This window comes from Salmo trutta, chromosome 14 (genome assembly GCF_901001165.1).
Source record: "Salmo trutta chromosome 14, fSalTru1.1, whole genome shotgun sequence".
In the NCBI taxonomy this organism is placed as follows: domain Eukaryota; kingdom Metazoa; phylum Chordata; class Actinopteri; order Salmoniformes; family Salmonidae; genus Salmo; species Salmo trutta.
The window spans coordinates 81687803-81758599 of NC_042970.1; the positions used below are offsets into that span (position 1 = coordinate 81687803).

A 70797-nucleotide genomic window follows, 5' to 3' on the forward strand; every position below is an offset into this window, starting at 1 on the left:
GAACCACCCACATGGGGTCCCAGGGCTAACTCAGTCCCTGATTAGAGGGGAACCACCCACATGGTGTCCCAGGGCTAACTCAGTCCCTGATTAGAGGGGAACCACCCACATGGGGTCCCAGGGCTAACTCAGTCCCCGATTAGAGGGGAACCACCCACATGGTGTCCCAGGGCTAACTCAGTCCCCGATTAGAGGGGAACCACCCACATGGGGTCCCAGGGCTAACTCAGTCCCTGATTAGAGGGGAACCACCCACATGGGGTCCCAGGGCTAACTCAATCCCTGATTAGAGGGGAACCACCCACATGGGGTCCCAGGGCTAACTCAGTCCCTGATTAGAGGGGAACCACCCACATGGTGTCCCAGGGCTAACTCAGTCCCTGATTAGAGGGGAACCACCCACATGGGGTCCCAGGGCTAACTCAGTCCCTGATTAGAGGGGAACCACCCACATGGGGTCCCAGGGCTAACTCAGTCCCTGATTAGAGGGGAACCACCCACATGGGGTCCCAGGGCTAACTCAGTCCCTGATTAGAGGGGAACCACCCACATGGGGTCCCAGGGCTAACTCAGTCCCTGATTAGAGGGGAACCACGGGAAGAATGCAGTGGAACTGACTTCCGGTCCAGAGTGGAGTCTGAGGGTTCTAGGGCCTACAGTACAGGCTGCTGCCAACATACTGACTCAACTCCAGCCACTTTAATAATGAAAAACTGATGTGATAAATGTATCACTAGTCACTTTAAACAATGCCACTTTATATGTTTACATACCCTACATTACTCATCTCATATGTATATACTGTACTCTATACCATCTACTGCATCTTGCCTATGCCGTTCGGCCATCGCTCATTCATATATTCTTTATGTACATATTCTTATTCATTCCTTTACACTTGTGTGTGTATAAGGTGGGTGTGAAATTGTAAAGTTAGATTACTTGATAGATATTTCTGCACGGTCGGAACTAGAAGCACAAGCATTTCACTACACTCGCATTAACATCTGCTAACCATGTGTATGTGACAAATAACATATGATTTGAAAGTATCAACATACATCACCTTCTCCCTATAAAATGGACGGAGCTCATTAAATACTTAATATTGCCATGAGACAGTCCACATACATTAGAAATCTGAGAATGCACACAACTATATATTAGGAAGAATCCATACAATATATATAAATTAGAAAGCTGACTAGTTCTCCAGCAATGTTTAATTTGCCTCTTTGGAGGGCATTTCTGTTTTATCTTTTGGGAAAAGGAAGAAAACAAAGCGATGAAAACAAAACCATGAACATTTTAGACCATTTGACCAAACAGAAGATGTAAGGGGGGGACTGAGTCTTTAGCTCAGGGATGGGTAACTCCCAAACAGAAGATGTAAGGGGGGACTGAGTCTTTAGCTCAGGGATGGGTAACTCCCAAACAGAAGATGTAAGGGGGGACTGAGTCTTTAGCTCAGGGATGGGTAACTCCCAAACAGAAGATGTAAGGGGGGGACTGAGTCTTTAGCTCAGGGATGGGTAACTCCCAAACAGAAGATGTAAGGGGGGACTGAGTCTTTAGCTCAGGGATGGGTAACTCCCAAACAGAAGATGTAAGGGGGGGACTGAGTCTTTATTTAGCTCAGGGATGGGTAACTCCCAAACAGAAGATGTAAGGGGGGACTGAGTCTTTATTTAGCTCAGGGATGGGTAACTCCCAAACAGAAGATGTAAGGGGGGGACTGAGTCTTTATTTAGCTCAGGGATGGGTAACTCCCAAACAGAAGATGTAAGGGGGGACTGAGTCTTTATCTCAGGGATGGGTAACTCCCAAACAGAAGATGTAAGGGGGGGACTGAGTCTTTAGCTCAGGGATGGGTAACTCCCAAACAGAAGATGTAAGGGGGGACTGAGTCTTTAGCTCAGGGATGTGTAACTCCCAAACAGAAGATGTAAGGGGGGACTGAGTCTTTATCTCAGGGATGGGTAACTCCCAAACAGAAGATGTAAGGGGGGACTGAGTCTTTATTTAGCTCAGGGATGGGTAACTCCCAAACAGAAGATGTAAGGGGGGACTGAGTCTTTAGCTCAGGGATGGGTAACTCCCAAACAGAAGATGTAAGGGGGGGACTGAGTCTTTAGCTCAGGGATGGGTAACTCCCAAACAGAAGATATAAGGGGGGACTGAGTCTTTATTTATCTCAGGGATGGGTAACTCCCTAACAGAAGATGTAAGGGGGGACTGAGTCTTTATTTAGCTCAGGGATGGGTAACTCCCAAACAGAAGATGTAAGGGGGGGACTGAGTCTTTATCTCAGGGATGTGTAACTCCCAAACAGAAGATGTAAGGGGGGGACTGAGTCTTTATTTAGCTCAGGGATGGGTAACTCCCAAACAGAAGATGTAAGGGGGGACTGAGTCTTTATCTCAGGGATGGGTAACTCCCAAACAGAAGATGTAAGGGGGGACTGAGTCTTTATCTCAGGGATGGGTAACTCCCAAACAGAAGGTGTAAGGGGGGGACTGAGTCTTTAGCTCAGGGATGGTTAACTCCCAAACAGAAGATGTAAGGGGGGGACTGAGTCTTTAGCTCAGGGATGGGTAACTCCCAAACAGAAGATGTAAGGGGGGACTGAGTCTTTAGCTCAGGGATGGGTAACTCCCAAACAGAAGATGTAAGGGGGGACTGAGTCTTTATCTCAGGGATGGGTAACTCCCAAACAGAAGATGTAAGGGGGGACTGAGTCTTTAGCTCAGGGATGGTTAACTCCCAAACAGAAGATGTAAGGGGGGGACTGAGTCTTTAGCTCAGGGATGGGTAACTCCCAAACAGAAGATGTAAGGGGGGACTGAGTCTTTAGCTCAGGGATGGGTAACTCCCAAACAGAAGATGTAAGGGGGGACTGAGTCTTTAGCTCAGGGATGGGTAACTCCCAAACAGAAGATGTAAGGGGGTGACTGAGTCTTTAGCTCAGGGATGGGTAACTCCCAAACAGAAGATGTAAGGGGGGGACTGAGTCTTTAGCTCAGGGATGGGTAACTCCCAAACAGAAGATGTAAGGGGGGGACTGAGTCTTTAGCTCAGGGATGTGTAACTCCCAAACAGAAGATGTAAGGGGGGGACTGAGTCTTTAGCTCAGGGATGGGTAACTCCCAAACAGAAGATGTAAGGGGGGACTGAGTCTTTATCTCAGGGATGGGTAACTCCCAAACAGAAGATGTAAGGGGGGACTGAGTCTTTAGCTCAGGGATGGGTAACTCCCAAACAGAAGATGTAAGGGGGGGACTGAGTCTTTAGCTCAGGGATGGGTAACTCCCAAACAGAAGATGTAAGGGGGGACTGAGTCTTTATCTCAGGGATGGGTAACTCCCAAACAGAAGATGTAAGGGGGGACTGAGTCTTTAGCTCAGGGATGGGTAACTCCCAAACAGAAGATGTAAGGGGGGGACTGAGTCTTTAGCTCAGGGATGGGTAACTCCCAAACAGAAGATGTAAGGGGGGACTGAGTCTTTAGCTCAGGGATGTGTAACTCCCAAACAGAAGATGTAAGGGGGGACTGAGTCTTTATCTCAGGGATGGGTAACTCCCAAACAGAAGATGTAAGGGGGGGACTGAGTCTTTAGCTCAGGGATGGGTAACTCCCAAACAGAAGATGTAAGGGGGGACTGAGTCTTTATCTCAGGGATGGGTAACTCCCAAACAGAAGATGTAAGGGGGGACTGAGTCTTTAGCTCAGGGATGGGTAACTCCCAAACAGAAGATGTAAGGGGGGGACTGAGTCTTTAGCTCAGGGATGGGTAACTCCCAAACAGAAGATGTAAGGGGGGACTGAGTCTTTAGCTCAGGGATGTGTAACTCCCAAACAGAAGATGTAAGGGGGGACTGAGTCTTTATCTCAGGGATGGGTAACTCCCAAACAGAAGATGTAAGGGGGGACTGAGTCTTTAGCTCAGGGATGGGTAACTCCCAAACAGAAGATGTAAGGGGGGACTGAGTCTTTAGCTCAGGGATGGGTAACTCCCAAACAGAAGATGTAAGGGGGGGACTGAGTCTTTAGCTCAGGGATGGGTAACTCCCAAACAGAAGATGTAAGGGGGGACTGAGTCTTTAGCTCAGGGATGGGTAACTCCCAAACAGAAGATGTAAGGGGGGGACTGAGTCTTTAGCTCAGGGATGGGTAACTCCCAAACAGAAGATGTAAGGGGGGGACTGAGTCTTTAGCTCAGGGATGTGTAACTCCCAAACAGAAGATGTAAGGGGGGACTGAGTCTTTATCTCAGGGATGGGTAACTCCCAAACAGAAGATGTAAGGGGGGACTGAGTCTTTAGCTCAGGGATGGGTAACTCCCAAACAGAAGATGTAAGGGGGGGACTGAGTCTTTAGCTCAGGGATGGGTAACTCCCAAACAGAAGATATAAGTGGGGACTGAGTCTTTATTTATCTCAGGGATGGGTAACTCCCTAACAGAAGATGTAAGGGGGGACTGAGTCTTTATTTAGCTCAGGGATGGGTAACTCCCAAACAGAAGATGTAAGGGGGGGACTGAGTCTTTATCTCAGGGATGTGTAACTCCCAAACAGAAGATGTAAGGGGGGGACTGAGTCTTTATTTAGCTCAGGGATGGGTAACTCCCAAACAGAAGATGTAAGGGGGGACTGAGTCTTTATCTCAGGGATGGGTAACTCCCAAACAGAAGATGTAAGGGGGGACTGAGTCTTTATCTCAGGGATGGGTAACTCCCAAACAGAAGGTGTAAGGGGGGGACTGAGTCTTTAGCTCAGGGATGGTTAACTCCCAAACAGAAGATGTAAGGGGGGACTGAGTCTTTAGCTCAGGGATGGGTAACTCCCAAACAGAAGATGTAAGGGGGGACTGAGTCTTTAGCTCAGGGATGGGTAACTCCCAAACAGAAGATGTAAGGGGGGGACTGAGTCTTTATCTCAGGGATGGGTAACTCCCAAACAGAAGATGTAAGGGGGGACTGAGTCTTTAGCTCAGGGATGGTTAACTCCCAAACAGAAGATGTAAGGGGGGGACTGAGTCTTTAGCTCAGGGATGGGTAACTCCCAAACAGAAGATGTAAGGGGGGACTGAGTCTTTAGCTCAGGGATGGGTAACTCCCAAACAGAAGATGTAAGGGGGGACTGAGTCTTTAGCTCAGGGATGGGTAACTCCCAAACAGAAGATGTAAGGGGGTGACTGAGTCTTTAGCTCAGGGATGGGTAACTCCCAAACAGAAGATGTAAGGGGGGGACTGAGTCTTTATCTCAGGGATGGGTAACTCCCAAACAGAAGATGTAAGGGGGGGACTGAGTCTTTAGCTCAGGGATGTGTAACTCCCAAACAGAAGATGTAAGGGGGGGACTGAGTCTTTAGCTCAGGGATGGGTAACTCCCAAACAGAAGATGTAAGGGGGGACTGAGTCTTTATCTCAGGGATGGGTAACTCCCAAACAGAAGATGTAAGGGGGGACTGAGTCTTTAGCTCAGGGATGGGTAACTCCCAAACAGAAGATGTAAGGGGGGGACTGAGTCTTTAGCTCAGGGATGGGTAACTCCCAAACAGAAGATGTAAGGGGGGACTGAGTCTTTATCTCAGGGATGGGTAACTCCCAAACAGAAGATGTAAGGGGGGACTGAGTCTTTAGCTCAGGGATGGGTAACTCCCAAACAGAAGATGTAAGGGGGGGACTGAGTCTTTAGCTCAGGGATGGGTAACTCCCAAACAGAAGATGTAAGGGGGGACTGAGTCTTTATCTCAGGGATGGGTAACTCCCAAACAGAAGATGTAAGGGGGGGACTGAGTCTTTATCTCAGGGATGTGTAACTCCCAAACAGAAGATGTAAGGGGGGGACTGAGTCTTTATCTCAGGGATGTGTAACTCCCAAACAGAAGATGTAAGGGGGGGACTGAGTCTTTATCTCAGGGATGGGTAACTCCCAAACAGAAGATGTAAGGGGGGACTGAGTCTTTAGCTCAGGGATGGGTAACTCCCAAACAGAAGATGTAAGGGGGGGACTGAGTCTTTAGCTCAGGGATGGGTAACTCCCAAACAGAAGATGTAAGGGGGGACTGAGTCTTTATCTCAGGGATGGGTAACTCCCAAACAGAAGATGTAAGGGGGGGACTGAGTCTTTATCTCAGGGATGGGTAACTCCCAAACAGAAGATGTAAGGGGGGACTGAGTCTTTAGCTCAGGGATGGGTAACTCCCAAACAGAAGATGTAAGGGGGGGACTGAGTCTTTATCTCAGGGATGGGTAACTCCCAAACAGAAGATGTAAGGGGGGGACTGAGTCTTTATCTCAGGGATGGGTAACTCCCAAACAGAAGATGTAAGGGGGGACTGAGTCTTTAGCTCAGGGATGTGTAACTCCCAAACAGAAGATGTAAGGGGGGACTGAGTCTTTATCTCAGGGATGTGTAACTCCCAAACAGAAGATGTAAGGGGGGACTGAGTCTTTATCTCAGGGATGGGTAACTCCCAAACAGAAGATGTAAGGGGGGGACTGAGTCTTTATCTCAGGGATGGGTAACTCCCAAACAGAAGATGTAAGGGGGGGACTGAGTCTTTAGCTCAGGGATGGGTAACTCCCAAACAGAAGATGTAAGGGGGGACTGAGTCTTTAGCTCAGGGATGGGTAACTCCCAAACAGAAGATGTAAGGGGGGACTGAGTCTTTAGCTCAGGGATGGGTAACTCCCAAACAGAAGATGTAAGGGGGGGACTGAGTCTTTAGCTCAGGGATGGGTAACTCCCAAACAGAAGATGTAAGGGGGGGACTGAGTCTTTAGCTCAGGGATGGGTAACTCCCAAACAGAAGATGTAAGGGGGGGACTGAGTCTTTAGCTCAGGGATGTGTAACTCCCAAACAGAAGATGTAAGGGGGGACTGAGTCTTTAGCTCAGGGATGGGTAACTCCCTAACAGAAGATGTAAGGGGGGGACTGAGTCTTTATCTCAGGGATGGGTAACTCCCAAACAGAAGATGTAAGGGGGGGACTGAGTCTTTATCTCAGGGATGGGTAACTCCCAAACAGAAGATGTAAGGGGGGGACTGAGTCTTTAGCTCAGGGATGGGTAACTCCCAAACAGAAGATGTAAGGGGGGGACTGAGTCTTTAGCTCAGGGATGGGTAACTCCCAAACAGAAGATGTAAGGGGGGGACTGAGTCTTTAGCTCAGGGATGTGTAACTCCCAAACAGAAGATGTAAGGGGGGACTGAGTCTTTAGCTCAGGGATGGGTAACTCCCTAACAGAAGATGTAAGGGGGGGACTGAGTCTTTATCTCAGGGATGGGTAACTCCCAAACAGAAGATGTAAGGGGGGGACTGAGTCTTTATCTCAGGGATGGGTAACTCCCAAACAGAAGATGTAAGGGGGGGACTGAGTCTTTAGCTCAGGGATGGGTAACTCCCAAACAGAAGATGTAAGGGGGGACTGAGTCTTTAGCTCAGGGATGGGTAACTCCCTAACAGAAGATGTAAGGGGGGACTGAGTCTTTAGCTCAGGGATGGGTAACTCCCTAACAGAAGATGTAAGGGGGGACTGAGTCTTTATCTCAGGGATGGGTAACTCCCAAACAGAAGATGTAAGGGGGGACTGAGTCTTTATCTCAGGGATGGGTAACTCCCAAACAGAAGATGTAAGGGGGGGACTGAGTCTTTATCTCAGGGATGGGTAACTCCCAAACAGAAGATGTAAGGGGGGGACTGAGTCTTTATCTCAGGGATGGGTAACTCCCAAACAGAAGATGTAAGGGGGGGACTGAGTCTTTATCTCAGGGATGGGTAACTCCCAAACAGAAGATGTAAGGGGGGACTGAGTCTTTATCTCAGGGATGTGTAACTCCCAAACAGAAGATGTAAGGGGGGACTGAGTCTTTATCTCAGGGATGGGTAACTCCCAAACAGAAGATGTAAGGGGGGGACTGAGTCTTTATCTCAGGGATGGGTAACTCCCAAACAGAAGATGTAAGGGGGGGGACTGAGTCTTTAGCTCAGGGATGGGTAACTCCCAAACAGAAGATGTAAGGGGGGACTGAGTCTTTAGCTCAGGGATGGGTAACTCCCAAACAGAAGATGTAAGGGGGGACTGAGTCTTTAGCTCAGGGATGGGTAACTCCCAAACAGAAGATGTAAGGGGGGGACTGAGTCTTTAGCTCAGGGATGGGTAACTCCCAAACAGAAGATGTAAGGGGGGGACTGAGTCTTTAGCTCAGGGATGGGTAACTCCCAAACAGAAGATGTAAGGGGGGGACTGAGTCTTTAGCTCAGGGATGTGTAACTCCCAAACAGAAGATGTAAGGGGGGACTGAGTCTTTAGCTCAGGGATGGGTAACTCCCTAACAGAAGATGTAAGGGGGGGACTGAGTCTTTATCTCAGGGATGGGTAACTCCCAAACAGAAGATGTAAGGGGGGGACTGAGTCTTTATCTCAGGGATGGGTAACTCCCAAACAGAAGATGTAAGGGGGGGACTGAGTCTTTAGCTCAGGGATGGGTAACTCCCAAACAGAAGATGTAAGGGGGGGACTGAGTCTTTAGCTCAGGGATGGGTAACTCCCAAACAGAAGATGTAAGGGGGGGACTGAGTCTTTAGCTCAGGGATGTGTAACTCCCAAACAGAAGATGTAAGGGGGGACTGAGTCTTTAGCTCAGGGATGGGTAACTCCCTAACAGAAGATGTAAGGGGGGGACTGAGTCTTTATCTCAGGGATGGGTAACTCCCAAACAGAAGATGTAAGGGGGGGACTGAGTCTTTATCTCAGGGATGGGTAACTCCCAAACAGAAGATGTAAGGGGGGGACTGAGTCTTTAGCTCAGGGATGGGTAACTCCCAAACAGAAGATGTAAGGGGGGACTGAGTCTTTAACTCAGGGATGGGTAACTCCCTAACAGAAGATGTAAGGGGGGACTGAGTCTTTAGCTCAGGGATGGGTAACTCCCTAACAGAAGATGTAAGGGGGGACTGAGTCTTTATCTCAGGGATGGGTAACTCCCAAACAGAAGATGTAAGGGGGGACTGAGTCTTTATCTCAGGGATGGGTAACTCCCAAACAGAAGATGTAAGGGGGGGACTGAGTCTTTATCTCAGGGATGGGTAACTCCCAAACAGAAGATGTAAGGGGGGGACTGAGTCTTTATCTCAGGGATGGGTAACTCCCAAACAGAAGATGTAAGGGGGGGACTGAGTCTTTATCTCAGGGATGGGTAACTCCCAAACAGAAGATGTAAGGGGGGACTGAGTCTTTATCTCAGGGATGGGTAACTCCCAAACAGAAGATGTAAGGGGGGGACTGAGTCTTTAGCTCAGGGATGGGTAACTCCCAAACAGAAGATGTAAGGGGGGACTGAGTCTTTAGCTCAGGGATGTGTAACTCCCAAACAGAAGGTGTAAGGGGGGGACTGAGTCTTTAGCTCAGGGATGGGTAACTCCCAAACAGAAGATGTAAGGGGGGTACTGAGTCTTTAGCTCAGGGATGGGTAACTCCCTAACAGAAGATGTAAGGGGGGACTGAGTCTTTATCTCAGGGATGGGTAACTCCCAAACAGAAGATGTAAGGGGGGGACTGAGTCTTTAGCTCAGGGATGGGTAACTCCCAAACAGAAGATGTAAGGGGGGACTGAGTCTTTATCTCAGGGATGGGTAACTCCCAAACAGAAGATGTAAGGGGGGACTGAGTCTTTATCTCAGGGATGGGTAACTCCCAAACAGAAGATGTAAGGGGGGGACTGAGTCTTTATCTCAGGGATGGGTAACTCCCAAACAGAAGATGTAAGGGGGGGACTGAGTCTTTATCTCAGGGATGGGTAACTCCCAAACAGAAGATGTAAGGGGGGACTGAGTCTTTATCTCAGGGATGGGTAACTCCCAAACAGAAGATGTAAGGGGGGACTGAGTCTTTATCTCAGGGATGGGTAACTCCAGTCTTCTGGGGCCTGATTAGTGTCACACTTTCCTCCAGCCCGTTACGACACCTGACTCCATCAATCAACCAATCCTGATCTTCAGGTTGGAATGCAATTATATAAATAAATCATGACACAATTTCAGAGATTGTCCTGAGTTACAGTTCATAGAAGGAAATCAGTTCATTTAAATGAATGAATTAGGCCCTAATTTATGGATTTCACATGACTAGACACTGGGTGGGTATAGGCTCACACTTGCGAGGCAGGCCAAGCAAATCAGAATATGTTTCGCCCCACAAAAGGGCTTTATTACAAACAGAAATACTCCTCAGCACCACCCCTCCTCCTCAGACGATCCCGCAGGTGAAGAAGGCAGATGTGGATGTCCTGGGCTGGCGTGGTTACACGTGGTCTGCGGTTGTGAGGCCGGTTGGACGTACTGCCAAATTCTATAAAATGACGTTGGATGTGGCTTATGGTAGAGAAATTAACATTCAATTATCTGCTTTGGTGGACATTCCTGCAGTCAGCATGTCAATTGCACGCTCCATCAACTTGAGACATCTGTGGCATTGTGTTGTGAAAAAAAACGGCATATTTTTGAGCGGCCTTTTATTGTCCCCAGCACAAGGTGCACCTGTGTAATGATCATGCTGTTTAATCAGCTTCTTGATATTCCTTAACTGTCAGGTAGATTAGCAAATGAGAAATGCTCACTAAAACGGATGTAAACAAATTTGTGCCCCAAAATTTGAAATAATTTTTGTGCGTATGGAAAATTGCTGGGATCTTTTATTTCAGCTCATGAAACATGGGACCAACACTTTACATGTGTCTGCAAAGAGACTGTCAGTGTCCCAAATGGCGCCCTATTATAGCATACAACTGTAGACCAGAGCCCCAAGGGACCTTAATCAAATGAGTACACTGGGCTATATGGAGCCATTTGGGATATCCTAGGAGGCTGCATGACGTCTCTCACAGGTCCCGATAAACACTTGTTAAACAGCTAAAACATTATACCCTAAACAACAGGGGCCATATTCAGTAAGGTCACATGACACATAATAAGTGTAGCATTTCTATCTGCAGCGATGCACCCTACAGACCCCTGGCTAGTCTCCAGCACCCTACAGACCCCTGGCTAGTCTCCAGCACCCTACAGACCCCTGGCTAGGTCTCCAGCACCCTACAGACCCCTGGCTAGGTCTCCAGCACCCTACAGACCCCTGGCTAGGTCTCCAGCACCCTACAGACCCCTGGCTAGGTCTCCAGCACCCTACAGACCCCTGGCTAGGTCTCCAGCACCCTACAGACCCCTGGCTAGGTCTCCAGCACCCTACAGACCCCTGGCTAGTCTCCAGCACCCTACAGACCCCTGGCTAGTCTCCAGCACCCTACAGACCCCTGGCTAGTCTCCAGCACCCTACAGACCCCTGGCTAGTCCCCAGCACCCTACAGACCCCTGGCTAGTCTCCAGCACCCTACAGACCCCTGGCTAGTCTCCAGCACCCTACAGACCCCTGGCTAGTCTCCAGCACCCTACAGACCCCTGGCTAGTCTCCAGCACCCTACAGACCCCTGGCTAGTCTCCAGCACCCTACAGACCCCTGGCTAGTCTACAGCACCCTACAGACCCCTGGCTAGTCTACAGCTGCTACAAACCCCGCCCTACAGAACAGAACCCCTGGCTAGTCTACAGCTGCTACAGACCACACCCTACAGAACAGAACCCCTGGATAGTCTACAGCTGCTACAGACCCCACCCTACAGAACAGAACCCCTGGCTAGTCTACAGCTGCTACAGACCCCACCATACAGAACAGAACCCCTGGCTAGTCTACAGCTGCTACAGACCCCACCCTACAGAACAGAACCCCTGGCTAGTCTACAGCTGCTACAGACCCCACCCTACAGAACAGAACCCCTGGCTAGTCTACAGCTGCTACAGACCCCACCCTACAGAACAGAACCCCTGGCTAGTCTACAGCTGCTACAGACCCCACCCTACAGAACAGAACCCCTGGCTAGTCTACAGCTGCTACAGACCCCACCCTACAGAACAGCACCCCTGGCTAGTCTACAGCTGCTACAGACCCCACCCTACAGAACAGAACCCCTGGCTAGTCTACAGCTGCTACAGACCCCACCCTACAGAACAGAACCCCTGGCTAGTCTACAGCGGCTACAGACCCCGCCCTACAGAACAGAACCCCTGGCTAGTCTACAGCTGCTACAGACCCCACCCTACAGAACAGAACCCCTGGCTAGTCTACAGCGGCTACAGACCCCGCCCTACAGAACAGAACCCCTGGCTAGTCTACAGCTGCTACAGACCCCACCCTACAGAACAGAACCCCTGGCTAGTCTACAGCTGCTACAGACCCCACCCTACAGAACAGAACCCCTGGCTAGTCTACAGCTGCTACAGACCCCGCCCTACAGAGACCATCTCCTGTCCCAATTGGCTAAAACCTGGACAAACCCCACCCTACAGAGACAATCTTCTGTCCCGATTGGCTAAAACCTGGATCACCTTCTCTCCCTCGCAGCTGCCGGTTTGGTTAGACACTCAGACTGTTTGCTTTGATTGGTCGGTTGAATAAGGTAACCTTGGGTGAAAGGTTAGGATTCAAGAATTTATTGATCGGGACGTTGGGTTTAAAGCGACGGGGGCTGGGGAAGAGGGGAGCGATTGGTTAAACTTCACAGAAGCTCAAAGTCCTTTCTGTCCTGCAGGAGGCTGTGTGTGTGTGTGTGTGTGTGTGTGTGTGTATAATACAACGGTGTGTGTACGTTTCTAAACCCCTATAGCCACAGTAAGTACATAAGATCCTTCTGGATGTTTCTACGTGGGCTGTGGATACATAAAACATAATGCTTACAAGCACACACCTTTCAGTCTGCCTCAGAATGTGTTGAGACAAAAGGATATGTTTAGGCAACATTACTTAAACCTATCAACAGTTGCAATCCAGACGGAATAAGTAGGAAATCAGAAACCCTCCAACCAGAATTCCTGGAAAAACTGGACATTTGACAACCCTAAACCTATCCAATCCTTTCAGTGTCTAGTTGATTCTGGACTGGGCCTGAGAGATCAGGAATCAGAGAACGGAGGGATGAAGGGAGGAGAGGGACATCCATATTATCAGTCCAGTTTGGTTTCCTTCCAGCTGTTGGAAGTCCAGAGAAGGAGAGGAAGGAGGGGGGAGAAGAGGGGGAGCTACGGACGGTTGGCAGGTCTTAGCTCCCATAGTGCATAGTGTTGCTAGGCATCGCCATGGGAGACGACATGGAGATGGAAGGCCCGCCCATGGTGAACTGGCTGTTGTTGATTGGGTATTGAGGACTGTTGCCGGGCCCCGATTGGCCAGTTGCCACTCCTGAGGAAGAGAGAAACAGGAAGTGAATTGGGGTCTTCAAAAGAACAGCTAGGGGCAGTTTCCCAGACCCAGATTAAACCTAGTCCTGGACTAAGAAGCACTTTATATCTAAAATAAAACAAACAATAAAACAATTAAAATGTCAGACTATACACTAACGGAACTGTGGACAAGACTACGACATTAGCAACAGTAAACAGCTGTAGCTCTGTAACCATGGCGACACACTCACTCACCCTGGCCCACGCCTGTACTCATGATAGACCCAACTCTAGAAGATGTATGGTTCACTACCCCTGTGTTCACTGCCCACACACACGTGCAAGCGCGCACACACACACACACACACACACGAAAGGAGATAATTCACAAATTGGCAAATTTTATTTGGAGCAACAAAACACAGCAAAACTAGTATACAAAAGGTCAGTTACAGATATAGCTGGAGTCCAACATATAGATACACAACTGCCATTACACACAGCACAGTCAGGGTTGCAACATTCCAGTAACTTTCCCAACCTTTCCAGAAACCCTGGTGGGACGATTAACGGATTTCCTGGAATAATCTAAGTGGGATTTCTGGAAAGCTTGGGGGACATTTCCAGTATTTTGTAACCCTATACAGCAGAGGTATTGAAATGTAACACTGTAGTCTAGACTACTGCTGGTTTTCTACCTGATTAGTCATGACATTAATCAGTCCCTGATTAGCAGGGATGAACTCTTAAAAAGCAGTGGCACTGGCTTAGAGATTCAGATGTGAATGGAAGGGCTATAGAGATCGGTAAGGAGGGTGGGGATTGGTCAGTCACACACACACAGCATACCAAGAGGGATGAGATTGTTGTGAGACACAGTGGAGCCACCGCCACCAATCCCTGTACTGACGTCGTACACAGCAGGCATCCCTCCTGTTAGACAGAGAGACAAATTAACTACAGGAAAGAAACAATTCTGTATCCCCCGTCTGTGTGTGTGTGTGTGTGTGTGTGTGTATGTGCGCGTACGTACCCTGGTTCATGTTGTAGACTCCTCCATTGCTCCACATGTTCTCTGAGGGGGAGGAGTAGTGAGAGCCTGGGGGCGGGGCTGACGTGCTGCCTGTGTACCTACGGAACACACAATCAACCAATCAGATGGAGGCGAGCTCAGGGACAGTCAATCATATACAGAGGACTTAAATGTGTCTAGCAGGGAAAGAGGAGGTTTTAGACCCCGACGAAGAAGAGGAGGAGGATAGATGGCAGATAAATAACAGCTTTAGGAACAACAGAAGGATAGAAAGTGGAAGAGGAGTGAGAGAGAAGAGAAGGTTGTGTCGACTTGAAGGAGAGAGAGAGAGAGAAGAGAAGGTTGTGTCGACTTGAAGGAGAGAGAGAGAGAGAAGAGAAGGTTGTGTCGACTTGAAGGAGAGAGAGAGAGAGAAGGTTGTGTCGACTTGAAGGAGAGAGAGAGAGAGAAGGTTGTGTCGACTTGAAGGAGAGAGAGAGAGAGAAGGTTGTGTCGACTTGAAGGAGAGAGAGAGAGAGAAGGTTGTGTCGACTTGAAGGAGAGAGAGAGAGAAGGTTGTGTCGACTTGAAGGAGAGAGAGAGAGAAGGTTGTGTCGACTTGAAGGAGAGAGAGAGAGAGAGAAGGTTGTGTCGACTTGAAGGAGAGAGAGAGAGAGAAGAGAAGGTTGTGTCGACTTGAAGGAGAGAGAGAGAGAGAAGAGAAGGTTGTGTCGACTTGAAGGAGAGAGAGAGAGAGAAGAGAAGGTTGTGTCGACTTGAAGGAGAGAGAGAGAGAGAAGAGAAGGTTGTGTCGACTTGAAGGAGAGAGAGAGAGAGAAGGTTGTGTCGACTTGAAGGAGAGAGAGAGAGAGAAGGTTGTGTCGACTTGAAGGAGAGAGAGAGAGAGAAGGTTGTGTCGACTTGAAGGAGAGAGAGAGAGAGAGAAGGTTGTGTCGACTTGAAGGAGAGAGAGAGAGAAGGTTGTGTCGACTTGAAGGAGAGAGAGAGAAGGTTGTGTCGACTTGAAGGAGAGAGAGAGAGAAGGTTGTGTCGACTTGAAGGAGAGAGAGAGAGAAGGTTGTGTCGACTTGAAGGAGAGAGAGAGAGAAGGTTGTGTCGACTTGAAGGAGAGAGAAGAGAAGGTTGTGTCGACTTGAAGGAGAGAGAGAGAGAAGGTTGTGTTGACTTGAAGGAGAGAGAGAGAGAAGAGAAGGTTGTGTCGACTTGAAGGAGAGAGAGAGAGAAGGTTGTGTCGACTTGAAGGAGAGAGAGAGAGAAGGTTGTGTCGACTTGAAGGAGAGAGAGAGAGAAGAGAAGGTTGTGTCGACTTGAAGGAGAGAGAGAGAAGGTTGTGTCGACTTGAAGGAGAGAGAGGAGAAGGTTGTGTCGACTGGAAGGAGAGAGAGAGAAGGTTGTGTCGACTGGAAGGAGAGAGAGAGAGAAGAGAAGGTTGTGTCGACTTGAAGGAGAGAGAGAGAGAAGGTTGTGTTGACTTGAAGGAGAGAGAGAGAGAAGGTTGTGTTGACTTGAAGGAGAGAGAGAGAGAAGGTTGTGTTGACTTGAAGGAGAGAGAGAGAGAAGGTTGTGTCGACTTGAAGGAGAGAGAGAGAGAAGGTTGTGTCGACTTGAAGGAGAGAGAAGAGAAGGTTGTGTCGACTTGAAGGAGAGAGAAGAGAAGGTTGTGTCGACTTGAAGGAGAGAGAGAGAGAAGAGAAGGTTGTGTCAACTTGAAGGAGAGAGAGAGAGAAGGTTGTGTTGACTTGAAGGAGAGAGAGAGAAGGTTGTGTCGACTTGAAGGAGAGAGAGAGAGAAGAGAAGGTTGTGTTGACTTGAAGGAGAGAGAGAGAAGGTTGTGTCGACTTGAAGGAGAGAGAGGAGAAGGTTGTGTCGACTTGAAGGAGAGAGAAGAGAAGGTTGTGTCGACTTGAAGGAGAGAGAAGAGAAGGTTGTGTCGACTTGAAGGAGAGAGAAGAGAAGGTTGTGTCGACTTGAAGGAGAGAGAGAGAAGGAACAGAGAGAGCGGGAAAGAGAAGAGAGAGGGGAAAGAGAAGGAACAGAGAGAGAGAATGAGAAGTAGAAAGTGCTCTGACCTGAAGAAGGGGTTCTTGAGATCCAGCAGGTTGCTAGACTTGCTTCCTGTCTGGTCCACCTGGGCCACCATACTGATGTCATAGCTCTGTCTGGGTGCACAGGTCAGATGAATCCTTTAAGGGGGTACCTTGGCAGGTGTGTGTGTAGGTGGGTGTGCATGGGAGTTACCGGTTTAGGCGTGTAGGTGGGTGTGCATGGGAGTTACCTGTTTAGGTGTGTAGGTGGGTGTGCATGGGAGTTACCGGTTTAGGCGTGTAGGTGGGTGTGCATGGGAGTTACCGGTTTAGGTGTGTAGGTGGGTGTGCATGGGAGTTACCGGTTTAGGCGTGTAGGTGGGTGTGCATGGGAGTTACCGGTTTAGGCGTGTAGGTGGGTGTGCATGGGAGTTACCGGTTTAGGCGTGTAGGTGGGTGTGCATGGGAGTTACCTGTTTAGGTGTGTAGGTGGGTGTGCATGGGAGTTACCTGTTTAGGTGTGTAGGTGGGTGTGCATGGGAGTTACCGGTTTAGGCGTGTAGGTGGGTGTGCATGGGAGTTACCTGTTTAGGTGTGTAGGTGGGTGTGCATGGGAGTTACCTGTTTAGGTGTGTAGGTGGGTGTGCATGGGAGTTACCTGTTTAGGTGTGTAGGTGGGTGTGCATGGGAGTTACCGGTTTAGGCGTGTAGGTGGGTGTGCATGGGAGTTACCTGTTTAGGTGTGTAGGTGGGTGTGCATGGGAGTTACCGGTTTAGGCGTGTAGGTGGGTGTGCATGGGAGTTACCTGTTTAGGTGTGTAGGTGGGTGTGCATGGGAGTTACCGGTTTAGGCGTGTAGGTGGGTGTGCATGGGAGTTACCGGTTTAGGTGTGTAGGTGGGTGTGCATGGGAGTTACCGGTTTAGGCGTGTAGGTGGGTGTGCATGGGAGTTACCGGTTTAGGCGTGTAGGTGGGTGTGCATGGGAGTTACCGGTTTAGGCGTGTAGGTGGGTGTGCATGGGAGTTACCTGTTTAGGTGTGTAGGTGGGTGTGCATGGGAGTTACCTGTTTAGGTGTGTAGGTGGGTGTGCATGGGAGTTACCGGTTTAGGCGTGTAGGTGGGTGTGCATGGGAGTTACCTGTTTAGGTGTGTAGGTGGGTGTGCATGGGAGTTACCTGTTTAGGTGTGTAGGTGGGTGTGCATGGGAGTTACCTGTTTAGGTGTGTAGGTGGGTGTGCATGGGAGTTACCGGTTTAGGCGTGTAGGTGGGTGTGCATGGGAGTTACCTGTTTAGGTGTGTAGGTGGGTGTGCATGGGAGTTACCGGTTTAGGCGTGTAGGTGGGTGTGCATGGGAGTTACCGGTTTAGGCGTGTGTGGTAAAGTTACCCAGGGGTGTGTGTGTGTGTCTCACCTCTTGTTGGCGATGAGCGTTGCAGTGCCGGACAGGGTGTCTCCTGCCTTGGTGAAGAGAGGGGACTGGAGCAGACAGCGGACCTGGTACCAGTGGGTCAGAGGCTCCGTAGGGGAGGTGGAGAGCCACACTGTTACCCTGGACACACAGTTAGATGAGCACACACACACAGATGAGAACACACACACACACAGATGAGAACACACACACACACAGTTAGATGAGAACACACACACACACACAGTTAGATGAGAACACACACACACACACACACAGTTAGATGAGAACACACACACACACACAGTTAGATGAGAACACACACACACACAGTTAGATGAGAACACACACACACACAGTTAGATGAGAACACACACACACACAGTTAGATGAGAACACACACACACACAGTTAGATGAGAACACACACACACACAGTTAGATGAGAACACACACACACACAGTTAGATGAGAACACACACACACACACACACACAGATGAGAACACACACAGTTAGAGAACACACACACACACACAGATGAGAACACACACACACAGATGAGAACACACACAGTTAGGGAACACACACACACACACACACACACAGTTAGATGGGAACACACACACACAGTTAGATGGGAACACACACACAGTTAGATGGGAACACACACACAGTTAGATGGGAACACACACACAGTTAGATGGGAACACACACACAGTTAGATGGGAACACACACACAGTTAGATGGGAACACACACACACACACACACACACACACACACACACACACACGAGAACACACACAGTTAGGGAACACACACACAGTTAGAGAACACACACACACACACACACACACACACACACACACACACAGTTAGATGGGAACACACACACACACACAGTTAGGGAACACACACACAGTTAGATGGGAACACACACACACACACACACAGTTAGATGGGAACACACACACAGTTAGATGGGAACACACACACACACAAAGTTAGATGGGAACACACACACACACAGTTAGATGGGAACACACACACACAGTTAGATGGGAACACACACACACAGTTAGATGGGAACACACACACACAGTTAGATGGGAACACACACACACAGTTAGATGGGAACACACACACACAGTTAGATGGGAACACACACACACAGTTAGATAGGAACACACACACAGTTAGATGGGAACACACACAGAAAAGTTGAAGGAAAGCAGGTCAATCAAGACTGACAGAGTTTACATAACAACACACACATACAGGGGACTCACGCTGAGCCGATAAAAGCCACGTCAAACCAGAAGGCCAGACCATGAACCAGACCTGACGTCATCATGTGGAACTTAAAGGGAATCTCCATCCTGTGAGAGAGAGAGAAGAGAGGGGAGAGGAGAAGTTTAAGGATGAGTAAACCCTCAACAGTAACCTCAGTCACCACAACCCTCAGACTAAACACATCAGGCCCCCCTGTCCATTCATTATCAACTACAAATAGGCTAAATTGATCCTGGATCAGCATTCCTACTCCAAGTCTCTTTCTGAAGAGAGAGGAGAGCCCTCTAAATACAGGCCCCAGAAGGAGAGCCCTCTAAATACAGGCCCCAGAAGGAGAGCCCTCTAAATACAGGCCCCAGAAGGAGAGAGAGCAGAGCTCTCTAAATACAGGCCCCAGAAGGAGAGCCCTCTAAATACAGGCCCCAGAAGGAGAGCCCTCTAAATACAGGCCCCAGAAGGAGAGCCCTCTAAATACAGGCCCCAGAAGGAGAGCTCTTTAAATACAGGCCCCAGAAGGAGAGCTCTCTATATACAGGCCCCAGAAGGAGAGCTCTTTAAATACAGGCCCCAGAAGGAGAGCTCTTTAAATACAGGCCCCAGAAGGAGAGCTCTCTAAATACAGGCCCCAGAAGGAGAGCTCTCTAAATACAGGCCCCAGAAGGAGAGCTCTCTAAATACAGGCCCCAGAAGGAGAGCTCTCTAAATACAGGCCCCAGAAGGAGAGAGAGCAGAGCTCTCTAAATACAGGCCCCAGAAGGAGAGCTCTTTAAATACAGGCCCCAGAAGGAGAGCTCTCTATATACAGGCCCCAGAAGGAGAGCTCTTTAAATACAGGCCCCAGAAGGAGAGCTCTCTAAATACAGGCCCCAGAAGGAGAGCTCTTTAAATACAGGCCCCAGAAGGAGAGAGAGCAGAGCTCTCTAAATACAGGCCCCAGAAGGAGAGCTCTTTATATACAGGCCCCAGAAGGAGAGCTCTCTATATACAGGCCCCAGAAGGAGAGCTCTTTATATACAGGCCCCAGAAGGAGAGCTCTCTAAATACAGGCCCCAGAAGGAGAGCTCTTTAAATACAGGCCCCAGAAGGAGAGAGAGCAGAGCTCTCTAAATACAGGCCCCAGAAGGAGAGCTCTTTATATACAGGCCCCAGAAGGAGAGCTCTCTATATACAGGCCCCAGAAGGAGAGCTCTCTATATATACAGGCCCCAGAAGGAGAGCTCTTTATATACAGGCCCCAGAAGGAGAGCTCTCTAAATACAGGCCCCAGAAGGAGAGCTCTTTAAATACAGGCCCCAGAAGGAGAGAGAGCAGAGCTCTCTATATACAGGCCCTGAAGGAAAGAGGAGGCAATGGACTCACCTGTGGAGATCCCCCTCTTTCGCGTCCAGGAAGTTGACGGTGTATTTGACAGACTTGGACATGAGGATACGGATATCAAAGGTGTCCTGAGAGAGAGAGATCATTACATTTCTGTATTGGACAGATGGAGATATACAGTTGAAGTCGTAAGTTTACATACACTTAGGTTGGAGTCATTTAAACTAGTTTTTCAACCACTCCACAAATTTCTTGTTAACAAACTATAGTTTTGGCAAGTCGGTTAGGACATATACTTTCTGCATGACACAAGTAATTTTTGCAACAATTGTTTCCAGACAGATTATTTCACTGTATCACAATTCCAGTGGGTCAGAAGTTTACAAACACTAAGTTGACTGTGCCTTTAAACAGCTTGGAAAATTCCATCATTTGAGTCAATAAGAGGTGTACCTGTGGATGTATTTCAAGGCCTACCTTCAAACTCAGTGCCTTTTTGCTTGACATCATGGGAAAATCAAAAGAAATCAGCCAAGACCTCAGAACAAAAATTGTAGACCTCCACAAGTCTGGTTCATCCTTGGGAGCAATTTCCAAATGCCTGAAGGTACCACGTTCATCTGTACAAACAATAGTACGCAAATATAAACACCATGGGACCACGTAGCCGTCATACCGCTCAGGAAGGAGATGCGTTCTGTCTCCTAGAGATGAACATAATTTGGTGCGAAAAGTGAAAATCAATCCCAGAACAACAGCAAAGAACCTTGTGAAGATGCTGGAGGAAACTGGTACAAAAGTATCTATATCCACAGTAAAACGAGTCCTATATCGACATAACCTGAAAGACCGCTCAGCAAGGAAGAAGCCACTGCTCCAAAACCACCATAAAAAAAGCCCGACTACGGTTTGCAACTGCACATGGGGACAAAGATGGCACTTTTTGGAGAAATGTCCTCTGGTCTGATGAAACAAAAATAGAACTGTTTGGCCATAATGACCATCATTATGTTTGGAGGAAAAAGGGGGAGGCTTGCAAGCCGAAAAACACCATCCCAACCGTGAAGCATGGGGGTGGCAGCATCATGTTGGGGGATGCTTTGCTGCAGGAGGGACTGGTGTACTTCACAAAATAGGTGGCATCATGAGGAAGGGAAATTACGTGGCTATATTGAAGCAACATCAAGAAATCAGTCAGGAAGTTAAAGCTTGGTCGCAAATGGGTCTTCCAAATGGACAACGACCCCAAGCATACTTCCAAAGTTGTGGCAAAATGGCTTAAGGACAACAAAGTCAAGGTATTGGAGTGGCCATCACAAAGCCCTGATTTTAATCCTATAGAACATTTGTGGGCAGAACTGAAAAAGCGTGTGCAAGCAAGGAGGCCTACAAACCTGACTCAGTTACACCAGCTCTGTCAGGATGAATTGGCTAAAGTTCAACCAACTTATTGTGGGAAGCTTGTGGAAGGCTACCCGAAACGTTTGACCCAAGTTAAACAATTTAAAGGCAATGCTACCAAATACTAATTGAGTGCATGTAAACTTCTGACCCGCTGGGAATGTGATGAAAGAAATAAAAGCTGAAATAAATCATTCTCTCTACTATTATTCTGACATTTCACATTCTTAAAATAAAGTGGTGATCCTAACTGACCTAAAACAGGGAATTTTTACTAGGATTAAATGTCAGGAATTGTGAAAAACTGAGTGTAAATGTATTTGGCTAAGGTGTACTGTATATAAACTTCCGATTTCAACTGTATGTATATATAGTTTATTTAAATTATAGCCACTATTCTTATTGTTGTTTTGATAATTGTTCTGAGTCACTTGGCTTCAGCAACACTCACCTTGTCAATCATGCCATTAAAGCATACTGAATTAGAGAGAGAGAACTGAGGATGAGAACCAGATAGAAGAGAGAGAGGAGAGAGAGAACTGAGGATGAGAACCAGATAGAAGAGAGAGAGGAGAGAGAACTGAGGATGAGAACCAGATAGAAGAGAGAGAGGAGAGAGAGAACTGAGGATGAGAACCAGATAGAAGAGAGAGAGGAGAGAGAGAACTGAGGATGAAAACCAGATAGAAGAGAGAGAGGAGAGAGAGAACTGAGGATGAGAACCAGATAGGAGGGGGAGAGAGAGAGTCTCACCACAATGGGTTGTCTGAAATACTCGTCTACTGCAGCTTCTCTCAGTGATGACAGATCAACACCATGGAACGATGGCTGATACCTGACACACAGAGACACACAGAGACAGAGAGAGACAGCGAGAGACAGAGAGACAGACAGACAGACGACAGACAGACAGACACAGAGAGAGAGAGAGAGAGAGAGAGAGAGAGAGAGAGAGAGAGAGAGAGACCGTGGGAAGTGGCTTTAGTTAGTTGACTTAGTGACAATTAAATATTTTTGTATAGTTGTAAAACAAAGGCCTGGTGAATTCACTCTCCTCACCCCCAACACTTTCCAGGTAAAAATGAAGCTTTAATAATATAGTAAATAAAGTTAAAGGTTATTCACCAGAAGTTAGACTGTAGCTTGTTAACCTGTCTGGGCTAGGGGGCAGTATTTTCACGGCCGGATGAAAAACGTACCCAATTTAAACAGGTTACTACTCTGGCCCAGAAACTAGAATATGCATATTATTAGTAGATTTTGATAGAAAACACTCAGAAGTTTCTAAAACTGTTCGAATGGTGTCTGTGAGTATAACAGAACTCATATGGCAGGCAAAAACCTGAGAAAATTCCAAGCAGGAAGTGGAAAGTCTGAGAATTGTAGTTCTTCTTTTGATTCTCTATTGAAACTACAGTGTCTGTGGGGGACGTTGCACTTCCTAAGGCTTCCATTGGCTGTCTAAAGCCTTCAGAAAGTGGTTTGAGCATTTTCCTGTCACGGGGCAGATAATAGGAGCTCAGTTACTGAGTGGTCTGCCTGGCAACAAAGGGATTGGATATGCTCGGTCCCGCGAGCGCGCCCCTCCTTTATCTCCTTGAATGAATACGCTATTGTCCGGTTGGAATATTAGCGCAATTTTACGTTAAAAATACCATAAAGATTGATTTTAAACAGCGTTTGACATGCTTCTAAGTACGGTAATGGAACATTTTGACTTTGTCTCTCGTTCCGCGCTCGCGCGTTCTGCCTTTGGATAAGTGATCTGTACGCACGAACAAAACGGAGGTATTTGGACATAAATATGGATTATTTTGAACAAAAACAAAATGTATTGTGGAAGTAGCAGTCCTAGGAGTGCATTCTGACAAAGATCAGCAAAGGTAAGAGAATATGGCGGGTGTCTGAATAGCTCGCCGTGATGGCTGAGAATGAATATTGAAAAATGTGCTTTCTTCGTAAAGCTATTTTAAAATCTGACACAGCGGTTGCATCCAGGAGTAGTCCATCTATAATTCTTTAAATAATTGTTATATATTTTGTCAACGTTTATGATGAGTATTTTTGTAAATTGATGTGCACATTCACCGGACGTTTTGGTGGGAATACATTTTCTGAACATCACGCGCCAATGTAAAATGCTGTTTTTGGATATAAATATGAACTTTATCGAACAAAACATACATGTATTGTGTAACATAATGTCCTAGGAGTGTCATCTGATGAAGATCGTCAAAGGTTAGTGCTTCATTTAGTTGTGTTTTGGGTTTTATTGACACATATCCTTGCTTGGAAAATGGCTGTGTGATTATTTTTGTCTATGTACTCTCCTAACATGGTGTAAAGTAGTTGTATGTTTGAGAAAGTTGAATTATGACATTTTGTTGTTTTTGTCGTTTTCGACGCTAGCCCATAGCCCATAGAAGTTAAATGAAGGTAAAAAATGAAGTGAAAGGTTATTCACCAGAAGTTGGCCTTGGTGAATTGTTCCATGTATAACTGTTCGTCTGTGAAGGGAGCCAGGTGGACGTCACCTAAAGTGGGGAACATATTACCTAGGAGAGGAGAGAGGGTTAGGGCTGTTACCTAGGAGAGGAGAGAGGGTTAGGGCTGTTACCTAGGAGAGGAGAGAGGGTTAGGGCTGTTACCTAGGAGAGGAGAGAGGGTTAGGGCTGTTACCTAGGTGAGGAGAGAGGGTTAGGGCTGTTACCTAGGAGAGGAGAGAGGGTTAGGGCTGTTACCTAGGAGAGGAGAGAGGGTTAGGGCTGTTACCTAGGTGAGGAGAGAGGGTTAGGGCTGTTACCTAGGAGAGGAGAGAGGGTTAGGGCTGTTACCTAGGAGAGGAGAGAGGGTTAGGGCTGTTACCTAGGAGAGGAGAGAGGGTTAGGGCTGTTACCTAGGAGAGGAGAGAGGGTTAGGGCTGTTACCTAGGAGAGGAGAGAGGGTTAGGGCTGTTACCTAGGAGAGGAGAGAGGGTTAGGGCTGTTACCTAGGAGAGGAGAGAGGGTTAGGGCTGTTACCTAGGAGAGGAGAGAGGGTTAGGGCTGTTACCTAGGTGAGGAGAGAGGGTTAGGGCTGTTACCTAGGAGAGGAGAGAGGGTTAGGGCTGTTACCTAGGAGAGGAGAGAGGGTTAGGGCTGTTACCTAGGAGAGGAGAGAGGGTTAGGGCTGTTACCTAGGAGAGGAGAGAGGGTTAGGGCTGTTACCTAGGAGAGGAGAGAGGGTTAGGGCTGTTACCTAGGTGAGGAGAGAGGGTTAGGGCTGTTACCTAGGTGAGGAGAGAGGGTTAGGGCTGTTACCTAGGAGAGGAGAGAGGGTTAGGGCTGTTACCTAGGAGAGGAGAGAGGGTTAGGGCTGTTACCTAGGAGAGGAGAGAGGGTTAGGGCTGTTACCTAGGAGAGGAGAGAGGGTTAGGGCTGTTACCTAGGAGAGGAGAGAGGGTTAGGGCTGTTACCTAGGAGAGGAGAGAGGGTTAGGGCTGTTACCTAGGAGAGGAGAGAGGGTTAGGGCTGTTACCTAGGAGAGGAGAGAGGGTTAGGGCTGTTACCTAGGAGAGGAGAGAGGGTTAGGGCTGTTACCTAGGAGAGGAGAGAGGGTTAGGGCTGTTACCTAGGAGAGGAGAGAGGGTTAGGGCTGTTACCAAGGAGAGGAGAGAGGGTTAGGGCTGTTACCTAGGAGAGGAGAGAGGGTTAGGGCTGTTACCTAGGAGAGGAGAGAGGGTTAGGGCTGTTACCTAGGAGAGGAGAGAAGGTTAGGGCTGTTACCTAGGAGAGGAGAGAAGGTTAGGGCTGTTACCTAGGAGAGGAGAGAGGGTTAGGGCTGTTACCTAGGAGAGGAGAGAGGGTTAGGGCTGTTACCTAGGAGAGGAGAGAGGGTTAGGGCTGTTACCAAGGAGAGGAGAGAGGGTTAGGGCTGTTACCTAGGAGAGGAGAGAGGGTTAGGGCTGTTACCTAGGAGAGGAGAGAGGGTTAGCGCTGTTACCTAGGAGAGGAGAGAGGGTTAGCGCTGTTACCTAGGAGAGGAGAGAGGGTTAGGGCTGTTACCTAGGAGAGGAGAGAGGGTTAGGGCTGTTACCTAGGAGAGGAGAGAGGGTTAGGGCTGTTACCTAGGAGAGGAGAGAGGGTTAGCGCTGTTACCTAGGAGAGGAGAGAGGGTTAGGGCTGTTACCTAGGAGAGGAGAGAGGGTTAGGGCTGTTACCTAGGAGAGGAGAGAGGGTTAGGGCTGTTACCTAGGAGAGGAGAGAGGGTTAGGGCTGTTACCTAGGAGAGGAGAGAGGGTTAGGGCTGTTACCTAGGTGAGGAGAGAGGGTTAGGGCTGTTACCTAGGTGAGGAGAGAGGGTTAGGGCTGTTACCTTGGAGAGGAGAGAGGGTTAGGGCTGTTACCTAGGAGAGGAGAGAGGGTTAGGGCTGTTACCTAGGAGAGGAGAGAGGGTTAGGGCTGTTACCTAGGAGAGGAGAGAGGGTTAGGGCTGTTACCTAGGAGAGGAGAGAGGGTTAGGGCTGTTACCTAGGAGAGGAGAGAAGGTTAGGGCTGTTACCTAGGAGAGGAGAGAGGGTTAGGGCTGTTACCTAGGAGAGGAGAGAGGGTTAGGGCTGTTACCTAGGAGAGGAGAGAGGGTTAGGGCTGTTACCAAGGAGAGGAGAGAGGGTTAGGGCTGTTACCTAGGAGAGGAGAGAGGGTTAGGGCTGTTACCTAGGAGAGGAGAGAGGGTTAGCGCTGTTACCTAGGAGAGGAGAGAGGGTTAGGGCTGTTACCTAGGAGAGGAGAGAGGGTTAGGGCTGTTACCTAGGAGAGGAGAGAGGGTTAGGGCTGTTACCTAGGAGAGGAGAGAGGGTTAGGGCTGTTACCTAGGAGAGGAGAGAGGGTTAGGGCTGTTACCTAGGAGAGGAGAGAGGGTTAGGGCTGTTACCTAGGAGAGGAGAGAGGGTTAGGGCTGTCAGCAACACCTGTATACACCTTTTTACTAATTCCATTTCCTCATCCCCCTCTTTTTTTTCCTTCCATATCTCCTGTTCTCCATCTCCATCCATCTTACCCTTGGGCTGTATGCATCCCTCCCTCTCTCATCCATCACCTCCTCTATCCCTCCCTCTCTCACCCATCACCTCCTCTATCCCTCCCTCCCTCCCTCCCTCATCCATCACCTCCTCTATCCCTCCCTCCCTCATCCATCACCTCCATCTCTCCCTCCCTCTCTCATCCATCACCTCCTCTATCCCTCCCTCTCTCATCCATCACCCCCTCTATCCCTCCCTCATCCATCACCTCCTCTATCAATCACTTCGTCTATCCCTCCCTCCGTCCGTCATCTCACTTCCTCTATTCTTCCCTCCCTCTCTCATCCATCTCCTCTATGCCTCCCTCCCTCCCTCATCCATCACCTCCTCTATGCCTCCCTCCCTCATCCATCACCTCCTCTATCCCTCCCTCATCCATCACCTCCTCTATCAATCACTTCCTCTATCCCTCCCTCATCTCACTTCCTCTATTCTTCCCTCCCTCTCTCATCCATCTCCTCTATGCCTCCCTCCCCCTCCCTCATCCATCACCTCCTCTATCCCTCCCTCATCCCTCCCCTCTCATCCATCACCATCCCACATCCATCCCCCTCCCATCCATCACTTCCTCTATCCCTCCCTCCCTCATCCATCACCTCCTCTATCCCTCCCTCCTCATCCATCACCATCCCACATCCATCACTTCCTCTATCCTTCCCTCCCTCATCCATCACTTCCTCTATCCCTACCTCTCTCATCCATCACCATCCCGCCCTCCTTCTGTAATCCACACTTCCTCTATTCCTCCCGCCGTCATCCCTCCCTCCCATCCATCCATCACTTCCTCCATCCCTCCCACCCTCTCTCATGCATCACTCCCTCATCAATCACCTCCTCCCTCCCTCAGCTTTAACAACTTCTTGGCATGTAGGAAGCTCCCCAGCATTCTCTAACTTCCTCCCTCCCTCCCTCACCATTGGGCTTGAGGAACTTCTTGGCGTGCAGGTAACTCTCCAGCATTCTCTCGTTGAAGAGCATGTATCCCATGGGCTCAGAGATGATGATGTCCACCTGCTCTGGTAGAGAGATCTCCTCCACCTTCCCTGCTATCACCACCACACGGTCCCCCATTCCGTTGGAGTTTACCAGCACCTACACACACACACAGGGTTAGGGTGTGTGTGTGTGTGTGTGAGGTAGGGTGTGTGTGTGATAGTGCGCGTGGTTGAGGAGGCCTCTCAGTGTAGTCTAATTAACAACAGCTTTATCACCAAGAATCACCATAATAAAAATACATCACAGCAAAAGAAACAAACCGACACTCGTACCGTCAGTGTGGTGGTGCTGGTCAGTGTGCTGGTGGTCAGCATGGTGGTGGTGGTCAGTGTGGTGGTGGTGGTCAGTGTGCTGGTGGTCAGCGTGGTGGTGGTGGTCAGCGTGGTGGTGGTGGTCAGCGTGGTGGTGGTGGTCAGCGTGGTGGTGGTGGTCAGCGTGGTGGTGGTGGTCAGTGTGGTGGTCAGCGTGGTGGTAGTGGTGGTCAGTGTGGTGGTGGTGTTCAGTGTGGTGGTCAGCATGGTGGTGGTGGTCAGTGTGGTGGTGGTCAGCGTGGTGGTGGTCAGGGTGGGGGTGGTCAGGGTGGTGGTAGTGGTGGTCAGCGTGGTGGTAGTGGTGGTCAGCGTGGTGGTGGTGGTCAGTGTGGTGGTCAAGGTGGTGGTGGTGGTCAGTGTGGTGGTCAGCGTGGTGGTGGTGGTCAGTGTGGTGGTCAGCGTGGTGGTGGTGGTCAGTGTGGTGGTGGTGGTCAGCGTGGTGGTGGTGGTCAGCGTGGTGGTGGTCAGTGCGGTGGTCAGTGTGGTGGTGGTGGTGGTCAGCGTGGTGGTGGTGGTCAGCGTGGTGGTGGTGGTCAGCGTGGTGGTGCTGGTCAGCGTGGTGGTGCTGGTCAGCGTGGTGGTCAGCGTGGTGGTGGTGGTCAGAGTGGTGGTGCTGGTCAGTGTGGTGGTGCTGGTCAGTGTGGTGGTGCTGGTCAGTGTGGTGGTGCTGGTCAGTGTGGTGGTGAGTGTTTGTGTGTTACCTCTGCATGCTGGGCCATGGTGCTAGCCTCCACAGCGTAGACCTTCCTGGCTCCGGCCTGCGCCGCAAAGAACGACAGAATACCTGAACCACAGCCCACATCTAACACCACCTAGAGAGAGGGAGGGAGGAAGAGGGGGAGAGAGAGATCACAGATCATTGGATTGGCAGCCCACATCTAACACCACCTAGAGAGAGGGGGAGGGAGGAAGAGGGGGAGAGAGAGATCACAGATCATTGGATTGGCAGCCCACATCTAACACCACCTAGAGAGAGGGGGAGGAGGAAGAGGGGGGAAGAGAGATCACAGATCATTGGATTGGCAGCCCACATCTAACACCACCTAGAGAGAGGGGGAGGAGGAAGAGGGGGAGAGAGAGATCACAGATCATTGGATTGGCAGCCCACATCTAACACCACCTAGAGAGAGGGGGAGGAGGAAGAGGGGGAGAGAGAGATCACAGATCATTGGATTGGCAGCCCACATCTAACACCACCTAGAGAGAGGGGGAGGGAGGAAGAGGGGGGAAGAGGGAGAGATCACAGATCATTGGATTGGCAGCCCACATCTAACACCACCTAGAGAGAGGGGGAGGGAGGAAGAGTGGGAGAGAGAGAGAGAGATCACAGATCATTGGATTGGCAGCCCACATCTAACACCACCTAGAGAGAGGGGGAGGAGGAAGAGGGGGGAAGAGGGAGAGATCACAGATCATTGGATTGGCAGCACACATAAAATCAGTCACTGTGTGTCTGTGCCTGTGTGTGGTACCTTGTCCTTAAAGTCAACATGGTTCTGAAGGATGGCACGTTGGTAGGTTCCGGTCCGAACGTAGTCCTGCATCATGTTCTGCTGCTGAGAGAGATAGCCATAGAACTAGAGGGAGACAAGGGTCAAAAGGGAGAAGGCAATGGTCATTCAGAGGCCAATCAGTCAAAATTCAGCAGTTATCTCCAATGTCTTTTAGACTTGATAACGCTGTGTCTGATAAAAAAATAGGTGGGTAAACTGATCGCCAGTCGCGGTGGAAAAAGTAACGCTTCCTATTCTTTCAATGCATTTTTTTGGCAGACGATGTGTAAACTGTGTTTACTTGCGTTACCCCTCCACTACACTACTGTGTGAGAGTTGGATTAGATGGAACTGCCTTGGACTCACAGTAGTCCAGCGCAGATGTGTGTGTGTGTGTGTGTGTGCGTCCCACCTGAAAGTATTGCACAGCAGAGGACTCTTCTGTCCGGTCACTGAAGACGGAGTGTTCTGCATTGTGGCCCCGGCAACTCTTCAGAATGTTATAGAAGGAAGTAAACTCTACACACACACACACACACACACACACACACACACAGTTAGAAACAGACTGAACATCACCACCGATGAGGCAATCACTGCACAACTTTTGTAAACATCCACACAGCCTACCTGCAGGTGTGGAGAACTGTAGCAGGACACTGTTGCAGCCCAGTGTGATGATGAATGACTGTTTCCCCACACGACTGCATTCCGTTTCCCTGGACAACGAACACTTGAAGACTGAGGTCTCATCGCCTGTTGACAAACCATCAGAGACAGGTAAGATAAAGCCACACACACACAATATTTCCAAAGTAGAATTAAACCAACTTTTCAAAGCACTGGTAGGGAGTTAAAATGTCACTATCAGTGCTTCAACAGAAGCATCTGCAGAAACATGTAAACAGGTGCAAGAGCTTGGCAAGCACGCAGGCTTCTATTTTCATCTTGTGCACATGCTTCATGCGAGAGACATTTTAACACACTAGTACTTTGAAAAGTTTAATTAATTATACTTTTTTTGTATTGTTAATGGACCAACCGCACGGTTAAAGTAAGTTAAAACATATTTTTATTCAACATTCTGGCTTGCAGAGGTCGAGAGTTAACTTTCCTGATCACAACGATTAAATTATGCCTAACATCAAATTCAGTGGAATTCAACGTCGGTTTCCAGGCTAACTGACGGGCTAACTGACAGGCTAACTGACGGCTAACGTTACTCTACAATGAAGACTTGTAGCTACAGGACAAAGCCACCTAGATGTATAGGCATAGCCAGCCTCAGACTTAGCTAGTTCACTAGCATCTCATAACGTTAATAAAATGCTATTTTATATGTACTGTATCGATATTCTGGTAATAACCACCCAATTTATACAACAGCAACATTAGTTCGATTTGAAAAACACATTTTGGGTAAACTTGTGCTATCCCAACGCACCGGCTCATCACAGTGAAATGCTACCTGGTTAGCTTGCTAGCAAGATGCTAAAGTTGGTTAGCCGCCGCTTTACTGAATCCTATTCATTCTTCCTAGCATCGTGAAGGGTTCTCGGGCTACCACAAGGCAGGAAGCGCTAGCTAACTAGCGGATAATCAATACGCCGGGAGCTGATTATAGCAGCTACTTACTATTGGAGAGATTAAGGAGAGCCGTGTCTGGGGTGCTTTTAACCTCCAACCTCAGGGGCTGTTGTTCGGAGTGTCGCTGGATCTCTCCGTTCGCGTCCCCGATGGACCGCAACCGCACACAGGGAAACACCGATACCGCCATCTTCGCTACTTGACTTTGCTTCGTCGGCTCAGACTTCACGATCAAGCAAACTACCGTGCTGCTCGCTACTGCCACCCACAGTAAGTGGGTGGCAGTAGCTGCATCTTGTGAAATAACAAGGCTATCTGTCCTTGTTTCTCAAACCTGGGGGATAGAGGGTAGTCCAATGTGTGTGTGTATATATTTTTATTCAAAAGTTTGCGGTCACTTAGAAATGTCCTTGTTTTTGAAAGAAGTGCATTTTTCTTGCCCATTAAAAAAAACATCTAATTGATCAGAAATACAGTGTAGACATTGATAATGTTATAAATGACTATTGCAGCTGGAAACGGCAGATGTTTTATGGAATATCTACACAGGCGTACAGAGGCCTATTATCAGCAACCATCACTCCTGTGTTCCAATGGCACGTTGTGTTAGCTAATCCAAGTTTATCATTTTAAAAGGCTAATTGATCATTAGAAAACCCTTTTGCAATTGTTAGTACAGCTGAAAACTGTTGTTCTGATTAAAGAAGCAATAAAACTGGCCTTCTTTAGACTAGTTGAGTATCAGCATTTGTGGGTTCGATTACAGGGTCAAAATGGCCAGAAACAAAGAACTTTCTTCTGAAACTCGTCAGTCTATTCTCGTTCTGAGAAATTAAGGCTATTACATGCGAGAAATTGCCAAGAAACTGAAGATCTTGTACAACGCTGTGCACTAGTCCCTTCACAGAACAGCGCAAACTGGCTCTAACCAGAATAGAAAGAGTGGGAGGCCCCGGTGCACAACTGAGCAAGAGGACAAGTACATTACTGTCTAGTTTGAGAAACAGACGCCTCACAAGTCTTTAACTGGCAGCTTCATTAAATAGTACCCGCCAAACACCAGTCTCAACATCAACAGTGGAGAGGCGACTCTGGAATGCTGGCCTGCTGCCAAGAAACTGAAATGTGTGTTTTGTTGGCACATTGGAAGTATGCCTTTCAAAAATGTTTAGGCATCAATCTATCCAAAGAACCACCCACATACATAAAATAGACACACACACATAGTGGTAAATGTGATTTACTAGGTTGGAAACACAGTTACAAAGTTAGTTAAGGCACAGAGGATTGACAGTATATCAGGTATCAAATTAAAATTCATTATTCAAGGCAGGTAGCTAGGCTAGACAGTTCAACAATAAAAAGAAAAACTGTGATATAGGCTGATGGAATCATAAAAATGGCAGTGATGGTGATGTGGCTAATCAGTAACCTGAAACAAGCTGAAGCACCAGCTGTGGCATATGGAAATTAGTGTTTGTCTTAGTTAAATACGTTCCCATTTGCTATAGTGTTATCTGTGACTGAATGTAGGCTAGTGGAAAATGTGCTATAGTGTTATCTGTGACTGAATGTAGGCTAGTGGAAAATGTGCTATAGTGTTATCTGTGACTGAATGTAGGCTAGTGGAACATGTGCTATAGTGTTATCTGTGACTGAATGTAGGCTAGTGGAAAATGTGCTATAGTGTTATCTGTGACTGAATGCAGTCTAGTGGAAAAACGTGAGAAGGACATGAGCATTTGCAGGGAGAAAGGCCAGGACAGGAGTGTCTTCCTAAAAAAAGGTACAGGAGGGCACAACAATGTAACATTTAAGATCACATCAGTATCATCATAACCGAATGAACAAACCCTTCGATAAAAAGGCTGATTATTTCATAAAATCTTAAATAAAATAGACAAAGGTTTAAAAGAAACATGTAACTGCCAGTCTCTTGTATAGAGTACAACTGGGGATATGTGGTTAGTGTTCTGCATGAATTCTATATTCTAATTCTATGGTTCTGTATCCCTGGGTTGAGAATGTCAACCTGTACCATGTGGTAGTTTGTACCAGGAAGTATACTGCATGTGGAACACAAGCAATAGAAGGTGACAAGACAGCATGTAGGCCAATAGGCTAGAACTGTAGGCTAAATATCAATACATACCCTGGTTAAAACATTCAACTGTTGGTCACTTCCTTATTGTGCTGTACATGTCGTCGGACACATAAGTTGCATCCCAAATAACACCCTATTGTCTATGTACTGCCCTATAGGGCTCTGGTCAAAAGTAGTGCACTATATAGGGAATAGGGTGCGATTTGGGAGATAAAGAGAGACAACCTCAAAGGCACATTTACTGGCTGCCTGCCTATCAGAGGCTGATATCATACTGGTGGAAAGTACAGTGCATAGATACTGTAGTTCTGCAACCCTACATTGTAACTTTCCAAAACTTGCCAGATTTTCCAGAAATTCCAGTAGAAGATTCCTGGATTTTCTGCTTATTCCCTTCTGATTCCAGGAATCTTCCAACAGGAATTTCTGGAAAACTGGGGAATTTTCAGGAAGTTACAACCCTAATACAATGTCATCATCATCATAACAAATAGGATATCACATCAACATCCTGAACATACATGTATAATGGCACTACTAGGCTTTATCTTAATACATGGACTGTCTAGCCTGGTCCCAGATCTGTTTGTGCGGTCTTGCCAACTTCTATATGGTCATTGTCGTGCCTTGGCATGCCAGATCTGGGATCAGGCTAGAGGTTAACATTGGGATAGCTGCAGCACACAAATGGACCAGCAGTAGAGAGAGAAGAGGAAGGGTCCTTCATAGGACATACAGCAACAACTCATCCTCCATACACTGACTGCTGCTGCAGAGAGAGACAGAGGGGGTGGGGAGACAGACAGACAGACAGACAGACAGACAGACAGACAGACAGACAGACAGACAGACAGAGAGACAGAGAGACAGAGAGACAGAGAGACAGAGAGAGAGACAGACAGACAGACAGACAGACAGACAGACAGACAGACAGACAGACAGACAGACAGACAGACAGAGACACAGAGACACAGAGACACAGAGACACAGAGACACAGAGAGAGAGAGATGGTAAAGAAACAAAACACTGTCAACCACACATAATTATTAGAATTAGAAGCATCTGACATATTGCCAATTCACCAGCATCTATCTCATCCAAAACCCAGACAGGAGAGGAGACTGGAACAGCTGAGAGTGGAGAAGAGAGGAGGAGGAGACTGGAACAGGTGAGAGAGTGGAGAAGAGAGGGGAGGAGACGAACAATGACGGTGTCCTAGACTACCTCAGAACAGGCTGCAGGAATTAGGGGGGTGAGAAAAGAAGAGGAGGAAAGGAGATTGTGTACTAGGTTACCTCAGACCAGGCTGCAGGACTTGGCAGAAAGAGAGGTAATAATAATTATTATTTGGGGGGGGGGGGGGGGCTTAAATTTGTCCTGTTACACAAGTGTGTAATGTAAATGTGTTTCTTGCATATCTCAACTCCCCCTGTGGGGTCACGACCAGGGTCACCATTGTACAGCGCCCCTGGAGTAATTCGGGTTAAGTGCCTTGCTCAAGGGTACAGCGACAGATTTTTCACCTCTGGTGTCCGAACCAGCGACCTTTTGGTTACTGGTTCAATGCTCTAACCTCGATGCGACCTGCCGAGAAGAGGAGGAGGAAGAGGAGGAGAGTGGACGAAGGTGTTCTAGGCTACCTCAGAACAGGCTGCAGGACTTGGGGGGTCTGAAGGGGTTGTCACTGGAGGGTACCCCCATCAGGAGAGGATCCTGGTGAGCGTTCTGCAGACAGTAGTTCTTCAGGTCCATCGCAGCTTGAGACACCTGGGGGTTCATTATAATAATTATTCATTACAGAATACAACAACATATATGACTGGGACTAATGCATTATGGGGCGGCTTCGCAGACACAGATTAAACCTAGTCCTGAACTAGACAGTGATCTCAATGGAGAATATCTATTAAAAGCTGCTGTTAGTCCAGGACCAGGCTTAATCTGTGTCCAGGAAACTGCCCCTAGATACCCTCCTGTATTTTCCCTCCAACCCCGTTCCTGGAGAGATACCCTCCTGTAGCTTCACTCCAACCCCGTTCCTGGAGAGATACCCTCCTGTAGCTTCACTCCAACCCCGTTCCTGGAGAGATACCCTCCTGTAGCTTCACTCCAACACTAATCTAGCGCACCTGATTCTAATAATTAGCTGGTTGATGCGTTGAACCAGGTTATTTACAACTGGAGTTGGAGTGAAAACCTACAGGAGCTATATACACTATGGACCGGTTTCCCGGACACATATCAAGCCTAGTTCTGGATTAACATGAGCTTTAAATAGAGAATCTCAATGGAGCATGCTTTTAGTCCAGGACTAGGTTTAATCTGGGAACCCGGGCCTGTATGCTACTAACACATGACAGGTGTAGACACAGTGGAGAGCTGACATGGAGGAAACAAGGTCTCCGTACTGCATATTGACTGCCTGCATCACTGCTTAGTATGGCAATAGCACCGCCCTGGATCGCATGGCGCTACAGAAGGTTGTGCGGACAGCCCAGTACATCGCTGGGTCCGAGGTCCCTGCCATCCAGGACCTCTATATCAGGCGGTGGGAAAATCGTCCAAGACTCCAACCACCCAAGCCATAGACTATTTTCCACACAGCAACAGGTACTGGTGCATCAAGTCTGACACCAACAGGCTCTTGATTAGCTTCTATCCCAGAGCAATACGACTGCTCTGCATCCCTCCAGTATCCCTGTTCCCTATACATATCTACCTCCATCCCTCCAGTAACCCCTTACCCATATACATATCTACCTCCATCCCTCCAGTATCTCTGTCCCCTATACATATCTACCTCCATCCCTCCAGTATCTGTCCCCTATACATATCTACCTCCATCCCTCCAGTATCCCTGTTCCCTATACATATCTACCTCCATCCCTCCAGTAACCCCTTACCCATATACATATCTACCTCCATCCCTCCAGTATCTCTGTCCCCTATACATATCTACCTCCATCCCTCCAGTATCTGTCCCCTATACATATCTACCTCCATCCCTCCAGTATCCCCTTACCCCTATACATATCTACCTCCATCACTACAGTATCCCCTTACCCCTATACATATCTACCTCCATCCCTCCAGTATCCCCTTACCCCTATACATATCTACCTCCATCCCTCCAGTATCCCCTTACCCCTATACATATCTACCTCCATCACTACAGTATCCCTGTCCCCTATACATATCTACCTCCATCCCTCCAGTATACCTGTCTCCTTACACATATCTACCTCCATCCCTCCAGTATCTCTGTCCCCTATACATATCTACCTCCATCCCTCCAGTATCCCCTTACCCCTATACATATCTACCTCCATCCCTCCAGTATCTCTGTCCCCTATACATATCTACCTCCATCCCTCCAGTATCTCCTTACCCCTATACATATCTACCTCCATCCCTCCAGTATCCCCTTACCCCTATACATATCTACCTCCATCCCTCCAGTATCCCCTTACCCCTATACATATCTACCTCCATCCCTCCAGTATCCCCTTACCCCTATACATATCTACCTCCATCCCTCCAGTATCCCCTTACCCCTATACATATCTACCTCCATCCCTCCAGTATCTCCTTACCCCTATACATATCTACCTCCATCACTACAGTATCCCTGCACATGTAAATATGGTATTGGAACTGACTTTTAAAATACTTCCTGTATATAGAATGCTGACCTACTTACTGTATCATGTACTTCATATTTCACGTGTTTCTTTCTAGTGTTACATTGTTATTGATTATTGCATTGTCGGGTTTTGAGTTGACAAAAAAGGCATTTCACTGTTCTTGTGCATGTGACATTAACTTATATTGCTCTGTATCGCACTGGTGTTACTACACAGCCTCATTTCCATAGTAAACAGATTTCAACACAGGTGTTTTGAATACATTTTCTGGTGACTAAACTAGTTAGACTACAGCTGGATTTCCAATGCAAAGAAGAGAGTACTTCATGCCCTGTACAGGAAGTAGCCTACCCCATTCATAGATGCTAACTACTTTAGTGCTTATTGACGATAAGTGTCTTCTGACCAGGGGATCTTTGTTAGGAGCCCGGATGCTTGCTATAAACATGAAAACACATCGCTTGTGGTACTGTTTTGGAAACATAAGGAACGCATCAAGAGGCGTCACTACAGCCCCTGGTTCTATTCCAGGCTGTATCACATTTGGCCGTCATTGGGAGTCCCACAGGGCGGCGCACAATTGGCCCAGCGTCGTCCGGGTTTGGCCGGCATTGTAAATAAGAATTTGTTCTTAACGAGATCGGGGAGGTAGTGGGGATAGATGCGGTGAAGAGGTCATTGGAATGCAGACAGTGGGGGATAGGATGCTGGATTGGTGCACAGCCAACACATTTGAAATAAAGTGGATATTTGTCAAATCCGTCATGATTGATGTATTGAGGCCCCCACTGTGGTTACTCAAATCTGATTTAGATATATTTGGCTGTTTTCACTGCATAACATTTAGAAGTTGTTCCTTTTCAGGTTTAGAAGAAGTGACTGCTAAATGCTAACTACCATTCGTATAAACTGGTAGCATAACTAGCCTACAGAGATCATTGGTGGTAGTCAGTCGTTAAACTAATGCAGTTGATTGATGACGTGAACAAGTATTGGGGTTGACATCCATAAAATAATTACTCAGATTTAACGTCAACATAACGTGAAATGCACATAGCCAAGGGGAGTGGTCCTGAGGGTGCTGCAGCACCCCGTGACAAATCAGCCAAAAGATCATTCATATTTCCCCCCATCAAATCAAATCAAATTAGTGCACTAGGCCTTTAAGGCTACTCGTGTATTGGCCGAGCAAAATACTGGTCAGTAGAGCGGGGAGAAATGCCGCCCCCTATGGCTACAATTAGATACACACGTCAATGATCATCGATTTCCCGAAACGGTTTTCGCAACCTATGCTCCTTATCTTTAATGTCAGCTAGAAACAATCTTTCAAATAAAAAATATACACCTACTGTAGACATAGCCCCTCCCCAGCCACCCATCCAGCGTCTATGGCTACAGTAACTATCTTTATTATTTAAAAGATTCTGAGGAAAGACAAGGGGCATATCAGCATAGGTTCAGAAAGCGATGATTATTGACGTTAAAACACAGTTTCAGAATTGTAGTTTACATACACAGAGCCAAATGTGGGCGAATGTAACGGCTGAAAACCCTACATGCGGAAAAGGCTTTTCTGGAGCTAGAAGTAACCTAGCTACACTAAGCAGAGGCACTTATATGACAAGTTAACTTAGAGAAAGAAGAAAACGGCTTCGGAATATTACTAACCCGTGGGAATGTCAGTGTACCGACTCATCCAAGATAGGCCTACACTCTGACCCGACTTCCAATCTATTTCACTAGGCCACCGATGTAGGACCATGGTCCAAGGACGGTCTCGATAGCAGGCAAAAGTTGATTGAATTATGAATTACTTTCCTATTTGATCGCCTTTATTATTTTGGCTATGTCAACAATACTAGCCTACTGACGGGAGGCGACGATGTAGACTAGCCTACTGTTCAATAGACATTTGTAACATGACAACCTTGATACAAAGTAGCAACAGTTACAACATGTACAACTCTATTATACCGAACATGACAACTTCATAAAGCAACCTTTGCATCATTGTAACTTCGTGTTTGCTACTTTGTTTCACGTCACTAGCCTAGCATACTAGTACGCTGTCCCAGCGACAGGAGAGTCGTTAACAGCTCTTCAGTGTTTGTTTGGCGTTAGTGTTGCTGCTACTACCCCGTTTACCTTGATCCTCCGGACACCGGCCTCAAACCGCAGCTGTTTCACTACTCTCTGAGCGACGACCAGGTTGCTGCTGGCGTTGTTGTTTGACATGTCGAGGGTCAGAAGTGTGAAAACAGGTTCTCCTACTAGGGCGACTGTGAGAGAAAGTGGCAGTTTGTGAAGCGGTCTGTCTGTCGTCCTCTCCCCGCCCACTCCGCACAACGTTTCCTCAACAACGACATTCTAATTGGTTGTCGGTCAATCGATCACCTTAGTACGTTTACGTTCACACTCATTATTTCACATTAAACTGATTATGGGTGTAGGCCGAGTATGGCAATAGTCATGTAAACACCTTGCTCTTCTTATCTTAATCGGCGTAAGGTCAAGGTCGAAGTAAGCACACGTTGATTAAAACACCTGGGTTTCTGAGCAATGTTTAAAAAATGATTAGGACACGTCAACAGCATCATCGGTGTAGCACCCGGTAGCGCAAGCTTCGCTCTTCGGCGCGAATCAAATCAAATCAAATCAAATGTATTTATATAGCCCTTCGTATATCAGCTGAAATCTCAAAGTGCTGTACAGAAACCCAGCCTAAAACCCCAAACAGCAAGCAATGCATGTGAAAGAAGCACGGTGGCTAGGAAAAACTCCCTAGGAAAAACTCCCTAGAAAGGCCAAAAACCTAGGAAGAAACCTAGAGAGGAACCAGGCTATGAGGGGTGGCCAGTCCTCTTCTGGCTGTGCAATGTGGATATTATAACAGAACATGGTCAAGATGTTAAAATGTTCATAAATGACCAGCATGGTCAAATAATAATAATCATAGTAGTTGTCGAGGGTGCAACAAGCACGTCCGCTGAACAGGTCAGGGTTCCATAGCCGCAGGCAGAACAGTTGAAACTGGAGCAGCAGCATGGCCAGGTGGACTGGGGACAGCAAGGAGTCATCATGCCAGGTAGTCCCGAGGCATGGTCCTAGGGCTCAGGTCCTCCGAGAGAAAGAGAGAATTAGAGAGAGCATATTTAAATTCACACAGGACACCGGATAAGACAAGAGAATACTCCAGATGTAACAGACTGACCCTAGCCCCCCGACACATAAACTACTGCAGCATAAATACTGGAGGCTGAGACAGGAGGGATCAGAAGACACTGTGGCCCCATCCGATGATACCCCCGGACAGGGCCAAACAGGCAGGATATAACCCCACCCACTTTGCCAAAGCACAGCCCCCACACCACTATGAGATGAGTTCGGAAAAACTGAAAGTATGCATCTTAGAAACAATTTTCACATACCAACTTTGTCATTATATGTCCTGACTCAGAATCCAATAGTCTTCGCAAAGATAACATGGTCACCGTGGTAGAACGTTTATTTTGATTGGCGATTTTCTGCATTTATCAAAAGGCCCATCAGTAGCCTGATTTCAGATGTGACCATATAAACTGGCTAATTAGGGAAATCGTTATTCTGCCAAAACATGTAAACGTTTTAAAACGAACTATTATATTAATCTGACTATCCACAATAATCGTATTATTGTGTGCATGTAACCACTTTGTAGTCTACGCAGTCTCTAATATGGTGCAATTGCAGAACGCAATTCGCATTGTTTCTTGATGTGATCGTTCCTTGACATCAGGAAACGCCCATTGGTGCTTGTCTTTGGTCAGTTCCGATGATAATGAGACTGGCCGTTTCTCGACACAAATTATTTGTTTATATAGCAGGTTAGGATAACTAACGTGGCGGGTTAGGCTTCACTACAGTGAGTAGGATCGATTAATCGCGCCCGTTTTACACCAGCTGAAAGTTGATCGCAATAGATTTGGAACCTGGCTGCCTCCATGGCGAAGTCGGGTGAAAACAGATGTGATTTAACGTGGATTGATGAGTACTATTCTGTGTGCTCCAATGCAAAAGTGATTGCTTTTTGATAAGCGCTTTATCTTCATTTGGTACATGGGGAATTTAACAGCAAAAGGTATTTTATGTGCACTACGTCATCACGCACAGCCTTTTATCTGCAACAAGTCAATTTGATGAAAACACCTGTCTGTTGAGAAAATGCGCATATTGTTTTTAATGCGGATTTGAGAATATTCGCATGAAAATCTGTCACCAATTGGATGGAAACCTAGCTATTGCTAGTCGTCAACAGCTGTTGTCTCCAATGCGAAAGAAACGGCCACGGACCAATGACGAGCATCAATGGGTGTAATTTAACTCAAGAAATGCCTATATCAGAAAACGCCTGTAATTGCGGTCTGCAATTATACCCGTCTCAGTGGCAAATTTACAATTAGGCATAAGTCAACCGATACGGAAGAGGAAGCTAGACACCCCACTCACTTTTTTTTCTGGTTCAATAAAAATCAATGAACTATAGTAGACCAAATCCAGCTGCTATTCCATTGGCGTCTATGGCAGTCACCCAGCCCGGAACTGACAATGTTTTTCAATGATAAAAGGCCTGAGTAAACTATCTTCATTCATACGCCATCTTTATTTTCAAATATGTATTTAAAAAAATATAATGGTAACAAAATAAAACAGGGCCTACATAATTTGCCTTAATGTTCATGCTTGAGGCTTTTACCGGGCTGGGTCTCAAATTCTGAGAATTGATGTGGGCTGGGAGGGTTTCAGACTCTGTATCAAGAAGAAAAAGACTGCATGCGTACATTTGACTACTTCTGTCTCTCAGCTATAGCTACTGGCGGAGCAAGGGTTTCAATGTTCGATGGGCCTGGGATAGAGAAATGTGTGGCCATGATTTTAAAATGATTGAAATGTTTCAAACTGCAATACGAATAGGCTAGAGAGCACTCAGAAGAATGATGTTCCACCAGACCAGGACAGGCAGCGTTTCTCAGAATCAGGAAAGCCCATAACTCTAATTGTATCTGTTAATACCAATATACAGTATATCCTCGTAACAATATGACTGTCCTGCTAATGTGCATCACATTTCCTGGTAAACTATCAAAAGGAGACCCATAGGCCTAACTGATCCAAATATTTTCCTCAGACATAGGCTTGTTAGTTTGTAATGCGATTTTAAATGTGTCTGGCAGAAAATCTATGTATGTATTTGCTTAATTAGTCAAGGCACAGACCTTATTTTTGCCATTTATCAACAAAAAACACGTTAATTTCCCCATAGGCTTTGGCCAATGAGCCATCGCAGAGTGCTAGTTGAAAAAAACTCACATTTCCAACTTGCTAACTGGTAGTAGTTATATCGTGTTGTTGTATGTGTCGAACTGCTTTGCTTTATCTTGGCCAGGTCGCAGTTGTAAATGAGAACTTGTTCTCAACTTGCCTACCTGGTTAAATAAAGGTGAAATAAATAAAATATACGTGCAGTGTTCAACGAATCAGCAAGTAGAACATTTCTGAGTTTCCTAGTTCCGAATAGCTTTGGTGCCTATAAAATACACCATTTATATTGCTCTCTATAGACATGGGCCTCCAAATCCTAAGTCCACCCTGAGTCTGTCACATCTACTACAGTGTAGCCCCCCCCCCCAGGTAACCAAGATTAACATTCATTATTTGCCAAGAAAAAACGAATTCCTGTACATGTTTCTTATGTTCTGTTGAGAGACAGTCATTAGAAACTAGGCTATAGGCTAAGAAAGCAACAAAGAGTTATAAAACACCTGTGGGATGTACTTCAAGGTATTTTTGTAAAAGCCTATGCTACGCTTTGTAGTCTACACTTTAATCTGTTTTGTATTGTAGATGTGATTTGTGCAATAAAAAAACATGGCCTAGACAAGGGGCGTGTTCAGCAGGACACAACGTTCTGGAACCTTCAGATAGAAATAATGTTATGTAGAACAAACATGTCTCCATGACATGTAAAACAATGAATCATGTCGGCTCTATTCCTGGCATTTCTATCTGGAGACTGAACGTGGCCCATACAATGACTGTGCAGCAACACTGATGTTTTTTTCTTTAATGCATAAAACAATTGCATTACAGTATGGATGTGGTACAGACACCTTATAGTTAACCAAGCTTGGTTGAGAGCTTTTAAGGCCAAACTGTCACCAGATAGTCACCTATCTAACTTCCATCCAAGGTAGCTTATGGTATCTTTGGCAGTAACCCTTGTGTCCCCTACCATGACATTAAAGCCAAGGGACCTGCTCCGTTTGATACAAGAGAATACAGTCTTAACCCAGTGGTAGAAAAAGTACCCAATTTTCATACTTGAGTAAAAGTACACACCTTAATAGAAAATGACTCAAGTATAAATGAAAGTCAAACCGGTAAAATACTACTTGAGTAAAAGTCTTAAAGTATTTGGTTTAAAATATACTTAAGTATCTAAAGTAAATGTAATTGCTAAAATATACTTAAGTATCAAAAGTAAAAGTTAAAGTATAAATCTTTTCAAATTCCTTATAAAGTAAACCTGGCTGCACCATTTTCTAGTTTTTTTTAACTTACGCATAGCCAGGGGCATGCTCAGACATCATTTACAAACCAAGCATGCGCTTAGTGAGTCCACCAGATCAGAGGCAGTAGGGATGTTCTCTTGATAAGTGTGTGAATTGGACCATTTTCCTGTCCTGCTAAGCATTCAAAGTGTAATGACTACTTTTGGGTGTCAGGGAAAATGTATGGAGTAAAAAGTCCATTATTGTCTTTAGGAATGTAGTGAAGTAAAAGTAGTCCAAGTCAAAACTATAAATAGTAAAGTACAGGTACCCCAAAAAAACTACTTTAGTACTTTCAAGTATTTTTACTGAAGTACTTTACACCACTGTCTAAACCCCTCTCCCACTCCACCATGTGACACAGCAAAACATGTCTGTAGGACTGTCGTAGGCTGTGACTATAAGAGATGAATGGTTGCAGTCAGAGAGTTCAGTCCAAACCCAAGATAGAGAGGCTCAGTGAATGTGGTGTGGAATGTATACAGATGGGTCAGTGTGCCCAATTGGTTGACCATGTAAAAGGACAAAGTGCCGGCCGGCCAATCCAGAAACACTCCTACCCTGTAGAGCACGTGCTTTGATTCTGGGGAGCTGTAACCTGTGTAGAATTTCTTTGTGCTGCGCATGGCCCTTATACTTCGAGGCGTACAAAGTCCAAGAATTGGCATTGCATCCTAGTGTTATGCTTTCACCGGTTCCTTTCCTCTCTATTCCCTTGTAGGCCATGCCTATGTGAACGTTGTGTAGACACTCCACCTCCAGGTAATGCCGCTTGTCGAGGCCCTCCTTGCACAGCACATGGTTGCATTTATCAAACCTGTCTTGGGTGATGGGATACTGCTGCTTCTTGCTCTGGCGCGTCACCTTCTTGTCCCCCTCAGACAGAATGAGAAAACCGTTCGCTGTGCTGGGGTCTAGTGTGAGTTCACATGCATCTGAAATGTGTTCAGATTAGAATTAGAAGGTTTCAGTTACCTGTGTCAAGTAAAAATCTTCCCAGCGTGAAATAGTTCCCAATCAATCTGATCGTGATGGCATGCTGTAAAATTTATCACAGTGTGCAATTATTGAACTGGGAACATTTTCACGCTGGGATAATGTTTTTTTATTTATTTCACCTTTATTTTATCAGGTAGGCTAGTTGAGAACAAGTTCAAGTTCTCAATAACAACACAATCAGAACGATTGGGAACTCTTCTCACACTGGGAAGAATTTTATATGACAACCTGTAACACAAGCTTTGCTGTCACACTTGACACATGTATTGGTACATCGGTACACCGCTAGATGTCAAATATTCCACAGAGGCCACTGTGAATTACTGTGTTCACAAAGGTGAGAATGATAGATGGATATTTACTCACATTTCTGCAGACCTGGTTTATTCCTGTTCTCTCCTCTGTGCTCCAGGCTGAAAGACACAAAATAAAGAGGGAGGAATGAAAACCTGGAAATGCTCACACTACTCAGGCGATGCAGTATATTTTCTATTTATTTAACTAGGCAAGTCAGATAAGAACAAATTCTTATTTACAATGATGGCCTAGGAACAGTGGATTTCCCACTACAATGAACTGCCTTGTTCAGGGGCAGAACGACAGGTTTTTACCTTGTCAGCTCATGGATTTGATCTAGCTACCTTTTCGTTACTGGCCCAACGCTCTAACCACTAGGCTACCTGCCGCCCCAAATTATATTGACACTAGGATGCAACAAGGGTCATAGCTAAAGGTAATTCACTAACAGATCATTGTTGTTGTTCTAATCTGTCAACGTTTATATCTACTTGTGAATATTTGATTTAGAAGCACATTGGTATTCTTTTACACAATCTAACTCACTTCAGCTTCAGCTGAAAAGGGAAATCCAATTCAATGTCTCCGAGGGGATTGTAGCTCAGATCCAGTTCTTTCATCTGGAAGGGGTCGGACCTCAAAGCTATGACCAGTACAGTGGACACGGTCTCAGGCAATGTGATCAAACAACCAGAGAGTCTGTAAATGAATAGGGAAAGTAATTCTGAAATAAACATTTGATTCACCGTTAAAACTAGGAACATTGAAGAAGCATCTATAGCCACAGGTCAGCAGAGTTCAGCGATTAAGGCAAACCCTTAATGTGTACATACTGCTGTACATACCTCAGTGCCTGCAGCGTGCAACGCTCGTGGAGGGCAAAAGCGAGGGACTCCAACCCCAAGTCCCCAAGGTCATTGTAGCTGAGGTCCAAGGTCAGAAGCTTCAAGGTGGGACGAATCAGCACTTTGCAGAGTTCCTTGACACCTTGCTCTCCAACATTGTTGTGGCTGAGGTTCAGAGTTTCCACCTTGCAGTTGGCATTCCACAGCCTATCACAAATGCGTTTCACCCCTCCATCGCCCAGGTTGTTGTGGCCCAGATCCAGGACTGTAATACAGGAATTCGGAGATCGGAGAACTGAGGCCACAGTTGCGCATAGCAGTGGTGTCATGTGACAACAGTTGAGCCTGTGAAAGAGTGAGTTCAAAATTGCTGTTTTAATCTTTTCAATTTGAACATCACAATGCAAACTTACACGTTTGATATACACACTTAATGTAATGACACACATTTCGCAGTGATACTTACAGTGCAAGACCGTAAAGCAGGAGACAGTCTGTAGAAACCCTCCTCCTAAGTTTGTTTATTCCTGAAGTCAAACTCTTCAAGCTTCTCTGACATGAACATAAAAGCCAAGAGAGAGCACTGAAAGGGAGTTAGCGGTGTGTCTGAAGACGATACTTGGTTTTCATTCTGTAGTATAGTGTGGTCCTTCAGCTCAAGCAGACAGTAGATCAGGTTGATGCATCTCTCTGGGGAGAGGGACTTTCTTTTCAACACCTTGATGTATCCAATTAACTTCTTGTTGTGTTCTGAACTGCTGAGTGTCTCTCCCAGAAGTCCTTGAAGGAGGTCCCGGCTGGAGTCGTGAGAGATCCCGATAAGGAAGCGTGTGAAAAGGTCCAGGTGTCCATTTTTACTATCTAATGCACTGTCCAGAGCACCTTTGAGAAAATATACAAAAATCAATGGGAGTGCTTTCATTCTTCTTTTTGATTAAGGCTTTCACTGAGTCAATCCTGCAGTTTTCAAATTCATGAAATGCGTACAGAGCAGCGAAGAACTACTGAACACTCAGGTGTATGAAACAGTACAGTTTCTTGGGATACAGTCCATGCTCTAATTGTACATCTTCAGTACACAGGCCAGGGCATTTAGCAGCATCCATGACACTAATACCACAGTCCTTCAAGTCCTGTTCTGTGAACTGCACGTTTTGAATTAACAGGTTCTGATACGCTAGCTGTCCCAATTTGAAAATGATGTCTTTGTTTTGCTTCAAAGTATCTTCAAGAGTTGAATCGTACTTCTTAAAACTGACAATTGTTTGGTTCACTAGGTAATGGATGTACAATTCAGTAAGGGTTGTAGGTAAAGATCTAGACTTTGGGCCGACTCTACCCAGGATATCCTGAAAAACAGTTGCTGCTATCCAGCAGAACAACGGTACATGGCACATGATGTAGAGGCTCCAGGTTGATTTAAGGCCTGAGATGATTCAGCTGGCCATCAATGGATCACTGATTTTCCTTGTGAAGTACACATCCTTTTGTGAATCATTGAACCCTCTGATCTCTGTCACTCGATCACGACTCTCTGGAGGGATCCGATTGGCAGCTACTGGACGAGAGGTTATCCAGAGGAGAGCATTAGGAAGAAGATGGCCAGTGATGAGGTTTGTAAGTATAACATCCAGGGTAGCAGACTCTAACACATCAGATATAGGAATGTTTTTTTGAAACTCCAGTGGCATATGGATCTCATCCAGACCATCAAAGATGAACAAAATCTTATGGTCATCATACATCTTTATGTCTATGTCCTTAAATTCAGGGTATAAGACCTGAAGAAGTCCATGCAGGCTGCATTGCCCATGTTTAACCAAATTTAGATCCCGTAAAGAAAGGAGAATTAAAAGGTCTAGATGTTGATTCTCTTTCCCATCTGCCCAGTCCAGGATGAATTTCTGGACCGCCACAGTTTTCCCAATGCCAGCTACTCCCTTTGTCACCACACATATGATGGGTTCTTCTTCATCATGCTTGAAGATATCTTGACATTTTATGACGGAGGCCTCCGAGGTGTTTTGGAGATGTGCGGTTTCAGCTTGCCACACCTCATGTTCTTTATTGACGGTGGCAGAATCACAAGTGACCATATAAGTCTCTGTGTAGACCTTGTTAAGGGCTGATTTACTTTGTGTCACACCCTCTAGTCTACTCCCGGACCTCTTCTTAAGGGCTAATTTGATCTGGCCTTTGAGGCAAATGGTGTCTGCAAAGAAAAAAATAGATATATATTACTTTGGGTGAAATTAATGGATTGTCTTTTTTTCTTCATCTGAGGTACCAACTGAATTTGACTTTCTTTCTTCTTGCTCTGGTCATTCAGTGGCACCAGTCTTGGTTGTGTCATCTACAGGAAGTTAACAAGACAGAACAGTAGATACATTTTCAAAACATGTAGAACAATCTTATGAAGATTGTGTATAATAAATGATAAAACCTATCCATTACCTGGTCAACCATCTCCCGTCCAGGGTCCACGCCTGTCTGCCTGCCATGGCCTAGAGAGGGTGAATTGTTTTTTAAAAACACCATCAAATGAAAACGGTAACAAAACCATCTTCTGTCCGGAGATGAGCTTCTCACCATAATAATAGATCAGGTTCCCTTGAACTGAATTCCCAGTTGTTATTGGTGCAAAAGTGTTGCTTCTATTAGTTGCTGTGATGGAAGTATCTTCAGCGAGTGCTCCTCCAGCCTGGTTGGCCTCAGACAGCGGTGTAACGTCCGTCGCCGTGGGTGTATGAAAAGAAACAATAACAGCTTAGCCTCGTTATCACGTACACATCTAGAGGTAATATTCAGGATCTCTCACTGGAATTAATTGAAAATGTATTTACAGTCAGCAGTGGTCTACAACGTACCTCTGATTGAATCCAGACGTATATGTCACTGTCAACAGAGGTCTACAAAGTACCTCTGATTGAATCCAGACCTGTATGTCTCTGTCAACAGTGGTCTACAAAGTACCTCTGATTGAATCCAGACCTATAGTACCAGTCAAAAAAGTTTGGACACCTACTTTTCTTTATTTTTAAAATATTTTCTACATTGTAGAATAGTAAAGACATTAAAACACAAATGGAATCATGTTGTAACCAAAAAAAAGAAGTGTTGAACAAATCAATATATATTTTATATTTGACATTCTTCATAGTAGCCATCCTTTGCCTTGACAGCTTTGCACACTTGGCATTCTCTCAACCAGTTTGAAGGAGTTCCCACATATGCTGGGCACTTGTTAGCTGCTTTTCCTTCACTATGCGGTCCGACTCATCCCAAACCATCTCAATTGGGATGAGGTCCGGTGATTGTGGAGGCCAGGTCATCTGATGCAGCACTCCATCACTCTCCTTCTTGGTCAAATAGCCTGGAGGTGTGTTGGGTCATTGTCCTGTTGAAAGACAAATGATAGTCCCACTAAGCCCAAACCAGATGGGATGGTGTATTGCTGCCGAATACTGTGGTAGCCATGCTGGTTGTGTGCCTTGAATTCTAAATAAATCACAGACCGTGGCACCAGCAAAGCACCCCCAAACCATCACACCTCCTCCATGCTTCACGGTGGGAATCACACATGTGGAAATCATCATTTTTCACCTACTCTGCGTCTCACAACGACACGGCGGTTGGAAACAAAAATCTCAAATTTGGACAGATTTCCCTTTGGTTTAATGTCCATTGCTCGTGTTTCTTGGCCCAAGCAAGTCTCTTCTAATTGGTGTCCTTTAGTAGTGGTTTCTTTGCAGCAATTTGACCATGAAGGCTTGATCCACGCAGTCTCCTCTGAACAGTTGAGATGTGTCTGTTGCTTGAACTCTGAAGCATTTATTTGGGCTGCATTATGAACTTATCCTCTGCAGCAGAGGTAACTCTGGGTCTTCCTTTCCTGTGGCAGTCCTCATGAGAGCCAATTTCATCATAGCGTTGATGGTTTTTGCAACTGCACTTGAAGAAACTTTCAAAGTTCTTTATTTTCTGGACTAACTAACCTTCTTCTTAACTTCTCTAGGGTAGGGGGCAGTATTTTGACGTCCGGATGAAAGGCGGGCCCAAATTAAACTGCCTGCTACTCAGGCTCAGAAGGTAGGATATGCATATTATTAGTAGATTTGGATAGAAAACACTCTGACGTTTCTAAAACTGTTTGAATGATGTCTGTGAGTATAACAGAACTCATATGGCAGGCAAAAACCTGAGAAAAATCCAACCAGGAAGTGTGGAAATCTGAGGCTTGTAGTTTTTCAAGTGATTCCCTATCCAGTGACTTAGGGTTCATTTTGCACTTCCTAAGGCTTCCACTAGATGTCAACAGTCTTTAGAACGTTGTTTCATGCTTCTACTGTGAATATGGAGCGAACAAGAGGGCCTGGAAGTTGATGAGTGAGAAAATTACATGAGCTCAGAGGCGCGCGCTCACGTGAGAGTTAGCTGTGTTCCTTTTCTTTTCTGAAGACATTGGAATTGTCCGGTTGGAATATTACTTAAGATTTGTTAAAAACGTCCTAAAGATTGATGCTATACATCGTTTGACATATTTCTACGAACGTAAATATAACTTTTTTTAAAACTTTTCATCGTGACATTTGCGCGCGCTTCCTGCATTTGGAGTAGTGGACTGAAAGCACGAACAAAAGGAGGTATTTGGACATAAATGATGGACTTTATCAAACAAAACAAACATTTGTGGACCTGGGATTCCTGGGAGTGCATTCTGATGAAGATCATCAAAGGTAAGTGAATATTTATAATATTATTTCTGAGTTTTATTGACTCCACAAAATGGCGGGTTTGGTTTCGTGTCTGAACGCTGTACTCAGATTATTGCAAAATTTGCTGTCGCCGTAAAGCTTTTTTGAAATCTGACACAGCGGTTGCATTAAGGAGAATTGTATCTATAATTCTTTAAATAACTGTTGAATATTTTATCAACGTTTATGATGAGTATTTCTGTAAATTGATGTGCTCATTCACCGGAAGTTTTGGAAGCCAAAACATTTCTGAACATTACACGCCAATGTAAAATGGGATTTTTGGATATAAATATGAACTTTATCGAGCAAAACATACATGTATTGTGTAACATGAAGTCCTATGAGTGCCATCTGATGAAGATAAAAGGTTAGTGATTCATTTTAGCTGTATTTCTGGTTTTTGTGACGCCTCTCCTTGCTTGGAAAATGGCTGTGTGATTTTTCTTGTTTAGGTGCTGTCCTAACATAAACTAATGTTATGCTTTCGCCGTAAAGCCTTTTTGAAATCGGAGAATGTGGTTGGATTAACGAGAAGTGTATCTTTAAAATGGGATATAATAGTTGTATGTTTGAGAAATTTGAATTATGAGATTTTTGTTGTTTTGAATTTGCCGCCCTGCTATTTCACTGGCTGTCGAATAGTGAAATAGCAGGGCGTCCCACATACCCCAGAGAGGTTAAAGTAATGGACTGTTGTTTCTCTTTGCTTATTTGAGCTGGTCTTGCCATAATATGGACTTGGTCTTTTACCAAATAGGGCTATCTACTGTATACCACCCCTATATTATCACAACACAACTGACTGGCTCAAACACATTAAGGAAAGACATTCCACAAATTAACTTAACAAGGCACACCTGTTAATTGAAATGCATTCCAGGTGACTACCTCATGAAGCTGGTTGAGAGCATGCCAATAGTGTGCAAAGCTGTCATCAAGGCAAAGGGTGGCTACTTTGAAGAATCTCAAATATAAAATATTTTGATTTGTTTAACACTTTTTTGGTTACTACATGATTCCATGTGTTATTTCATCATTTTGAGGTCTTCACTATTATTATACAATGCAGAAAATAGTAAAAATAAAGAAACTCCCTTGAATGAGTAGGTGTGTCCAAACTTTTGATCGGTACTGTATATATTTGTTAAAGCCCATTAGGCCGACCTGTTGGTCATCCACCTCCTCGTTAATGGCAGTTGAGGTCGGATTCCCATCGTTCTCATTGCCTATGGAGGAAAGGCGTATCTTTAACTGAACTTGGTGAAAAACTTGCCAATAATTTAGCACACTTTTTAGTTAAAGGTCGACTTTGGGCACGAACATCGGTCCAACTCCTCTTCCTCAACAGAAATGCGGTGTGCTTTTGGTGGTTCATTGATGCATCATTCTGGTCATGTGCGCCGCGACCAACACAGCTAGTTTGGTGCTATCTTAATTGTTTCCTATTTTGTTTATAAAGTTAAGGCATTATTTTTTGTTTTGCCCAAAGTCTACCTTTAAAGGAGTAGGTTCAATCTGGGTCCAGGAAACCGGCCCATAAAACACAGAATAACCCTGCATAGGTCATACGATTAACTGCTGTAAAATAAGTAGACATACATTTTTTTTATCTGAAACCACTTGACTAGCGGAAAAAGTTAAACGCTACTGAGTAAATACTGTAATACAGGTTCAATGAAATGCATCTAAGAATTCCTCCTGGAACAAAAAACATTGAGTATTAATATTGAGTATTAATGCCTATACTCACCCTGCCGTCTATGTCTCCGTTTACTCCGACCGTTGACGTGTTTTAGAATTGAGGACACAACGTCACTAGCACTTCCTCTATACGTGTCTGTAATAACTGACACAATGGCTTTCACGTCCATCCTCCTCACACAGAGGTCACACTTCTTCCTCAGACGGCGTTTAAATCGTTTTAACATCCTTGAACTCAAACACCTCAATTTGGATTCCATGCTCCTCATCTTAAAATAAACACAAATAAATAAAAAGGTATTTAAAGTGGAACTGACAGCGTTTTAGCAACATGAAATCTGATAAATCTGTTCATATATACCTCCAGGAAGAATTATGTTTTTTTATTACATTTTCTGACAAGCGAGCATTTATATGGCCATTTTCACGTTTTCATAAACTCATAGAATGTTTGGGAAGGACGTATAGTAAGGCATTTGTGAAAATTCTATAGCAATGTAGTGGAAAAGTGACCGTGTGTTTGGAAAATTATTAGACACTGCAGTAAATAAAACCACCTGTCTTGTCCAGGACCGGAGTCTACACAGATAGGTGCCATAGCCTATATGCAAATAAGCCATTTGCCACACGGGCCTACCATAATTCCCTTTGAACTGGACTGTGTGTTTACAGGCAGTAGCAACAGCTCAACTAAAGCGTCAAACTGAATCAGCGCATGGGCCATATTGAGACACATGATGAATTCGCGTGTATTTTTACAAAAGAAACTTGCAACTGCGACCCAAACTGGCCATTGTTTGAAAAAACATGGCCCCTTCTAAAGTCCACTTACTGTATGTACATAGGATGCTGTATATAGCAATTTAACATATTAAAACAAAAGAGATCAATAATATTTGCCCAGCCTTAGCTGCTATGCTTGCAGATGTGCATAATAGGATGCAACCCAAATCAAAAAGTATTTAATAACAAAAACGTACCAATAGATTGTTGTAACATTAAATATTTTCATTTTTTTTTGCACTGCATGGATCACCAGTGTGGTTGAATGCAGCATAGCTGTATGGTGTACTCAAAATGTATTGTAGTTGAGTAGCCAGCCTAGGCTACAGCTCTAATGTTGCTATAATAGGCCTACATGTTTCGCCTTTGTGTGGTGTTTTGTTGCAGGTTTAGTTTTTTTGTTATTCATTGTCAAGCTTTTAAAACCGAAGACTGACTACAATATTTTAGCAGCCTTGCTAGGACTGTGGCATGTGTGTGTACACTTTCCCTCCGCTATGCGCTGTAAACGGGACACACGAAAGCAGCGCAATTGAAGTTGAATTCACTGATGCATCAGGTTGTAATTTCATAAAGTAGATGACTCAACTGTTGACTCATTTATGTAGACCCACTATTCGGCCCGCGGGCCTTGTTTGGCACGCTACCACCAGCCTATTAGCCAGGTTATGACTGACTTGGGATCATTTCCCTTTCTAGTTGGATTGTATTGACATGCCCAGCCTTACAGTTTTTGTTCAAAATATAGAGCAATTGAAACAAACAGTTTTAATGTTTTTACTTTTCTCTTAACTAATGTCTGTGTTCTATTCATGTGCTGTTCTAATAACCAATTTCTGTGTTCATGCAAGTGGCTGACTGTACAAATCCTCGTAGCTGCAATTTGGCAGTGCATCAACTAGGAATTTGATATTTTTGACTGGTATTAGGATTGTCTGTTTCATATCTGTAAAGTAGTTAAAACACTGTCAGTTCCACTTTAAAGTACATACAGTTGTAACGCCCTGGCCATAGAGAGGGGTTTTTTGTTCTTTATTTTGGTTAGGCCAGGGTGTTACATTGGGTGGGCGTTCTATGTGCATTTTTCTATGTTGGTTTGTTTCATTGATTTTGGCCGTGTGGCTTCCAATCAGGCACAGCTGTAGAGTGTTGTTGCTGATTGGGAGTCACACATAAGTGCCTGTTTTTCCGTTGGGGTTTTGTGGGTAATTGTTTCTGTTAGTGTTTTGCACCTGACAGGACTGTTTGGTTGTCGGTTTTCTTGTCTTGTTTCGTATAGTGTTCTTTCTGTTATTAAATGCAATGATGAACACTAACTCCGCTGCACCTTGGTCTACTCTCTCTTCAGACAGCCGTTACAACAGTCTGGTTATTCTTACTCTATTTCACAATGTGAGTAGCCATGTGAAGTTCAGGCCTGTACCTTCCATCCCTTATCCCTCCCTGTCCTGGTTCCACTGGTGACCACAGACTCTCCATAATGTCCACTTTTATTATTTGGTTTAATGTGAGAAATTCATGCAGGTCATTTACCTGGGATGATAATAACTAGTGCACACCATAGCAAACAGCTGCAAAACATCCAGCAATGGAAAACGTTCAGCAATGAAAATTACAGTTTATATTGGACAAATTCAGGTAAATACCTCCCTGTTTACTTCCTAGTGAAAACACCCCCAGAACAGGTAGACTTTAATTATCCTTGTCTTAGTTCACCTTCTTAAACATGTAAATAATGAGTCATGTAATCTTTGTTGCTCATGTATCAGCAAGTATTATCAATGCTGTGTGTGGCCTACATTTCCAGAACCACACTCACCACTAAAAAGGACCAGCCGGCAAGAGCCAATAATCGAGAACCTGTGCTCTCTTGAAATGGCGCGCAAAAACAAAATCCTACATTTGGGTTACTGAGCAATATGGTTCAAGTCAGTCTCAGAAGCCTTACAGCCATGAAGAATTGACAAAAGCAACTTAATACTAAACTTCTCGGTTTACTACTGTATTGGCTGCACAAAAACAAGCACATTTCCTTGTTGGCTGCAACAAAGACGCACACATTGGCATGGAAGGACAATGAAGCTTTCAGAAAGTGCATTATTCAACGAATAACATTAAGTGAAATTCAATCAGACACTAAGTTATAATGAAAGACAAAGTTGTTTCACTCAAATCTAGACTACTTTAAAAAGTGTTACCTTCCTTCAGATTTGGTGCTTTCCCTGCTCAGCTCCAGGAAAGTAGCCTATTAGCCTACCATAAATTAAATTCTGCCAATAAAGATTGTCTTTCTGACTGTGTTGTAAGCAATCTTTTTAAAGCTCAACTTCTCGACTAATGTATCAAACATCGTTGGCTAAAAGAACTCATATGGATATAACAGGTGTTGGGATATATTTTCTTAAACTAGATGTGTTGCATAGCATATGAATACATTAATGTTAAACATAACAGGTTTGTATTGTATTAACATAGATTGAGCAACATATAATAGACGTGACTAACTGGAGGGTTGCTGTGCAGCAGGGGTGTAGGCTGAGGAGACTCGTGACACACACACACACACACACACACACACACACACACACACACACACACACACACACACACACACACACACACACACTGCCTGGTTGTGAAGCCGCTCAAGGACATGTGTTCGTGAGAAACTGATAGAGTGGAGAATAACTGTAGCATAAAAACAGGCACTGTTCTTGGGGTTGCTGACTTTTGGGTGAAAAACACAAAGATAAGCTGGAAGACAACTACACCTGGCAACAGTGATGCGCCAAGAGGTTGGGACCAGCCTGCGATAGGCTGAGCAATTCTAAACCACGCTCAACCTCTACTCTGACAGGCCCGCTCTGAGCGGGAACTATCTCTGTCAGAGTATTAAAGAACTTTGTGTTTGAACAGTTAGTTCTCTGTTTTGCCCTGTGAGGTGTTACAGTGAACCCATATATACGAAGATTGTATTTACCATTTATTCGCTTGACAAATTATATTGAATAGAAAAGATGAGAATATATTCAGTGACTTAGTGTTAAATTCTGTTCCGATACCAGATTCGATTGACGCAACCTAACACAGGTGTGAGGGGTGAAAATGGCGATAGGTGCATCTAAGAGCCTGGCTAACGCGCAACCAATGTGTCACCCAGAATATCAGAGCCTGCCTCCTCAGCGTGGGAGGCGGGTGGAATTCAACTTGGGGCATTCAAATGGATCGCGGTTTGGGTCATAAAGCACGTGGCCAAAACGTGATATTTTTTATGCTAGGCGTGTAAAGTATGCAGGTGCAGGCGCTAAATGCACGCGTTGAGTTAACGCCTACACGGTCAAATAAGCACGTACAAATGTGCTTGCAGGCGATCCAACACGTGCTAAATAAACGGCTGCAAGCGTCCTGCACACTTCAAATTAACACCTACAGCTGCTAAATATACACGCTAACTTTTGTCTTTGAAAATTGTTGTTACTGAATCATAAAGCTTATCAGCTAGTTTATAGTGGAAGGATCTGTTTCTCATCACTGGCTATAAAATTCAGCTAACATTAATCTAGCACCAGGATCAGCAGTGCTTAGTTTATGCTAAGTCAGATACTGGCTAGCTAATTTAGCTAACGTCGGTAGCCTCGAACCCCAGCCATATTAGTTAGCCTCAAACTCTGACCGGCCATACTGCTAGCCGCAGTGAACAACGCAGTCTTGTGTTTTATTAAGAAAAAACATGCTGAAAAAACATGTCAACCATAACAGCCACGGAAACACAGACTATGTTAATACTATCGAGGTAAATTACATACTAGCAAGATTGTTGCTTGAATGCAGGGCCAGGCATACATAGATTAGACAACGGAGAATCTCCAAAAACATAATGTTCAAAATCCTGCTAGTTGTCGATTTTTGGACTGTTTTGGACAAGCTACCTAAATGTGACTAATAGGCTAGTACTGAAGCAGGACATGTTTTTGAGTTCCGTTTTTAGCCTAAAGCCTTGTTTTTTTGTTGTTGTATTTAAGCTAAACAACAGCTGAAGGTAGGCAACTTCTTCAGCCTGACTGGCTGTCATTTCAATGCTAGCGTTAGCCGTGCTACTTCTCGATTAGCATGAAGACACTGAAAAGTTCACAAAGCAAATTTGGCCAGTGACAACCTTGTAAAACCTTTGCTAACATCTACAACATATCAACTTTCGAACAGAATATACTTTAATGTGCATGTTCACTTCAGTTTCAGAATATTTACATCCCATTGAAGCCTATTAGGGTAAAATAACACCTTCCGGCATATACCAGGTACGATATAGTACTGCTTCAGAGGAATAGGGTTCCTATTCATTTGGCTTTATTTTCACACAATTGTGTCTTGCAGAAGGGAACCATAAAGAGGAGCTTGGAGTGGGCAAGGAGCAGAGAAAGCAGCAGAGAAGACCTGATTCATCAAGTATCACTCTTAACTCTGGTGATTCTCATCTGGTTGGCATGCACAACACTGCAAGGTATGCAACATTAAACCCAATCAAATATCCAATGTTATTAAAACATGTATCCCAATCTACTGTCAAGCAACGTTTAATGTCAGTTGTGCGTAAATGTTATGAACTACAAACAATCTGTGGTTCTTGGAGTCAATGAATCAATTGAAAGTGACGACAATTAAACATTATTTTAAAACCACTGTGCCAGTAAAGATGACAAAGGAATCTGCTCTTATGTTTCTGTTAGAATTTTTCCAGACACTTCAATCTGACACTCTTGTTAATGTTTGACGTCAGGCAAAACGTCTTCACCTACCGTAGGATGGAGAGCCGCTGGTTGGCAGTTTTGACTGCAGTGTCTGTGTGGGTGTACCAGGAAAGAACGTTAGAAGTTAGGTCCCCATGATACCGAAGCTTCTTACCATCTCCACTGCAGCCCAGTCGATATCGATTTTAAAAACTGGAACAATAGATATCGTGTAGCACATGGTAGCAAAAATTCACTGGACCAACTTCAGTTTGCCTGTTGTCCCAACAAATTTGTCAATTATGCATTTTACATATGTCAGAGTGCGTTTCCTTTTATAGCTCTGCTTTCAACACCATCCTGACCCACAAACTGGTTAGCAGACTCAGGCCTCTGGGTGTAAACCCAGTAATAACAAATGAGATATTTTACATTATCATAAGAATGTGTATCCCCAGAATGTACCCAACCCAACCATGGTACACATGAGTACATGAAGGAGCTGTGGGACCTGACATAAGGGTGATAGGACAACAGTCTCAGCGTAAGCATAATGGTGAGACTTAATGACCATTCTCCCATCTACTGTACATTACCATGGAGATGATCAGCAGCTTCAAGTTCCTGGGCACCCTGATATCCTTTTCTGCCCCCAGTCACTTCACTCATAAAGTCCCACCAGTGCTTCTCCACCACCCTCATCAACTTGCTGCACCACGACCAATGTACCAACTACAGTGTCTGTTTCTATGGCCATAACACATTTAAATGAAATGTCCATATTTACTGTAAGATGTATTTATGGTAACATTGCACATATTGTAACATTATAGTCCCTTGACATACACTAGGGGTGGCAGGTAGCCTAGTGGTTAGAGCAGTGGACTAGTGACCAGAAGGTTGCAAGATCAAATCCCTGAGCTGACAAGGTACAAATCTGTCGTTCTGCCCCTAGGTCATCATTGAAAATAAGAATTTGTTCTTAACTGACTTGCCTAGTTAAATAAAGGTAAAAAAATAAATACACGACTTAACTACTTTGCATAATGCTCAGTTTACCCACTAAGAAATCATATATTTATTAAAGCTGCATTTTGTATTACTGTATCCAACTTTTTTTTGCTGATGGCCGTTCCTGTTGGAAACTTTCACCAATTAACATTGGCTGCAGTATTCTCAACTTTACTACGCAGTCATGCAATAAACATTTTGGATAATTCCCCTTAAATGAATTCCCTTTAAATCAAATACAATTGTATTTGTCATATGCTCCGAATACAACCGGTGTAGACATTACGGTGAAATGCTTACTTCCAAGCCCTTAACCAACAATGCATTTAAGAAAAATAAATACAAGTATCAAATAATTAAAGAGCAGCAGTAAAATAACAATAGCGAGGCTATATACAGGGGGCTACCGGTACAGAGTCAGTGTGCGGGGGCACCGGTTAGTCGAGGTAGTATATACATGTAGGTAGAGATATTAAAGTGACTATGCATAGATAATAACAGAGTAGCAGCAGTGTAAACGAGAGGGGGGGGGGGGGCAATACAAATAGTCTGGGTAGCCATTTTATTAGATGTTCAGGAGTCTTATGGCTTGGGGGTAGAAGCTGTTTAGAAGCTTCTTGGACCTAGACTTGGTTTTCCGGTACCGCTTGCCGTGTGGTAGCAGAGAGAACAGTCTATGACTAGGGTGGCTGGAGTCTTTGACAATGACACCAAATGTTGGTGACTGTAAAATTCCACTCTCCATTTTCTCCCTGAAGGCTGCGTAGGGTTGGATGTGTTGGCAGCCTTAAAACAATGCTGCATGTATTTGCTTCCGGGAACATCCTGGCAGCCTCATTCTCTTGTTTGTGTAAGAATTGTAGCTGTGGCTCCACTGGGAATCCCAGCCTAGGAATGGCCGAAGCCCCGGAAGTGAAAATGAGAATCTTCTCCAGGGTTAAAGGGTATGCTTTCCCCTCTGAAAAAGAAGGGGGGGGACATTAAAGTCCATAAGTAACACTTATTGGAGAACACAATACTCTAAGTGAAAGTAGTTTGGGATTTAGTTGATCTATTACATTCTTAGGGGGCCTATGGAAGAATAAGGCTATAAAATACTGTCCCACAGTTGTGAGAGTGTTTAGGTGATATATTTTACTGACGTGGTCCGTGTTACTTGATTGATCATGGTTTTGCATTTAACCTTCCACCTCCAGCAGCCAGAACCTCCAGAAACATAACTCTGCTCTCTCTTTCTCTGAGATTGGTACCAGGTGGGGAGAGCATTGCTGTGAAGAGAGAAGATTTGTCTTTGGCCAAAAGAGGTTTCTCAGCGTAGATGAAAACCTCTCTGAAGAGGCTTGAGTGTCTATTCATGTAAGGCAGGAGACCTAGACACTCCAGACCCTCTTTTGAATCTATAAAGTAAAGAAAGTCACATAATGAATTTGCCCTGAAGAATTTAACTCGGCTTATGAGATTCCTTAGATAATATGGAAACTCACTGCTCAAGAGCATCCCGTAGCCTGCTTTCTAAGTAGAACTTTGTGGCTGACTCCACCAGGGCATCCCTCTCCTCCAATGTACTAATGTATCACACTGAACCCAACATGACCAGTTGTTCGGAGGCCTCCATGACTGCTTCCTGTGCCTCATCAACAGTTTGTGCTAACTGGATCTTAGATCGTTCAATAACAGTGTTTTGCGACAAATTAGCAAAACAATAAACTGATTGTCACTACCCTTAAAAAGATTGACTGCCAACAAAAGGAAACCAAATCCATGTGGAAAAGTATTCATGAACAACTACATCCCTAATATTTGTTCTAACTTAGTGCAAATGAATAGTAACATAACATCCACCACAGTATAAAGTACTTACCTTCAACTTCTCTCTGAAGTCATATTCCTTTCAGTTCTGGCACAGGAGGTTGTAGTCTACACACTTGCCTGTATAGCATCTCTGGAAAAAATGGTGTCTCTACACCCCCATGTACCAGACAGACAGCAATCATGCGTCCCACCTGCTTGTATACGCCATCATAGAGCGCTGTCACACAGAAGACAAACAGTAAATAAAGTACACATTACATAATACAAAAATCAAATGTCTTACTCAAGTCATACATATTGACATAAACAAACGTGTCTTTGTTGGTTTAAAAGTGTAACTCACCTTGAGAGTTGCAAGAAAGGCATTTTTGCCAATCAGGTCCCTCAAATATTGCAGAGGAATGGATGGCACTCATTAACAGCCAGAGAAATTCTCTTGAGGGACCACCCTCATCAGCTGCCCCTTTTCCGTCAGCATCCCTAAAAACCACGCCTATTTTTGCCTCCGGATTAAAGCGGGCTCTCGTAAAGCCTCTCATTGCACAATCATAAACGTTGTCCCTCATCACGTTAATTTGGTTGGCATCTCATTAACTTCAGCAGTGTTTGGAGGTCAACACTAAAAAAGAGACATTCAGAATTACAAAGCTCAGCTACTTCCCACAATTCATCTGTAATAACAAGACATTGAATTATTTGCAGGGATGACTTACTCATTGTCATTACCAACATCAACAGACGAGAGTGGACTCCATGGAGGGGAGGCCACATATTGTGGTGAAGGTGGACGATAAGCCTCAGGGAATGGTGGAGGGAAGGCCACAGGAAGTGGTATAGGTGGAGGGAAGGCCACAGGAAGTTGCACTGGTGGAGGGGGGGCCACAAGAAGTGGTGCAGAAGATGAGGGGGGAGGGGCACAGGAATAGGTGCTGCTGCAGGTGTAACCTCATTTATAGAAGTAGTCTGTAAAAGGTCATTTAAAGGCTTATACATTTCAAAAACATGGAGAAAGCAATAAAGATGTCAAACATGATGTGATTGCGTTCTGAAAATGATTTACAGAATTTTTTTTGCCGCATGCATCACTCACTATAGAATGTAATCAATGTGTAGGTCCAGAAGACTATAGAATGTAATCAATGTGAAGGTCAAGAAGACATTTTAAGGATGAATGTAGCTCTATTAAAAAATATATATATTTTCAATATGTACTACATTCAACAAGCAGACAGTGTTGTTTTCTCCTCCATGGTCCGTCCTAACTCTGGAGGGAACGCCATATCTGGAGACAGCATTCATGAAGCAATCCATTACAGTACTGCTGCGATTGTTACTGGAAGCACGAAGAAACACAACGAGGCAGCTGTACTCATCAATGCCACCACGTATGACTATCCTCCACCTAAATCAGAAAACACAAAAATAAATAAAACATGTATGTGTGTGTGTGTGTGAATATGTATGAATTGAAATAATAAAAATGTATGTGAATGAAGAAATAACTAAATAAGTAGGCTACAGTTTGAAGTCAAATGCTGTGTTTGTTTATTGAAGTGACAGGAAACTCACATGGTGTCCGTTTGACACGGCTAGTCTATTTATTAGCCTACATTAACCCCTGCTGGCGTAAACGGTTTACTGCAGGGCAAATAGACAATCATTAGACAATGAGCATCATCATACAGAGTTATTTATTGACATCATCAAATCACAGCATACACACACAGCAACTCAGGTTTGGTTGGAACTTACACAATGATTTGAGGAAATGAGCAGTCCTAAAACAATGCAAGTCTATGTGTATACAACATACACAGTACAATGAAATCACACTGTCGTGCATAAATTCTTTACAATATTCAATGAAAGTAATTCTGTACCCTTGATAGTTATTTGGTTGTGCTGGGCTGTACGTCAGGATGGAGATCAAGGGAGTAGTGGAGGAAGGAGCTCATCCTTCATATGACGTTCCCAAGGCTCACTCCAGACTCTGGACCCCTGGGGGGGTTCCCAAGGCTCACTCCAGACTCTGGACCCCTTGGGGGGTTCCCAAGGCTCACTCCAGACTCTGGGCCCCTGGGGGGTTCCCAAGGCTCACTCCAGACTCTGGACCCCTGGGGGGTTCCCAAGGCTCACTCCAGACTCTGGGCCCCTGGGGGGTTCCCAAGGCTCACTCCAGACTCTGGGCCCCTGGGGGGGTCAAAGAGAATCAGACAGTTAGAGAGGAAACACACTAGAATGACGGCCGAGTGCTTCTGACCAGAATATTGTAGTGGGAGAGATGATGATCTCCATGGACTCTGTGACTGGCTGAAGTGGGAACACAGCGTGTGGTCAAACACAATGTATGGCATTACTTAGAGAAATAACCATGCTTTACAGTTCAAAGAGCACGGGACATCCTGAGCTCAACCTCCTTCCCGCCATGTACAGGAGATTCCATTTGTCCCCAGCCGCCCTCAAGGCTGACAGTGATAAAACTGGACCTGACGTTGTGAATGTAATTGTGTGAATTAAATTGTCGTGTTAAGTTTGTTTTGAAATCTTATCAAGAGCTGCATATTTTTATGTGCCTTATTGTATCGTATGCATTCCGGTGTTCAGTGTCTTCAGACAGTATTCACACCCCTTGACTTTTTCTACATTTTGTTGTGTTACAGCTTGAATTTAAAATGTATTAAATTTAGATTTTGTGTCATTGGCCTACACACAATACCTTAAAATATCGAAGTGGAATTAAACGTTGTTTCTTTAAATTGTACAAATTAATTGTTTTGAGTCAATAAGTAATCAACCCCTTTGTTATGGCAAGCCTAAAAAAGTTTAACAAATCAGATTATAAATTGCATATACCCACACTGTGTGAAATAATGTTTAACATGATTTTTGAATGACTACCTCACCTCTGTACCCCACACATACAAGTATCTGGAAGGTCCCTCAGTCAAGCAGTGAATTTACGACACAGATCCAACCATAAGGGATGAAGATGGGCACCTATTGGTAGATGGGTAAAACAAAACAAAAAGCAGACATTGAATATCCCTTTCAACATGGTGAAGTTATTAATTACACTTTGGATGGTGTGTCGATACACCCAGTCACTACAAAGATACAGGCGTCCTTCTTAACTCAGTTGCCGGAGAGGAAGGAAACTGCTCAGGGATTTCACCATGAGGCCAATGGTGACTTTAAAACAGTTACAGAGTTGAATGGCTGTGATAGGAGAAAAGTGAGAATGGACCAACGACATTATAGCTACTCCACAATACTAATCTACACTGAGTATACCAAACATTAGGAACCCCCCCACCCCCCAACCTCCCCTTTTTCACTCAAAACAGCATGGACTCTACAAGGTGTCGAAAGCGTAATCCTGGCCCATGTTGACTCTAATGCTTCTCTAATGCTTCCCAGAGTTGTGTCAAGTTGTCTGGGTGTCCTTTGGGCCATTCTTGATACACACGGGAAACTGTTGAGCGTGAAAAAAACAGTAACGTTGCAGTTCTTGACACAAACCGGTACACCTGGCACCTACTACCATACCTTGGTCAAAGACACTTACATTTTTTGTCTTGCTCATTCACCCTCTGAATAGAACACATACACAATCCATGCCTCAATTGTCTCAAGGCTTAAAAATCCTTCTTTAGCCCCCTAGAGTCGATTGACGTGCTTCAATCTAAGTAACATAATAAAAACTCCCCATAAATATTTATCAGTTTAAGCTAGAGATATGTTTTTTTTGCATTGGTTGTGTCTCAATCCACCACATCCGCCAGTGTCGCACGTCCGCATCTGTGGTGAAAGGTCCCGAAAATCGGTCTTCTCATGGAAACGTCTGTAGCGTCCGAACCGTTTGGCCTACCATTCTATTGAAAGGGGAGACTCTCACGAACATGATGGTGGTCTCCATTTTGCTCTATGACCCCCACAAGTGTCATGGGACTCGTCTGAAGGTAACCGGTAACACTAAAAATAATGAATGGAAGTATGGAGGGAGTTTTGTACCTATCCAAAAAAATGGGGCTAAATACAAAAAAACACATATTTGCTGAGCGTTCTTATTTCTCCTAGATAAAGGACAGACAATTCAAAATTGTTTTCATTATGATTTTTTTTATACTGTCTTTTTTTGCTATTTATTAATGTGTTATTCGATGCGTTTCTATGGGCTATAGTAGTAAAGGCCAAATTAAATATTTTATGAAATATTTTGTATTATTTTTTGGGGAAACCTAAAGGGGTCCTAAAATTCCAAATCAAATAGCTAAATGATCTATAGTATGAACATCTTTAAAACCATTCCATATGTCAGCTCAGAACCCCCCAACAGCTTAGACTCTTAGGAATGAACCTGTCTACTCCCCTTCACCTACACTGATTGAAGTGGATTTAACAAGTGACATCAATAAGGGATCATAGCTTTCACCTGGATTCACCTGGTCAGTCTGTCTTGGAAAGAGCAGGTGTTCTTAATGTTTTGTATACTCAGTGCAAGTGACAGAGTGAAAAGAAGGAAGCCTGTATAGAATAAAAATATACATTCCTGAGGCACTGAAGTAAAGGCACTAAAGTAAAACTGCAAATAATGTTAACAAATAAATTCACTTTATGTCCTGAATACAAAGCTTTATCTTTTGGGAAAATCCAACACATCTCTGAGTACCACTCTTCATATTTTCAAGCATGGTGGTATGCTTGTCATTGGCAAGAATGAAGGAGTTTTTTTTAAGGATAAGAAGAAACGGAATACAACTACAAGCACAGGCAAAAACCCAGAGGATAACCTGGTTCAATCTGCTTTCCAACAGACACTGGGAGACAAATTCACCTTCAGCAGGACAATAACCTAAAACACATGGCCAAATCTACACCGAAGTTGCATACCAAGAGACATTGAATGTTCTTGAGGGGCCTAGTTACAGTTTTGACTTAAATTGGCTTGAAAATCTATGGCAGCACTTGAAAATGGCTGTCTAGCAATGATCAACAACCAACTTGACAGAGCTTGAAGACTGTTTAAATAATAATATGCAAATATTGTACAATCCAAGTGTGCAAAGCTCTTAGAGACTTACCCAGAAAGGCTCACAGCTGTAATCGCTGCCAAAGGTGATTCTAACATGTGTTGCTTAGGTGGTTGAATACTTACAGTGCATTCGGTAAATATTCAGACCCCTTCCCTTTTTCCACATTTTGATACATTACAGCCTTATTCTAAAATGGATTCAATTAATTTTTTCCCTCATCAATCTACACACAATACCACATAACGACAAAGATAAAAAAAAGTTGACATTTTCGCAAATGTCAAAAATAAATAAATAATAATATCTTATTTACAAAATAGACCGCTGTGCCACTCGGGATAATATAATTACTTTTAAAAAGATGAAGAGATTCAACACATGAAGAAAGAATATTAAAAGGCCAATTTCTCCACTTTTCAACCTCATATTCATTATCTCCAGCACGATGGAAGTATCGATGTACAGTGTGGAACGAGATTATTGACACTTGATAAAATAGGATAAATTATGACTGTATAAAATAAATCATTGAAATACTGTGCTACATTGTATGCTATTTTTTGGGGGGGAAATGATGTAAGGATAAACGCAGTCGTTCTGTCTTTTACCTCGGAATAATGGATGACGCAGCGGGACGAGGTGGAGCCGAGTTTGATTACAAGGTGTCCCGATATCTTATTTTTAAATTTATTTTAAAAATGTTATTTATTCTAGAATGCCCTTCTAGCCAATCAGAAACTAATATTCAACAATGCTGTGGTATAAACTATTTTATACTAATACAATTGCTCAGATACAAATATATATATTTTTAACAAGTAATACTTTTTCTCTCAAAAAGGTTATTAGTGACACCCTTAAAGGGTATTTATCAATGAAGTAGTCAAAAGTTTAGTATTTGGTCCCATTTTCCTAGTACCCAATGACTACATCAAGGTTGTGATTCTACAAACTTGTTGGATGCATTTGCAATTCGTTTTGGTTGTGTTTTAGATTATTTTGTGCCCAATAGAAATGAATGGTAAATAATGTGTTGTCATTTTGGAGTCACTTTTATTGTAAATAAGAATATAATATGTTTCTAAACACTTCTACATTTAATGTGGAAGCTACCATGGTTACGGATAATCCTATAAGAATCGAGAATAATGATGAGTGAGAAAGTTACAGAGGGTCAAAGATCATACCCCCAAGACATGCTAACCTCTCACCATGACCAATAACAGGGGAGTATTTGACAAAATACTAAACTTTTGACTACATTTTTATAAGACTCTTCAGGGGTGTGAATAATTTTAACCCCTACCATTTTGAGAGAAAAAATATTACTTGTTAAACAAAATCTCTCTCTGAGCAATTGTATTAGTATAATAAATATATAATTTCCTTTTTTTTTGAGCATTAAATATAGCTCAGTATTTGAATTATTTATTTTAAACAGTCATTAATGCTCATCTTAATCAATAATGTCAATCATTTCAGACCCCACTGTATGTGAAAATGGCATGTTTCTATGATCGGTTGTTAAAAAGAGAAGAAAGGTCCTTAAAAAATGTTAGGATCTAAACTTTAAAAAACCAGTGATCTTTCTAGCCAGAGGGAGGGTATTTTCATAATATCATAGTATTTGAAAATCTATATTTAAAAAAAAATGTTTAAACTTTTGATGTCATCAGGTAGAACTTTATATATTATTTTCTACAAAACGTCGACATTTGCAGTTTTCGTATATGTAGACAATGGTATTGTGCTGGCGATAATGAAAATGAGGTCGAAAATTGGTGGAATTGCCAGTTTTGTAAGTCTACTGTTGTTGTGTGGTGATGATGCAGACTTCTACCAGTGTTTCTGTGGTAATACTGACACCTACTGGTTCATCATTGTCTTGACTGATCCCAAAGAGAACTAAGCTATAGCATAGTACACATTTTACATTTACATTTAAGTCATTTAGTAGACACTCTTATCCAGAGCAACTTACAGTAGTGAATGCATCCAATTCAATCATTTTTCCGTACTGGTCCCCCGTGGGAATCAAACCCACAACCCTGGCGTTGCAAACACCATGCTCTACCAACTGAGCTACACGGGTACACTACATGCCCAGTACATTTTTCATTCATTAATGCATTTATACATTTATTTATCATTTATATTTTATTAACACTATTCAATTACTGCACATACAAAGTATTTTAGAGCAATAGTACACTACATGCCCAGTACATTAATACATACATTTATCGTCTTTAAAAACACTATTAAATTGCTGCACATACAAAGCATTTTAGAGTAATAGGATTAAATAATATTTGATTTTAAATAGAAGTTCTTGCTGCAGTGTGAACTAGAAAGGGGAGATGTTTGTGTTGATATAATCCCAACTATATGTCCATTTATTTTCATGTTTCAAACATTAGTGGCACATTCACTTTCTGGCCTCAAGCCTTAGTTAAAGGTTCATCAATGAATTTGTGTTGGTTCAAATATAAATATTTTCCCAATTATTCTAGCCATATAAAAAATATAAAAATATCCTTAAAATCGAATTATTTATGTATGTATGTAAGATATTAAATATGAAATGGCTTGGTTTAGGACATAAATGATGTATAGGTGAGATAGGTTTATGAACTCCACATAAATCATTTAGATAACTGTATTCATTGTTAATTTAGGATACAGGAAGCATGACAGGGATTCATGAAGTTCAAACTTCATTTTGGGACCCTGGAAGTCAGAAACAAACATAAGTCATTTATTTATTTAGTTGGTTAGTTAGTTAGTTAGTTAGTTACCTGAGCGTCCATCACTGACATCAACATAATTTGTTTGATTGACATCTATTAAATTATTGGTTTTGATTGATAACTTATGAGGTCATACTCACAGGTGATTGGTCCGATGGTGAGGGGTTCGAGGGGGACGGAGGGGGTGACAGAGCGGTATTTCCTTTTGGAGCACACCTGAGACAGAGAGACGAAAAGGAGTCAGAGAGACCAGACACTGAGACAGAGAGACCAGAGAGAGTCAGAGAGACCAGACACTGAGACAGAGAGACGAGGAGTCAGAGAGACCAGACACTGCGACAGAGAGATGAGAAGGAGTCAGGGAGACCAGACACTGAGACAGAGAGACGAGAAGGAGTCAGAGAGACCAGACACGGAGACAGAGAGACGAGAGAGAGTCAGAGAGACCAAACACTGAGACAGAGAGATGTGATGGAGTCAGAGAGACCAGACACTGAGACAGAGAGACGAGAGAGAGTCAGAGAGACCAGACACTGAGACAGAGAGACGAGAAGGAGTCAGAGAGACCAGACACTGAGACAGAGAGACAAGAAGGAGTCAGAGAGACCAGACACTGAGACAGAGAGACGAGAAGGAGTCAGAGAGACCAGACACTGAGACAGAGAGAGTCAGAGAGACTGGAGAGTCAGAGAGACCAGACACTGAGACAGAGAGACCAGAGAGAGTCAGAGAGACCAGACACTGAGACAGAGAGACGAGAAGGAGTCAGAGAGACCAGACACTGAGACAGAGAGACGAGAAGGAGTCAAAGAGACCAGACACTGAGACAGAGAGACCAGAGAGAGTCAGAGAGACCAGACACTGAGACAGAGAAACGAGAAGGAGTCAGAGAGACCAGACACTGAGACAGAGAGACCAGAGAGAGTTAGAGAGACCAGACACTGAGACAGAGAGACGAGAAGGAGTCAGAGAGACCACACACTGAGACAGAGACGAGAAGGAAAGAGAGACCAGACACTGAGACAGAGAGATGAGAAGGAGTCAGAGAGACCAGACACTGAGACAGAGAGACGAGAGAGAGTCAGAGAGACCAGACACTGAGACAGAGAGACCAGAGAGAGTCAGAGAGACCAGACACTAAGACAGAGAGACCAGAGAGAGTCAGAGAGACCAGACACTGAGACAGAGAGACGTGATGGAGTCAGAGAGACCAGACACTGAGACAGAGAGACCAGAGAGAGTCAGAGAGACCAGACACTGAGACAGAGAGACCAGAGAGAGTTAGAGAGACCAGACACTGAGACAGAGAGACGAGAAGGAGTCACAGAGACCAGATACTGAGACAGAGAGACGAGAGAGAGTCAGAGAGACCAGACACTGAGACAGAGAGAGTCAGAGAGACCGGAGAGTCAGAGAGACCAAACACTGAGACAGAGAGAAGAGAAGGAGTCAGAGAGACCAGATACTGAGACAGAGAGACGAGAGAGAGTCAGAGAGACCAGACACTGAGACAGAGAGAGTCAGAGAGACCAGACACTGAGACAGAGAGACGAGAAGGAGTCAGAGAGACCAGACACTGAGACGGAGAGAGTCAGAGAGACCGGAGAGTCAGAGAGACCAGACACTGAGACAGAGAGACGAGAAGGAGTCAGAGAGACCAGACACTGAGACAGAGAGACCAGAGAGACCAGACACGGAGACAGAGAGACGAGAAGGAGTCAGAGAGACCAGACACTGAGACAGAGAGACAAGAAGGAGTCAAAGAGACCAGACACTGAGACAGAGAGACCAGAGAGAGTCAGAGAGACCAGACACTGAGACAGAGAAACAAGAAGGAGTCAGAGAGACCAGACACTGAGACAGAGAGACGTGATGGAGTCAGAGAGACCAGACACTGAGACAGAGAGACGAGATGGAGTCAGAGAGACCAGACACTGAGACAGAGAGACGAGAAGGAGTCAGAGAGACCAGACACTGAGACAGAGAGACCAGAGACCAGACACTGAGACGAGGAGTCAGAGTGTCCAGACACTGAAACAGAGAGAGTCAGAGAGACCCTACAGAGAGACCAGAGAACGAGACAGAGAGACTCAGGAGAGTCAGAGAGACCAGACACTGAGACAGAGAGAGTCAGGACTCAGAGAGACCAGACACTGAGACATAGAGAGTCAGGAGTCAGAGAGACCAGACACTAAGAGACGAGAAGGAGTTAGAGAGACACTGAGACAGAGAGACCAGGGCCTGTATCCACAAAGCCTCTCAGAGTAGTAGTGCTGATCTAGGATCAGTTTCACATTTTAGGTCATAATGAATAAGAATATATGGACAGATTGGGACCTGACCCTAGATCAGCACTCCTACTCTGAGACGCTTTGTGGATACCGTCCCAGTAAGCCTCAGGAGAGTCGGAGAGACAACACACAAAATGAGTGAGACCTGAGAGAGACCACAGACTGAGTGAGACCAGAGAGAGACCACAAACTGAGTGAGACCAGAGAGAGACCACAGACTGAGTGAGACCAGAGAGAGACCACAAAATGAGTGAG

At 44.8% G+C, this 70797-nt stretch overlaps 4 protein-coding genes and 1 long non-coding RNA gene across 9 annotated transcripts in view; all 5 read right to left on the reverse strand.

The window, feature by feature from the left end:
* Positions 1–10680: 10680 nt before the first annotated feature.
* Positions 10681–31426, reverse strand: LOC115147635 (histone-arginine methyltransferase CARM1). Of its 3 annotated transcripts, none has more exons than XM_029689918.1 (16): positions 31246–31426; positions 30241–30366; positions 30023–30129; positions 29590–29694; positions 28819–28929; positions 27725–27902; positions 24216–24306; positions 22505–22586; positions 20393–20478; positions 19030–19119; positions 17744–17881; positions 16376–16465; positions 14307–14404; positions 14123–14206; positions 13529–13597; positions 10681–13292 (listed from the first exon to the last, which is right to left on the reverse strand). In XM_029689918.1, exons 1-16 carry the CDS (start codon positions 31385–31387, stop codon positions 13153–13155), a joined length of 1737 nt encoding a protein of 578 aa, XP_029545778.1. In that variant the 5' UTR covers positions 31388–31426; the 3' UTR covers positions 10681–13152. The 3 variants fall into 3 exon arrangements, with proteins under 3 accessions (XP_029545778.1, XP_029545779.1, XP_029545780.1); XM_029689919.1 differs by having other exon boundaries at positions 13529–13588; positions 31246–31387; XM_029689920.1 differs by lacking the exon at positions 13529–13597 and having other exon boundaries at positions 31246–31387.
* A 995-nt stretch (positions 31427–32421) lies between these two features.
* On the reverse strand, positions 32422–39288 carry LOC115147636 (guanine nucleotide-binding protein G(I)/G(S)/G(O) subunit gamma-5). Of its 2 annotated transcripts, none has more exons than XM_029689922.1 (3): positions 39095–39288; positions 34943–35069; positions 32422–34067 (listed from the first exon to the last, which is right to left on the reverse strand). In XM_029689922.1, the coding sequence occupies exons 1-2, from the start codon at positions 39182–39184 to the stop codon at positions 34944–34946; spliced, it is 216 nt and encodes a 71-aa protein (XP_029545782.1). In that variant the 5' UTR covers positions 39185–39288; the 3' UTR covers positions 32422–34067; position 34943. The 2 variants fall into 2 exon arrangements, with proteins under 2 accessions (XP_029545782.1, XP_029545781.1); XM_029689921.1 differs by having other exon boundaries at positions 32422–34070.
* Positions 39289–43812: 4524 nt separating this feature from the next.
* Positions 43813–47116, reverse strand: LOC115147638 (E3 ubiquitin-protein ligase TRIM21-like). The gene is made up of 5 exons (XM_029689923.1): positions 46144–47116; positions 45678–46022; positions 45379–45531; positions 44902–44948; positions 43813–44471 (listed from the first exon to the last, which is right to left on the reverse strand). Exons 2-5 carry the CDS (start codon positions 46004–46006, stop codon positions 43993–43995), a joined length of 1008 nt encoding a protein of 335 aa, XP_029545783.1. The 5' UTR covers positions 46007–46022; positions 46144–47116; the 3' UTR covers positions 43813–43992.
* A 652-nt stretch (positions 47117–47768) lies between these two features.
* LOC115147639 (uncharacterized) lies at positions 47769–48707 on the reverse strand. 2 transcript variants are annotated; one of them, XR_003866431.1, is made up of 3 exons: positions 48267–48707; positions 48132–48181; positions 47769–47889 (listed from the first exon to the last, which is right to left on the reverse strand). It is a non-coding gene; the product is annotated as an uncharacterized LOC115147639 (long non-coding RNA). The 2 variants fall into 2 exon arrangements; XR_003866432.1 differs by having other exon boundaries at positions 47769–48030.
* Positions 48708–67631: 18924 nt separating this feature from the next.
* LOC115147640 (pancreatic secretory granule membrane major glycoprotein GP2-like) overlaps positions 67632–70797 on the reverse strand; it is a 23599-nt gene continuing 20433 nt past the window's right edge. Inside the window, exons 10-11 of the mRNA XM_029689924.1 lie at positions 68392–68467; positions 67632–68231 (exon numbers count right to left, since the gene is read on the reverse strand). Coding sequence (XP_029545784.1) covers positions 68212–68231; positions 68392–68467 — 96 coding nt within the window. The 3' untranslated portion in view covers positions 67632–68211. The remainder of the gene's footprint in view (positions 68232–68391; positions 68468–70797) is intronic.

Excerpts from the sequence above, each read along its gene's own strand:
- LOC115147638 (XM_029689923.1), bottom strand. The coding sequence starts at position 46,006 with ATGACACCACTGCTATGCGCAACTGTGGCCTCAGTTCTCCGATCTCCG. Across the intron at positions 45,532-45,677 it reads TGCACGCTGCAGGCACTGAG|ACTCTCTGGTTGTTTGATCA; the intron begins GTATGTACAGCA and ends ATTCATTTACAG. Across the intron at positions 44,472-44,901 it reads TAAACCAGGTCTGCAGAAAT|ATGCATGTGAACTCACACTA; the intron begins GTGAGTAAATAT and ends AACACATTTCAG.
- LOC115147636 (XM_029689922.1), bottom strand. The coding sequence starts at position 39,184 with ATGTCAAACAACAACGCCAGCAGCAACCTGGTCGTCGCTCAGAGAGTA. Across the intron at positions 35,070-39,094 it reads CCGGTGTCCGGAGGATCAAG|GTGTCTCAAGCTGCGATGGA; the intron begins GTAAACGGGGTA and ends ATGAACCCCCAG.
- LOC115147635 (XM_029689918.1), bottom strand. The coding sequence starts at position 31,387 with ATGGCGGTATCGGTGTTTCCCTGTGTGCGGTTGCGGTCCATCGGGGAC. Across the intron at positions 28,930-29,589 it reads ATGTTGACTTTAAGGACAAG|GTGGTGTTAGATGTGGGCTG; the intron begins GTACCACACACA and ends CCCTCTCTCTAG. Across the intron at positions 27,903-28,818 it reads CCATGGCCCAGCATGCAGAG|GTGCTGGTAAACTCCAACGG; the intron begins GTAACACACAAA and ends GTGTGTGTGTAG.